Here is a 66,399-nt window from a genome sequence, read left to right as displayed (position 1 = left end):
AGCCGGGGCTGGGCCGACGGGGGGTGCGCTGGGCCGCAGGGCCGCCGGGGGGTGCGCTGGGCCGCGGGATCCGGGGGGTGCGCGGGGCCGGGAGCCGGTCCGGGGCCGGGGGGCCGGGGGCCGGCAGTGCTGGGCGGGCTGGGGGTGGTCGGCCGGCACCCCAGGGCCCGCGCCGACCCAGCCTGGGCCGCGCCTCCTCCCCCCACACCCCCCCTTACCTGCTTCAGGCTTCCCGCGAATTAAATGTTCGCGGGAAGCAGGGGAGGGGGCGGAGACTTTGGGGAGGGGGCGGAGTTGGGGCGGGGGAGTGGGCGGGGCTGGGGGCGGGGCTGGGGCCCTGTGGAGTGTCCTCCATTCGGAGGCACAAAATATGGTAACCCTATTTAAGCAAGAGATACCACACACTACAAACTGGAGGCCAATGTTAACTGCATTGTCAGTTGTTCATCCTGAAGTTGAACACTGGTTCTGTACAAGACCAGCAAATGCTCACTATCTTCGGGGATCACTGTAGTCTGGCCTTCAAGCTTATGAGCCTCAGGGTGGTGGATAGGCCAGGCCTGGTGAGACGGGCAAGCCAGGGGGCGCTGGCTTGTGCCGAGGAGCTTCTGAAAAAGCCCCACCCGCTTTGCCCCCTGCGTCCGGGCTGCAGGAGCATCACAGGCAGGGCTACGATCCCCCTTTGCCTGGGCTCAGTCCTGCATTGTGGTGCTGGGGTTTCTTTGGGCCCCACAGGGAGACCAGCTCCCTCCACCCCTGCTGTGGGGGGGAGGTTGAAATATGTGGGGGGCAGAGGGAGGGAAGAGGCTCGGGCTGTGCGACCACCTGGGCTTGTCTGCTATGCTGCTGTGTCTGATCTCTGTCTCTGGTGTCTGCCTCACCCTAGTTTGAAGAGGACACTGAGGAAGCTGGAGGAGGCCTGGAAGGTGGGCAGGGCAAGAGGAAGAGGTTGTTCTTTAAAGAATGTGAGTTGACATGTGTCTGTCTATGTCTGGGTCAGTAAGGTCCCCCACCCTAGGCTCTCTGAGAGCTGAATTTGTGGCATACCAGGGCATACTCTATTCCTTTGGGGATTATAGTTGGTTAAATGAGGATGTCACTGTAAATCAAAATAAGCCAGACAAGGTGACTGTGGGAGTCTTGTTACGTAACTTGTAATACGGCTCGGTGTAACTGTGAAGAAGGCAACAGCCTGTACTGCTGCCTAATCAAAGATTCACAATTTGGATTGTGGTGGCTCCTTGTTGTTTTTGTAGATACAGACTAACACAGCTACCCCCTGAAATTTGGATTGTGTAGTCCCTGCACTCACAGCATACTACAGGGAATACGATCCCTCAACACATTCACTTTGGAGACAAGCCCCTAATATTAAGTCCTGGTGACTGATCTAGGATGCTGAAAATCATTGTCAGCTGAAAAATGAGACTCTTTGAACCTGTTCAGAAAGCAATTTAACTACAAATCAGTTTCATCACCGTTATAAACTGTTCTTGGGATACATAGGAACAGCCATCCTAGATCAGACCCAGGTCCATCTAATCCAGTATCCTGATCCTAGAGTTTGCTATCAAGCATAGTTCTGGTCTTATTACATGTATTTATTTCAAATGGTTGTCGCTAATATGGATTTCTATTGACAACACATTGTTATTAAGGATGTAAAAAGTTCACTTGTAAGCATTAGGGATAGCTCCGTGTTTTGAGTGTTGGCCTGCTAAACCCAGGGTTGTGAGTTTAATCCTTGAAGGGGCCATTTAGGGATCTGGGGTAAAAATCTATCTGGGATGAACATAATATAAGAATGGCCATACTGGCTCAGACCAAAGGTCCATCTAGCCCAGTATCCTGTCTACTGACAGTGGCCAATGCCAGGTGCCCCAGAGGGAGTGAACCTAACAGGTAATGATCAAGTGATCTCTCTCCTGCCATCTATCTCCCTCCTCTGACAAACAGAGGCTAGGGACACCATTCCTTACCCATCCTGGCTAATAGCCATTAATGGACTTAACCTCCATGAATTTATCCAATTCTCTTTTAAACGCTGTTATAGTCCTAGACTTCACAACCTCCTCAGGTAAGGAGTCCACAAGTTGACTGTGCGCTGTGTGAAGAACTTCCTTTTATTTGTTTTAAACCTGCTGCCTATTAATTTCATTTGGTGACCCCTAGTTCTTGTATTATGGGAATAAGTAAATAACTTTTCCTTATCCACTTTCTCCACATCACTCATGATTTTATATACCTCTACCATATCCCCCCTTAGTCTCCTCTTTTCCAAGCTGAAGAGTCCTAGCCTCTTTAATCTCTCCTCATATGGGACCCATTCCAAACCCCTAATCATTTTAGTTGCCCTTTTCTGAACCTTTTCTAGTGCCAGTATTGTACTTGGTCCTGCTAGTGAAGGCAGCAGACTGGACTTGCTGACCTTTCAAGGTCCCTTCCAGCTCTATGAGATGGGTATATCTGCATATTATTATATTACTTTACCATTCACCCTGGCTGCTCATAATATGTATGCACAAGGGGGCCAAATTAAGGTTGCACAGACAACCTTCATTCTGGTATTCCTGTCTCTTCTCCAGCTCTGCCTCCTTGATCCAGTCCCATTCTCCTTGCCTACCCTGTCCCACTCTCCACTCTTCAGGCTTCTCATCCCAGTCCCAGTCTCCTTGCTCACCTAGTCCTAGTTTCTCCCTCCGGCAATGATGCCAGTTATGCAGGGGTGGGGTTTAGGATCTGGCCATTTCCTGTGTCTGATTTCTAGCATCAGGCACTGATGCACCTCAGTCCCTCCAATTCTCTGCCTGTGGTTCATAATACTTTTGTAAACAGAGTCAGGATGAGCTCTACCCTGACATCTGGTGGTGAATTATGGCGAGGGTGGAAAAGAACTTCAGGGGCTGATCTTGTTTGCATAGGCACACCCACCCGCCTAGCCTGGGACAACAACAACTGAAAGTGGTTACTTTGGCTGGTGTGAGATCCCCAGTTTCTCTGTTATTGGGGCAGGAAGAATAAAGTGCTGTTACCCTGATTCTGTGAATCAAGGCCAGTGGAACTGTTGTATGACAGAGACTCACCAGTAACTAAGTAGCACTCGCTAGACAAGGGGCATGGGTTACAAAACCTAGTGAATTGAGAAAGGTTGGGTATAGGTATGTGTGCCTGATGGTATGGGCACTTTTTGAGGGCTTGGAACACCAATTGTATTTTTCCCTTGCTCCACTGTTGAATAACAGAGCTAAGTTTGTTTCCATTAGGAGTCTAGCTAGAAGTTGCTGAGCTGAATTCATTTTGGGCCAATAGTGCACCAGCACTGGGGCTCCCCTACTACAAGCTGAAATTGCTGAGCTGAGATCACTGAGTGCTGTGTTAACTAGTGGGGGAGCCTGAAGAAATATTGCTAAGTAGCTGGTAGAGCTGAGCAGTTTGTGGGACGGCTGGAGTGGCCCATGGAACAGCGAGTGGAGCTGTTTGCGGGAGCAGCTGGAGCGGTTTATGGGATGGCTGGTGGAGTGGAGCAGCTGGCAGAGCTGAGCAGTTTGTGGGATGGTTAGAGTGGCCCATGGAATGGGGAGTGGAGCGGAGCAGTTTGCGGGGACGCTAGAGGCGTGGAGCGGCACGGCTGGTAGAGCGGAGCCATTCGTGGTAAAGGCTGCAGCAGGATTCAACGGAGAGGTGGGGCAGTCGGCCTCGGACCACGTAAGGTGCCCCTTAACACCCTGTGTGTCCCCCCCCATTTCTGCCCAGGCTGGGGAGGGGGGGCGGTAAAACTCTGCAGATAAACTTTTGAACTCGGGGGCAGCACTGACCAGGGACAGAGACTTTGGAGTGATTGGACTTAAGACCATTAGGGGAAAAGGACACTGCCAAACTTACTTGGAAGTGGGTCTTTTGCTCATGGTTTGCGTTATGAATCCTGTTTGTGGTGTTTCCCCAACATAATGCCGCATTTGTTTCCCTCCTTTATTAAAAGGCTTTTGCTACACTCAGACTCTGTGCTTGCGAGAGGGGAAGTATTGCCTCCTAGAGGCACCCGGGGGGTGGTATGTAATTGTCCCAGGTCACTGGATGGGGGCTCGAGCCGGTTTTGCATTGCGTTATTGAAACGGAACCCCTAGATACAGAACCCGGCCCTTGTTGCTGCCAACTCAGAGGGACAGAAGGGTTACACTTTAGTCTCCGGTGGGCTGTAATACCTTGGTTTAATTTTCGTTGCTGGGCTAGTGTGCAGGGGCTGCGTGGTGAGAGTGGCCTGTGACATGCAGGATGTCAGATGAAATGATCTGGCGACCCCTTCTTGCCTTAAATTCTGTGACTCTGAATTCCTAGTCCCTGTGTGGTTCTGTGAACAGATCCTCTCTGCTTCCTGGACCCCCAGTGATTCATAAATAAGTGGCTGAGCTGATCTCATGCTGAGCCTGTGAAACTTGTTCATCTGGAATGATGGGGAAAAATGGAGTTAGAAACCATTGTGATGCCTCATACAACCCTGAAACACCCGGGAAGTAGATAAAAATAACAATATCAGTTCACTTGTGAATTCCAGCAATTACTAGGGGCTCCAGTTCCTTTCTGTATAAGATAATCAGGACATAGAGTTGGAGCTCATAGTTAGAATTCTCACACAACAGCAGTAAAAGGAGAGGGGTGACGAAGTGGGTATTCACCCACGAAAGTTCCAATACATCTGTTAGTCTCAAAGGTGCCACAGGACTATCTGTTGCTTTTTACAGATCCAGACTAACACGGCTACCCCTCTGATACCTGTCTGGGAAACAGGTCTATGGGAAGGTTTGTCGTGCACTCCCAGGGTAATAGGTCTGTACTGAACCAGGGGAGGCACTGCGTGTTTCTGTTGCCCTTTCTGCCTTACTTGGCTGTTTTGTTATCAACATTATTCCTTGCTAGCTGCCTGTGTCATTTTTTGTGGAGTAACTCTATCAATTTAGACGGTCGAACCAAAGCTGAGTCTCTGGCTGCTGCCACCTTGGGAAGGTTCATCCTGGGATCTGACCTTTGCAGCTCAGGGCCCATCTCCTAATACAGATGTACAAATTCTGCCTGTGAAAAGTCTGTTAAAAGCAAGCTCCTAACCACAGACAATTTAAGCTGAAGTTTCATGCAGTGAGGAAGGCGGGGGGAGGATAGCCACTTTACTGAGATGGTTTGTCTGTAAAGCGCCTTTTTGAGAAGAGAAACTGCAGTTGCTGATGCACACAATGGAGAAGGGAATGAAGATTTTGTTACAAAACCATGGTCGGTATTTATAGTCTTTCTGAACATTAATTCAGTTGCTATTTGCAGGGCTTAACTGACAAACATCAAACCATAGTCAAGGGACCCTGGGTTCAGAAAAGCAATCCAAAAATAGATGAGATGTTCGAATGTTCTGCTGAACATCATCCTCTTGCCTCAGCAAAATGCAGATCAGGGTATTTCCAGGATTTTAGCAGCGTCTCATACTAGGCAAGAATTTCAACATAGTCATCCCAGACAGCAGCTGTAAGCAAGGGCTCGTGGGTGGAACAAAGGACTGGGAAGCAAGAATTCCAGCTCTCTCACCAACTCCTTTTGTAGCTTTGGGCCAGTCTCAACCTCTGAGGGCTTGTCTACACTACACGGCTTTTAGCGACAAGGTTGTGTCAACACAGCCTTGTCACTAAAATTCAGCATGTGTAAACGCTCTTTGTTGGTATTTTGTCAGCACTTTTGCCGACAAAATACTTCCAGCACCGTGAGCAGTGTTAGCTTTGTTGGCAAGAGAGCACTCCAGCCGACAAAGCCATGTTCACGCTGCCACTTGTACCCGTGAAAGACAAAAGTTTTGTCGATAACGTCACAGTGTAGACAAGCCCTGAGTTTCAGTGTCCCCATTTATAAATCAGGGTGTAACAATCCTCACTTCTCAAACACCCTCTTGCAGCAGCATCGTTCCCAGGTTGTAGGAGTACCCAGCCCGCCAGGTAGGCCTCCTCTTTTGTCCCACCCCTTCTGAGGTTTCACTGTCTGTAACAATGTCCTTCACCACCATCAATACTTAAATAGTGAAGCCCCCCCACCTCCAAATCCTCCCCATATCGGGGTTTACTTTTTCCTCAGACTCTCACCAGAGTGGTACCAAACAAGCACTCCCACCGCTCACTCTCAGTCCCACTGGTTTGAGAATTCCTTCCTCCTTCCAGATTCTCTTTTATCCCCTGATCTCTTAGCAGGTCAGTGACCCATGGGGTTTCTTTCCCTCACATTCTTGCTCCCTTCCCTAGGGCCCACTGTGAAAGCTACTTCCAGGCTTCAGCAGCTTGTTCTCTTTCTCCATCCTGGATCTGCTACATAGGAGAGGATGCAGAGCCTTCTTACCGCCACATCTTCCCACCACATTTGCACCCAGTCACTTGGAGTTTCATCCAGGGCTGGTTCTAACTTTTTTGCCACCCCAGGCAAAAAAGAAGAGCACCGCCCTGCCGTAACACCCCCCCCCCCAGTGCCGCGCTGCCCAAAGCCCCGAAGCACCGGACCGCGCCGCCGAAGCCCTGCCTCCCCCCCAGCGCCACACCTCGCCTCACCGCACTGACGAAACACCCCTCGCACTGCCCAGCCGAAACAAAACTAAAAAAACCCCTTGAGCGCCACCCCGCTGAACAGGGCCGGCTCCAGGCGGCGCAAAAAAAAAAAAAAAAAAGCCGCGATCGTGATCTGCTGCGGCAATTCGGCGGGAGGTCCTTCGCTCCAAGCGCAAGTGAGGGACTGTCCGCCAAATTGCCACCGAATAGCTGGACGTGCTGCCCCTCTCCGGAGTGGCCGCCCCAAGCACCTGCTTGGCAAGCTGGTGCCTGGAGCCGGCCCTGCCGCCGAACAAAAAAAAAAACAACAAAACACCGCGAGCGCCCCTCGCTACCTCAACATTGGCTGCCCCTTCTAAGGTGCCACCCCAAGCACATGCTTGATCAGCTGGTGCCTGGAGCTGGCCCTGGTTTCATCCCCAGTCTGTGACTCAAGCCTTCTCACAGTTCTCTTCCCCAAGCCCTGGATTCCTGCCCAACCCTCTCTTCTCTAGGCATGTTCCAGTACCAGCTATCAGAGAGTTTTCTCTTGAGAGATTTCCCATTCTCACTTTTAATAGCACCAAGGACCACCCCCACCCTCTTAGTCTGGTCCAGCTGGGGAACAGGGACAGTAACGCTGTGACATGGGGATAATAGACTTCCTTACTTCAATTTGATCCTATCTACATAGCACTTTAAAGATATAAAACATTAAATGTTACTACTCTGATCATCAATATTTTGATCATAAATTCTGACTGGTGCAAGAAAACAGCCAAACTGACATAAATACCAGAATTTCATATTAATATCCAAGTTGGAAGAGACCTCAGGAGGTCATCTAGTCCAACCCCCTGCTCAAAGCAGGACTAATCCACAGACAGATTTTTGCCCCAGACCCCTAAATGGCTCCTTCAAGGATTGAACTCACAACTCTGGGTTTAGCAGGCTAATGCTCAAACCACTGAGCTATTTGTACCATCTTGTCTTTGGCCTTTCTGTGACTCCTAGCCTATGCTGTGATCTCAGTGTTGCCAACTCTGAATCTCAAGCTATTTGTAGTTTTTCTTAAAGCCCCAACTCCTGGAATCATGTGATTGTGTGAGATCTCAGCTTTAATCTAAAAAAAGTAAGTTTCTTGCTCTCATGGCTGTTGCAGAGAAAAGGTTGAAAACGTGAATCCTAAAGACTCAAAGACCAGAAAACAAATAAAAAGAACCCTACATGAATTTTAATATCTCATGATTTTGAAGGTAAATCTCATAATTTTGGGGGGTTGACTCATGATTTTTGAGTGCTTTGGTTTGGCAACACTATTTTCTCTATAGTCCATTGCATTTGCTCTATCTTCCCATTCTATAAAGAACCTAGCTCAGGTGAAAAGTACAAGGCTGACAAGACTGGAGGCCAAGATCCTCTATTTATCCACAAAAGAGGAACAGCAGCCCCACACTGTCTTCCAGTGTATTTCAAGACAGGCCTGGGAAGTCCATCTACTGGAGTGAGAGGGCAATTCAATCTCCAGGTCCATTCAATCCCTGATCACTCTGCTGGTATGCTCAACAATATTTCCCATTCAGATGGCTGTTCGGACTTTGTATTTTGTGTCTGGGTGGAGATCACATGTTTGGGGTGGAGATTACACCCTTGTCACAGACCGATTATTTTGTTCTGTAGAGCAGGGGACTCAAACACATGGCCCACAGGCTGAGTTATTTCCTGAGGCCCGCCATAGGCGCCGACTCCACCAGCAGCCAAGCTCCCCTCCTGCCACCCAAGTGCGCCGTGGCCCTGCTCCTCCGTCTACCTCCCAGTGCTTCCCGCCGCCAAACAGCTGTGGGACTTTGGGGAAGGGGTTGGAATGGGCGCGAGGAAGGGGTGGCAAGAGGCGGGACGGGGCCTCCTGGACTTAGATGAGCAGTCTGAGGTATGAAGTTCAGCATGTATGATTCTTTGCTGTGAGTAGTTGGGAAGAATGTTTGTTAAAAGTGGCAACGTATTTTGTATGAATAGTTATCTTAAAAAGTTCCTGCCATTACAGCTGTGTTGATAGACTGTTAGTGTAGATCATCATCAGTGTTACTGACCACATAAGGAATACAGTAGTTACAGGTGTTTATATTTTATTAAAACCCCTCTTCGCATTACAATTTTTAAAAAGTTAATATATTGACTTTTAATAGCATCCTATATTACTCTTCATTTTTTTTCATTTTTGACTATACTTTTGTATCATTGTATGAAAAGGTTTCAGTGATGCGACCCTTGGGCCAATGTACTAGTCCTCATGTAGCCCTCGTGGTGATTTGAGTTTGAGAAACCTGCTGTAGAGAAAGAGCAAGGCCTGCGTAGGCCTTACAAGGAGTGTTTGTGTGGCGAGTGGAGTTGGGGGAGCAGATTCCCCGCATTTCTGCAGAGTGGGGGAGGGGAGACAACAGGCCTCAGGACAGAGCAGGAGAGCGTTCAGTGAGTGTCTTAAGGAGACAACGCACAGCTTCCCCAACAGCCAGCACACACACTGTCTCTGTTTCTCACACACACACAGTCTCTGTCTCTTTCACACTCACTACCCAATACATACTTGCATTATTGTTGTTGTTACTTCTTGGTACTTCCTGCAATGCACATATATTCTCTGTAATTTTATTCTTTTAAAGTGTGTTATTTTAGTGTTTTGACTAGTCTATGCATTTAATAATTTTTATTTCTCTTACACTTAAATTTAATTCTTTGAGTAGTGAGTTCTAAAATGCCTAATCTGTCCTGGCTGGAGTAATTATCCCTATGGTACCTTTTTAAAAATATATATAGGGTTTTTGTTTCTACTGGCGGTGCACATCCACACATACCTTGGTGCACATAACAAAATTTATTCCGCACATGGATGGAAAAAATTAGAGGGAACATTGGTGACCCGTCTTAACTTGCATGCCTTAAGAACATTGTTCTAAATATAGATAAATAACTCCCTAAATATCATCCAGCCATACATTTTGCAATGATTAGGATGACCAGTGTATTAGTGGCTGTTGGTAGACACCATATGCCATCCTTGACACCATTATGTAAACATCAGACCCTATAAACCTCTATGCACCCCTTATGCTCAGTGCCAATTGGCATCAAGGGCTCCCTGGTTGCATGTCCCATTACTGCTCTCCTGAATTATCCTGTCCCTCCAACACCCTGTTGCCTTTGGCACCATGACAGATCTTGATGAAGGTCATGTAGCTCAAGACTGCTAGCTGTGACCCTCCTGTGTGCATGAAATTTCAAATATGAAATTGCTGCACTACTAACTGTGGTTTGTAATGTATCACTTAAATCAGCCTCTGTACCAAATGACTGGCGGATAGCTAATGTAACGCTGATTTTTACAAATGGCTCCAGAGACAATCCTGGCAATTACAGGCCAGTAACTTAACTTCAGTACCAGGCAAATTGGTTGAAACTACAGTAAAGACCAGAATTCTCAGACATATAGATGAATACGGTTTGTTGGGGAAGAGTCAACACGGCTTTTGTAAATGGAAATCATGCCTCACCAATCTACTAGAATTCTTTGAAGGGATCAGCAAGCCTGGAAAAGGGTGATCCAGTCAATATAGCCTATTTGGACTTTCAGAAAGCCTTTGACAAGGTTCCATGCCAAAGGCTCTTAAGCAAAATAATCAGTTATGGGAAAAGAGGGAAGGTTCTCTCATGGATCAGTAACAAAGAAAGGAAACAAAGGGTAGGAATTGTGATAGACCCAGGCCACTTGGGTACAGCAGAGTAGCCTTACTGGTAGCCAGGAAGTGGGCGGGCGAAGCCCACTGCCAAAGGACCTCCCCCCACCCTAAGGGGAGGATCCACAGGACCTGGATAAGCAAGTAATTCCGGGGGACAACTAATTAAATAACAGGGACAGAAGTGTGATCAAAGGGCTAAATGAAGGGAACCTAACGGGGACACCGAGCAGAGAACCCCAGACAGCAGCCACTGCTCCTCGAAGGCATCAAGGGAGCTAGCGGATGCCGCCCAGAGGAACTCTGCCCAGATGCGTGAACGGACTGAGGAGCGGAAATAGGCCCCACAGTCACAGGAACTCCCGTCGGCCAACCTCCTCTCCCTGGTTTTGTACATGGCCAGTTTGGCCAGGGCTAGGAGGAGGTTGACAAGGAGGTCCCGCGACTTTGTGGGGCCTTGGATGGGGAGTGCGTAGATGAACAGGTGAGGGGAAAAGTGCAACCAAAAACATAATAATATATCTAAGAGGAGCCGGAAGAGGGGCTGCAACCTGGCGCACTCCAGATAAACGTGTGCCAGGGTGTCTCTCATGCCGTAGACGGGGTACAGCAGAAGGCAGGTATACTGGCCACTGGATTGACAGTTTTCTGTTCCCTGACTGACCAGAGCAGGGGCTGCTCCAGGCTAATGAGAACACCTGACTCCAATTAACCTGCAAAGAGTCAGGTGAGGCCATTAAGCTAATGTGACCATCTGACTTTAATTAAGGCCCCTCTGATACTATAAAAGGACTCACTCCAGTTAGGCAGAGGAGAGCTGGGGAGCTAGAGGAGAGGAAGTGTGGCTGAAGGGTTGGTTAATGAAGACACCCTCAAGTCATTGGTAAGGGAGCCCTAAGGTAAGGGTGAAGAAGGGAGAAGCAGGAGAGCTGTGGGGAAGTGGCCCAGGGAAATGTAGCAACTCTGGCAGTGAAAGGTTGGCTGCCAACAGCTGCTACCATTAGGGTCTCTGGGCTGGAACCTGGAGTAGAGGGCAGGCCTGAGTTCCCCCAACCCACCACTACAGGAACTCCTCCTAGGAGGGGAAGTCAGGCCCCTGTCAGGACAGGAGGCTAAACTGTTCTGAAACAAGCCCCTAGGGACAACAGAGACTGTGGGAGTTCTCTCACCAACCTCCTTGCTGGCTTATGATGAAAAGGGCTCATTAGACTGTAACCCTGGCCCTAGAGAGAGAAGGGCTACGTGGAGGGTCACAGAGAGCCACTGAGGCTAGCATATACCGCCTAGAAGCGTGGGACCCACGGGGACAAGGTCGGAGCTCTGCCACAGAATAAATGGTCAGTTTTCACAATGGAGCAAGGTATATAGTGGGGTTACCCACGGATCTGTACTGGGACCTGTGCAGTTTAACATGCTCATAAAATTATCTGGAAAAGGGGGTAAATAGTGTGATGGAATTTGCAAAGGATAGAAAATTACTCAAGATAGTTAAGTCCAAAGCTGACTGTGAAGAATTGCAAAGGGATTTCACAAAACTGGTTGAGAATAACAAAAATGGCAGGTGAAATTCAATGTTGGTAAGTGCAAAGTAATGCACATTGGAAAACATAATCCCAACTAGACATACAGAATGATGAGGTCTAAATTAGTTGTTACTACTTAGAAAGATCTTAGTCATCGTGGATAGTTCTCTGAAAACATCTGGTCAACATGCAACGGCAGTGAAAAAAAGCTAACCGAATGTTAGGAACCATTAGGAAAGGGATAGATAATCAAACAGAATAAATCATAATGCCACTGTATAAATCCATGGTATGCCCACACCTTGAATACTGTGTGCAGTTTTAGTTCCCTCATCTCAAAAACGAGATATTAGAATTGGAAAAGGCACAGAGAAGGGCAACAAAAACGACTGGGGTATGGAACAGCTTCCATATGAGGAGAGAGAAAAAGACTGGGACTGTTCCTTTTAGAAAAAAGAAAACTAAGGGGGAATATGATAGAGGTCTATAAAATGATGAATGGTGTGGAGAAAGTGAATAGGGAAGTGATATTTGCCACCTCTCATAATACAAGAACCAGGAGTCACCCAATGAGATTAATAGGCAGCAGGCTTAAAACAAACACAAGGAAGTATTTCTTCACACAACACACGGTCAACCTGTGGAACTCATTGTCAGGGATGCTGTGAAGGTCAAAAGGACAACTGGGTTAAAAAAGAATTAGATAAGTTCATGTACGATAGGTGCATTGATGGCTATTAGCCAAGATGGTCAGAGACACGACCCCATGCTCTGGGTGTCCCTAGGCCTCTGACTGCCAGAAGTTGGGACTGGACAACAGGGAACAGATCACTCCTGTTCTATTGACCTGTTCTGTTCATTCCCTCTGAAGCATCTGGCACTAGTTACTGTCACAAGACAGGATACTGCGGTAGATGGGCCATTGATCTGACCCAGTATGGCCATTCTTATGTGCGGTGTGGTTTCAGAATGATCTGAGTCCTATAGAGCAGAGCTGTGGTATAAATGAACTGTAGAAGAAAAACAGGGTTTCTCTTTCACTCAGAGTTAAGAATAAATATTTTAAAATACAAACAGAAGGTGACTGCTAATTCTTTATGGTAACATAGCTGCCTTTTGCAAAGCCATTGTGAATCCAGGCTCAGAAAACCAGGCTGCCCTCATTTATATTTTTAATCACCTGGATGACTTAATTCACAGTTTAAATGAATTTACTGCACATAAGAGGTATTGGATTGACAGCAAGAGTGAAATCCTCTATTTATTCAAAGAACAGGTACAGCACAAACAGCAGCTACAGTGCAACATTGATACACACACACCTCACCCACCAGTACGAGTGCCTGGGAGGGATCATTTCCAAGGTTAAAGCGGGAGTTCACCTTTCAAGACTCATTCAAACAAAAGGAAGTTTAATAGGCAGCAGGTTTAAAATAAACAAAACACAACACAATGCACAGTTAGCCTGTGGAACTCCTTGACAGAGGATGTTGTGAAGGTCACAACTATAACAGGGTTGAAAAAAGAACTAGATACGTTCAAGGAGGATAGGTCCATCAATGGTTTTAGCCAGGATGGGCAGGGATGGTGTACCTAGCCTCTGTTTGCCAGAAGCTGGAAATGGGCAACAAGGAATGGATCACTCAATAATTGACCTGTTCTGTTCATTCCCTCTGGGGCACCTGGCATTGGCCACTGTTGGAAGACAGGATACTGGTCTAGATGGACCTTTGGTCTGACCCAGTATGACCGTTCTTATGATCTTACTCAGATTTTTGTCTCTGCTGAGTGGGCCAGTCATTGTCAAATGTAATAGGGTTTATGATGTGGACACATATCCACTAGGAACTGATGGCCATCTCATGTTTTCACAGTTGTCTTTTGGTAGTAACTTCCCTTCTGTGCCAGCCACCTTTGGATTTGAACCAGCAACCTTATTTTATTTCTTGTCCCCTCATTCCATTGGTCTCCTAATTGTGACTTCCTTTTCTTCCTGATTGGTTGGGTATCTAGAGGGAGCGCAGGAGAGAGCACTAACTAGGGTCTCTGAAAGAAGCTCAAGATCAGTCAAGTGAAAGGTGAAGATTTCTTCCGCCACACAGTGATTGCACCCATGCAAGGATAAATCTGGCTGATGATTTCTATTGTAGGCAGAGCTGGGAGTGCCATCTGCAGTTAAGGCTGTCTGATTCTTCCCATTATACTTCCCAGTTGTTTAGAACTTTGCCAAACTTTAACAATTTGGGCTGAAATTTTCCATTCCAGGTGTCTGCCTCAGGCTGAATTTCTTTTGGGAAATTTCAGCCAAAACAGCCATTTCCAAGGACAAGATGAGGGGACAATGCCTTGTTTTGCCAGTGTTAACAAAATCTCACAACCATTTTGTTGAGTATCTCTAGCACCTTCATGCTTTGAAGCAGGAACTTGAAATTTAGCAATGTTAAGAATGCATCATTTACTGTCCCTTTGAAAATCTGCCAAAATTTGGCTGAATTAGAAGTCTCTGAAAAACCTCTGTTTGCACATGCTCTGTAGAGGTTTGAGAGAGTTTGGCAGCTAAATTCTCTCCATCTGCACTGGACATGCTCCACATCCCCTCACAGCTCCTTCCTGCCAACCGGGCTCGCATGCACCTCCCACAAAGTGACTGAGCCTGCTCCATCCAGGGACTGTCCAGATGAGCAGAACTTTCCTTGCACTTGCTCCTGTGTGTACTTCCAATGCACTCCCTCCGCCCAAACCTAGTAGCACCAGGTAGTGAAGAAGAGAAGGAAGAAACATCTGACTAGAATGCAGGAGACAAGGAATAGGGGGAAGTTGTGCTTAACCTGGGGTCTGATTCACAGAAGTGCTGCTCCGAACATATAAAGTGCTAATAATGTGAAGGACTGAAAAATCAGGCCCCAGGGTCTCAAGTTGGCCACCCAAAATTAGTGGACACTTCTTTTCCTTTGTCTCTCCGTGCCTCATTTCTAGCCTATAAAATGTGGACAACTTACACCACCTCACCTCACACAAGTGTTGTGAAAATGAATTTTAGTGGTTGTAAAGCACTAAGATACTACAAAAACAACAAAGAGTCTGGTGGCACCTTAAAGACTAACAGATTTATTTGGGCATAAGCTTTCGTGAGTAAAAACCTCACTTCTTCGGATGCATAGAGTGACAAGAAGTGAGGTTTTTACTCATGAAAGCTTATGCCCAAATAAATCTGTTAGTCTTTAAGGTGCCACCAGACTCTTTGTTGTTTTTGTAGATACAGACTAACACGGCTACCCCCTGATACTAAGATACTACAGTGGGTGCAGCACAGAAAGCCCAGGAGAGAATTCAGTGAAGTCAATGAAGGGTTTAGATTGTGAGCAGTAAATAATTTGTGGGTGCCCACATTGACTGAGGAGGGTAAAAAGGAATATTGAATAGCTACCCATTTCAGAAGCACCATTTTTCCTGAGCACTTCATAAAGCAAGAGTCCTGTGGAAAAAAAAACAGTATGTGATCCTGTCAATAAAGATGGCATCATTTTACATACTAGCGTTGCCACATGTCCAGGATTTCCCAGGATTGTCCCTTTTTTGAGGTAGCTGCCCCAGGAAATCTGTAAGGGGGCTCAGTACATGCTGCTAGCGGGCCAGTTTTATGGGTTCAAAAGCGTCCTGGATGTCCTGGGGGGTTTTGTACCTCAGAGGTGGCAACTCTACTGCATACACGCAAGGGGGCCGAAGGCAGGCTGCACAGGCAACTGTAAATCTGGCATTTCCTAACTTTTGAGTGCTTGATTTTGCAACCTTAATAATGTCCTTTTCATGATTTTGTTCAAGGTAATATGGCAACAATATTAGGACAACATGAATAAGTAATGAGAAAAGCTTTTTGTAAAAAAAATCCAGAGACTGCCCCTAGCTTTCCCCTTCCAAAAAGGAACAGAGATCGGTAAGTTTCAAACCTTCCTCCACCATGTGTGCTTTGATCTGTGAGACAGCAGACCTTTGACCACAGGCCCTTATTCTTTGTCACGTGGTGAACCCGTCCACCAGAATATCACAGCGTAATCCACCCACATCCTGTTAGCATATAGGATTTCCTTAGGGTTACTGTCACCGGAAAGCTATGTATCTAGCTTTCTAGATAAGGTACTTATATAGCCTCATTCCCCTAGTATCTAAGTGCTTCAACAATCTGTAAAGTATTTATCCTCACAACACCTCTAGGATCAGGGGCGGCTCCAGGCACCAGCGAAGGAAGCACGTGCCTGGGGTGGCAAGCCGCGGGGGGCAGCCTGCCGATCACCGTGAGGGCAACAGTCAGGCTGCCTTCGGCGGCATGCCTGCAGGAGGTCCTCCAGTCCCGCAGTTTCGGCAGCAATTCGGTGGCGGGTAGGCCAAATGCACGGGACCGGCGGACCTCCCGTAGGCATGCCGCCGAATCCGCGTTACCACAGGATTAATGATGTTTTCCCCTTTGGTAAAGTTCTGTGAAATCTATAGATCACCATAAAATAATTATTATTGATTTTACAGGAATATTGATTAGCCCTTTGGGATCATACACACAAAAGCCTCTCAGAAACCTGCTCTACAGAGGCTCTCAACTTTTCCAGACTCCTGTACCCCTTTCAGGAGTCTGATTTGTCTTGTGTAACCCCAAGTTTCACCTCACTTAAAAACTACTTGCTTACAAAATAAGACACAAAAATGCAAAAGTGTCATAGCACACTATTACTGAAAAATTGCTTACTTCCTCATTTTTACCAAATAAAAATTTGCTTACTTCCTCATTTTATAAAATAAATCAACTGGAATATAAATAGTGTACTTACATTTCAGTGTATAGTATGTAGAGCAGTATAAACAAGTCATTGTCTGTATGAAATTTGAGTTTGTATGGACTTCACTAGAGCTTTTTACGTAGCCTGTTGTAAAACTAGGCAAATATCTAGATGAGTTGATGTACCCCCTGAAGACATCTGTGTACCTATAGCAGTATGTGTGCCCCTGGTTGAGAACCACTGCTTTCGATGGTCATTTAGCAGTGTTACTTGGGCCTGTTGGGAGTACAACATTCAAATCCCATGCAGGAGAACTGGCATAAAAAATGCCCCGGCCCTCTGTTCACTCTTGTCACCTTGTTGTTGTTTGTATCCTCCACCTACTTATGTTCATGCCTTTTTAACATTCCTCCTATGACTGGAATGACTTCCCTCTTCCTACACACCATGCATCCTTCCTTGCCTTCTCTCTCCAAATCCCTCCCCCTCACTTTGCTTTGCACCACTGACCTCCTTCTGCTCTAGGGCTGCCTGCTTCTCTCCTCTTACCATATCTCCAGCTACATTTTTAACAGACTATGCAGCTCACGTTTCTTTCATAATATGCCCCTCAGGTCTCTGTCCTAATGGGCAATGTAAAAGGTTCTAGGGCCTGTTTTTCTGTCACTCTGTAGCTTGTGCTGTCATTTATGCTAAAACAAAGCAGGTGTGAAACGCTCCCACAAACAGAATAGTAACATTTTTACACCCACTTTGTATTGGTGCAAACACCAGCACAAGCAGCAGAGCCGCAGAGAGTCAGGAGCCTGATGTGTTATGTTTCTCCATGCACAAGGTGCAAGCAGATACTTCTGGCCTGAATTACTTATTTGAGGAGAGCAGTAAAGTGTCCAGGATGAGAGAACTCAGTGCCTTCCTTTGTGGGGACTTTGTGCTCTGAACTGAACACAAAATGACCACCCTTCTCTTTATGCTGCAGAGCCCTTCAAGGTTCAAGGGTGATTGAAGAGAAAACAAAAAGTGTAAGAGTCACACAGCCAAATAAAGCAAGGGGTTTTAAGGGAAAAGAGTACAAGTTTCACGCTGAAATCCTCCTTTCTGCTTGGGTTAACCCTGCTAGCCCTACACACCTGCACATGAGGGGTGTTTCTCTCCTGATTAACCCCATCTGTAAATAATCTCCCTCCACCCTCACCTGACCTTTAAGGATGAAATGCAATTGAAAAGTTGTTCCTCAAAAGTGGGGCTCAGCAGGAATGTCTGCAACCCCACTCCCCCCACATCTTTTTCCTGCCGGTGCCTGTGGTATGTCCCAGTTATCCAGTACGTAAGGGTGTTTTGGGCGGTGGGGGAATGTTGCAAGGGGTCGCAGACTGGAAAAAAATTAATACATTAAGAATCAAACTAGGTCCCTGAGGGGTGCCCGTTAAGCACTGTTTTACCAAAGCGACTACTCCCAGATTCTGATAGCAGCCCCACTTATTTCAGCCCACTTTGTGCACTGCTGTCATGTGAGAGTGCGCCTCTCATCATGGCTTTTCCACTCACCGCACGGTACCAGTGAGAGGCAAAGTACCTCTATCTGGGGAAGCGGGGCGGTGAGGGGATCCATCATCTGCTTTTTATACGGTCCCTAAATTAATAAGCCTTTTTCACTTCTCTTTGATCAGCAGATGAAAGATAAAGGGTGTGAGGTAAAAAGTTTGGGGACTGTAGAGGAGCGGACTCACCCCTGTGGCGCCTCCTGCTGGTCATCTTGGGAATTAGCTCTTCCAGCAGCCTGGAGCACCCCCTGCAGGCCGGTGATCCGCCTGTCCTCTGGCCCCTGTGTCCCTCCTGGACCCTGGTGCCCTTGTATCTGGGGTGCTGCCCCCTGGCAGTACACCCCTCAGTACTAGGGTCTCCCCTCCCTGGGGAACCCCCACCCACTATCCCTACCTTACCTATGGACGAATTTCACAGTGCATGACAGAAAGGGGCCATGACCAAGACACACTGCAGTGCAGGTCAAAGTGAAGGAGCTGTGGAACGCCTACCACAAGGCACGGGAGGCAAACCGCCACTCTGGTGCTGTGCTCACGAGCTGCCGGTTCTACAAAGAGCTGGATGCAGTTCAGTAATGGTAACTTTCCCATTCCACTGTGCCTTCATGGGAGTGGGATGGGGGGAGCATTGATGCACACAGGTGAGCCATAAAGGGGCCAGGGCGGAAGCCGCAGTCTTGGAGAAGACCCTCCCTTGATTCCCTGCTCACCCTCAGCAGCAAGATATCTTCCATAATGATCACATCCTGTGGAAAGTGTGGGGACAGGAATTATTATCAGCAGGGCCGGCTCCAGGCACCAGCCCACCAAGCATGTGCTTGGGGCGGTGCCTGGAGGGGGGCGGCACGGCAGGGCCCCAGCCGGGCTGGCCCCCCTTCCCCCCGGTGCTCCGGCGGGTCGGGGAGAGCGGGGCCCCGGCCGGGCTCGCCACCCTCCCCCCGGGGCTCTGACCGCCGGGGAGAGCGGAGAGCCCCGGCCGGGCTCTCCGTCCTCCTCCTGGCGCTCCCGCCGGTCGGGGATTGCGGGTCTGCGGCCGGGCTCGGCGGCCTCCCCTGCCGCGCTGGGGGTGGGGGGACGGCGGGTGGCTTTTTTGCCTAGGGCGGCAAAAAAGCCAGAGCCGGCCCTGATTATCAGGCCCTCCGTACAGTGCTGGCTCTTCCCAAGAGCCACGTGCCCAGTGTACAGCAGGGTCCGGCAAGAGTGATTTACTCTGCCCCTGCGGCTGCTCACCACTTGGGTGTCTTGTGGCTCACATGTTTGCCTGTGGTCAGCCAGTTAGTGACAGGTGTGCGAGTACTGGCTGTGTTTTAAAACACTGAATCAGTGTTGTGTGTGTTGCAAACAATACTGCTTCTGTAAAATGTTGCGTTTAAATTTCACAGATAGGACCTTGGGAGCCCAGCCTCCCTCCTTGTTATCGGCGGCTGGATGGCTGCACAGAGTTAGAAAGTGGCCAAGAAGAACTAAGGAGGACTTTCTGCGTGATGTTATAATGCATCAGAGAAACAGGAATTGAAGAGTGGTGGGACAGCAAGAAGAGGGACCGAAAGGAGAACACGGCACACCAGAATGAAGCCACGGAGAGGCTCTTAGTTATGGAGCACCAAGCAGACACACTCTAGGCGATACTAGCGCTTCAAACCGAGCAGCTCCACACCCGCCCTCTCCTGCAGCCGCTGTCGCAAAACTCTTTCCCATGCCCCCCCCAGACACTGCCAACACACTCTTATCAACCTCCTGGCTCCAGTCTATACTCGCAGCATTCCACTCCTCCTCCCTCACAGTCCAGCAGTGCGGACTCCCACTACCCACTGCACTCAACACCCATCCCTCTGCAGTTTGGCCCTGCTGAAGTACAGTACCCGCTGCATTGTACTCCAAAGGAGAAGGTTGGATATGATCTTGGACATACACAAATCTTCAGCCGTCCTGGGACCCCTCCTCCTCCTGGGACCTTCCCTTCCCCCACCCCCCTCACTGCTGCTGGGTTTTTTGTTTGATTCTCTCTTCCAGTTGTTGTCTTTTAATAAAAGAATTGTGTTGGTTTGAAAGCAATCTTTATTCTATTAACGGAAAGCAAAAAGACCCCTGCAAAGCAACATATAATTATGTTAAACCCACATATTGCATCATGTGCACCAATCACCTCCTAGCATTACAAACACTGCACTCCCAAGCATATCAACAAATATTAGTAGCTTTTAGCTTCAAATTGCTGCCTCAAGGCATCCCTGATCCTTATTGCCCCACACTGCGCCCCTCTAATAGCCCTGGTCTCTGGCTGTTCGAACTCAGCCCCCAGGCACTGAGCCTCAGCGGTCCAGCCCTGAGTGAAGCTTTCATCCTTCCCTTCACAAATATTATGGAGCATACAGCACGCGGCTATAAGCATAAGAAGATTGTCATTGGCCAGGTCCAGCTTCCCATAGAGCGGGCTTTCAAACAGCCAAAAGCACACAGTCATTCTGCACTTGCTCAGCCTATTGTTGCTGCTGTCAAACTGCCCCATGTATGACTTCATAAGCCATGGCATTAAGGAATAGGCGGGGCCTCCCAGGATCACAATGGGCATTTTGACTTCCCCTATGGTGATCTTCTGGTCCGGGAAAAAGTCCACTTCAAACGGAGCTGATCACAGACTGTGCATCTCTCAGACAATGTCTGATGATACTATAATAAACAGACAGTGGATCTAAAGTAACCCACGTTAAAAACCACAAAGGAGAACCCATACTTCAGCTAGGAGAACAGACAAGAGCTGGCTTGAGATTGGCAACGTGACAAGTCTGCATTCCATTTCAAAGAAATGATCCTGGTGTTGACTCTTTGCTGTAGTGCTATGGTAAAATCATGTAACCCCACAGAACGTGTGCCCTCTGAGGACAACACAGGACTATTCAGTGCATGTGATTATACTGCTGTCAGGACTGTACTGTTGTCTGAAGAGATGGTGTCAGAGGAAATCATCACTACCTTCTCTCTCTGAGATTGTCTCCTCCCTTGGCTTCAGAAAGGGTCATCTCTGGTGTTCTTCCTCCCTCTCCAACTGCTTCATCAGTATCTCCACTTGGGGCTCTTCCTCCTCCCTTTTGTTCTCTGTTGGTAACCCTCAGGGCTCAGTCCTTGGCCCTCTTCTTTTCTCCCCTCTGCACTATCCAGAGGTAACCTCATACAGTCTCCTGGCTTCAGTTACTACCTTTAGCAGAGAGGGCTCTCAGGTTTAGCTCAGCGCCCTACCCTCCCCCTCTTCGTCCAGACTCTTCTTGGATAACGCACACACCACCAGCTCAAGTTCGACCCCATGAAATCCAAATGCCTCCCATTTCCTGCCAGACCTTTCCCTCTTCTTCCCCATTCCCTAGCCCAGCTGGTAACTCTACCAATCTCTGCATTGTCTCAGCATCACAATCAACTGCCCACTCCCATCCTTCTGGTTTCCCCACGTTCATGCTGTCAATAAATCCTCTCAATTTTCCCCTCTGCACAATGTCCAAATTCCATCCGCCCTCCTCCATCCAATTTATCCAGGCCCTGTTCCTCTCTCACCTTGACATCTACACCCTCCTCCTCGCTGGCCTCCCAGACGTACAGCTGTCCTCACCTCCTCTGTAAAAGAGCCCAAGCTCCTCCAGTGTAACAGATATGCCAGTCTCTGGTTGAGAAAAGACAAAGGCATCTCCATTCTCTGGGGTGCAGAAACAAGAGAAAACATAAGTCCCACCTCAATCATTTTGTGTTTTCGTTCCCAGGCCCTTTGTTTATGGGACAGTCTTTTTACAAGAAAAGAAAGAGTTCCAAAGCCCAGCAGACTCACTGCCTCTGAGCTCTCTGGTCTAACACCCTTGCTGTGAACTCCCTGGCTGGTCTGTGAGCTCCCAGGCCTCTCCCGGAAAAGATCAGCAGGTTCTGTAGCTCCTAAATGGCAGGTCAACCATGTCCACCTGCCATACGAATCCAGTTGTTTAACCCTGGTTGTCCTGGATAAACCCCTACAGTAAAAGCAAGGGTAGCAGGGTTTCTGTGTGTGTGTCAACATGGGGTCGGATGCTGTTGACCCGGAAGAGTTCCTCCCTTGACCCCCTCCCCCACAGGGTCACGACATTCATCCAAACCCTTCAATCCACCCAAAGAATTTCCAGAAAATCATCTGCCTTGCCTGCCTCTATGTCCATGTCTAGCTCCTCTTCAAGTCCCCTGGGCTTCTGCATCAAATTCAAGCTCCCTTTCCTTCATGAACAAGTCTCGGTACAACTTAGATCTTCCCTAACTCTCTTTCCACCCTGGTCTCTTAATGTGTCTCCAATCAACCACCCCCTTCCTGTCCCTCTCCCACTCTCTGAGATAATCATGTTATCTGCTCACATGCATTAGTGGTTTCTAGATTAATGGTAATCACTCGGGAAATAGACCTAAACAGCAGCGGGGGAAGCTCAGTGAAAACGTCTGCTCAATGCACTGTGGAGGTCTAAAAAGCAAACAAAATATTTAAATGTAGAAGGGATGGAATGGAAAATATTATAAAACAATGGTATGTCCTCCTATGCAGTACTGTGCTCAGTTCTGGTCCATGAGGATACAGCAGAATTAGAAATGGGACAGTGGCAGAGGCAAAAATGATTAGAGACTTATGTGTGAAGAAAGACTGGGACTGTTTACTTCAAAGAAGATGAGTAAGATGGAATGTAATAGAGTTACCTGTATACAAAATAACAAATGGTATAGTTAAAGTACATTGAGTGTTTCTATTCACCTTCTCTCATATTACTTAGAACAAGGGACATTCAATTAAATTACATTTAAAACTAATAAGAAGAAACATTTGTTAATTTAACAGAGTTTACCCATGGACCTTATTGCCAAATGATTTTATTGAGGCCAATAGCTCAGGACTAGACCTTTTAAGGGTACTGAGAACATCCACAATAACATTGGGCAGGACAAAAAAAATTATAAGTGAGATAAATTGTCACGCTTCCAAGCCTAAACTACCCTTCACTGGCAGAGATTAGGAAGATTAGGGACAGGATAATCCATAATGTCCATTATGGGATTTCTTGCACCTTCCTCTGAAGCAGTTAGTACCAGACACTGTCAGGAGGGTGGACTAGATGGACCACTGAACTGATCTGTTATGGCATTCTTATCTAGCCAAGAAGTGTTAAAGTAACCACAAAAAATACAGCCCAAAGTCATGGGCCTGACAAAACACATGCCGGCCTCTCTGCTCAGTCTGTTTTAGTTACAACTGTTACTCCCAGGAGGCAGCTGCCAAGCTGGGAAGGCTAAAGAACTTGTGTCCAAAGCTAAGTAAAATATAGAAGCCTCCCCCCCTTCAGTACACATTCTTTCCTCTGAGGTCTGAGCGGGCCTCTTTGTTTAAGAGCAGGATTAAGGCCCTGATCCTAACAGGGACAGAGCACATCCTGCGGAGCAATTATTAAAAGAGGTCTTTGTAGAGATGGTCCCTATCTGATGGTAAGCCCAGGCTTGAAGAATATGCTTCATTTTTACTCAATTCTGAGCTCTGCCGTGGAGTTTATCTTCACACATCAGCACTGCGAGGAGAGCCAATGAACGGAAGGCAGAGCTGCTCAATCTGCTTCCTCAATGTTCGCTTTGGCTCTCAGCTCAGGAAACCTAGTGCTATGAAAAGGCACCTCCATCTCCCAGGAGTTAATCAATCAGGAGCAGGCAGAGTTGGGGTGGAGGAGAGGTGGGGAAGTGGAAGAGGGAACAGAGACACTGGCTGGCAAGTACACGCTGTCACAAAGGGAAGCTCCCCACATCTGCAGCTGGGCTTACAACAGGATGGATGGAGCGAGCGAGCTGTGTGAGCGATGAAAGCAAAAGCTGACATGAATTGTGTTGGGAAGACTTTTTGTGCCTTCGTTCTGCTCACCATCGCTGTGGCCATAGTAACAATGGGTAAGTTGGACTTCTCTTTGGGACCAAGCAGCTGCTATGGATAGAGGGAAGGGGAATGTGTTAGGATGTTTCCGTCACATAAATGCTGTACTTATCAGTGCTGCTTTAATTAAAGGACACAGTTGATTATGTATTGTTCCTGGCATCTTAGACCTGCTCTTCATCCACTACATCTGCCTGTGATCACCAGGCCTGTTGTCACTAGTAGCATGACCAGATGTCCCATTTTTAAAGGGACAGTCCCATATTTAAGCCCTCCCGCAGATGTCCCGACTTTTTCTTATAAACGGGCAAATTGTCCCGTATTTTCTGTCTCACCCCGCCTCCCCATCAGTACTGGTGGGTCCTGCTGCTGGCTGGATCCCTGCTTCCCAGCTGCCTGCCCACCAGTGGTGAGTGGGGGGTCCAGTGGCTGACAATGGGGATGGGTGTGCAAGGCTGGCAGTGGGGCAAAGCTGCAGTGCATGGGGCCAGCTGCTCCCCGAGCTGGTCCGTCAGCGCAGTCCTCACTGTGTGCCGGCCCTCTGCCTTCAGGTCCCCTGCCCACTGTCTCATTTCTGGCCAGCACTGGCTGCACGCTGTGTTGGCTGGTGAGTTGCAGGCAGATGCCAGGTGGCGGCCAGTTACGTATCGCCTCTGCTGTCCAGCCATTGGCCCTTTACGTGGTCCCCATCTCGCTGTCCTCTCCCTCCTTTGTCTCTTCACCCACACCAGCCCCACTGCTCCTCCACTTCCCTCCCCCGATCCCCCCGTGGGGCACATCCTGTTCCCAGAGCTGTGCAGAGAACCAGCCCCTGGTTGGAGCGCTGAGCTCATCAACAGCCTGGCAGGTAAAGCCCCACACAGCGCTGGCACGGGGAAGCCTCTCCGCGTCTCAGCTAAGCTCTGGAGTGGTGGGGGGAGGAGAGGAAAGCGATTTCCAGCCTGTTCATACTCCGACCCTGCAGGCTCCACAGCAGCCCCCCAGGCAGGGTCTTACACCCTCTTTACCCACCCCCACCCACCTCCCAACCCTGGTTCTGCCCCCAGGGAGCGGGGGGCTGCTCCGTCCCCTAGGCATCCTCCCCTGCTGAGCCACTTCTCTGGCTGGGTTCGCTGAAGCCCCTGCAGCCAGGTTCTCTCTGAGCACTGGTGCACAATGCATCCTTAGGGCTTAACCCCTTCCTGCCTGCAGTGTAGCCAGGGAAAAGGAGGTGGCTGGGTTATGTTCGTGGCCAGCAGCAGCATGGATGTGTTAGCTACTTTTCGACACTGTGCAGGCAGGAAGGGACAAGCTGCTTCTGGCCACAGGGGAGCGGGGAGGGGGGAGGAGATGAGCTGTCTATTGCAACAATACTCGCTGTGCATGAAGCATCTTTTAGCCATTTTGAACAGATTGTGAAGAGGTGTATTGTCAGCAACTAATCGGATAGAGACTCTTAGTTTCCCCTCGACGTTAGTGAGCTAATTTGAAAGTTATATTCCTATTTTTCCTTATACAAAGGTTCTCAGGCAAGAAATTCCATCAGATCTGATACTGAGCCCAGTCAAGAAAACCATTCAATCGCTGGCAAGAAGCAAGATTTCCGGAGCTCACAAAGTCCAAACCTTCCTGATCGAATGGCCATCGCTGAGTGGTTAGGAAAGAGAGGGTGGCCTGGTGCCGCACAGTACTGGCATAACTCAGAACACTGAGACATCCATCACCCTGTGAAAGATTGGGAAGGAGAAGTTAACCCTATACTTGGGGTTGAATCCTCTCATCCTGCAAAAAAATCTCATTATTATTAATCATTATTTGTATTATGGTGCCATCTAGATGCCCCAGTCATGGAGCAGGGCCTCACCATGCTAGGCGTTGGACAAACACAGAACAAAGAGATGGTCCCTGCCCCAAGAAGTTTAAAATCAAAGTGAATAGTTCTGCAGAGAGAATCTTCATGGGGTAAGAGAATGGGATCCGCAGGTTTTAAGGCTCTATGGGTAGGACTGCAGCCCATGGTCTGTAGCAGCATCAAGGCCTGCTGGACCCCCACTATACAAGGGATGGGTTTGGTTGGAGATCCACCTACTAGACTCCTCCATCCACTGGCATGTCACTAACTCACACCTAAAGCTGCCCAGCCCAGGGGTTGGTGATGCTGATGATTCAGCCATGAAAATAAGTTGTACTGGACTTCATATGCATTTTATATCCAGAATAGAAAATCTAAAAGGAGATGGGGGAAGGGCAGTTCCCTATTTGTTCTCTGCAATCGCAGGACAAATTTGCTCAACTTAGCAGTCATAAGATTTTTCTAACTGCCAGCTCCACAAATTTCACCTGGAATCTGAAAATGCAGCTGGGTTCTTTGTTCAGCTTCCTCTACCATCGATAGTAAAGACTATTTCACTGGAACTTGACTGAGAGTTTTGTCAATGCTCAGTGAGGCAGAATAGACCCCAGCTCGCTCTCCTGTGTCTGTATGGGCTTTGCAGGCCTAACAGGACTACAAACTCGTTCTTATCAGAGAAGTGACCTGATAAATATCAAATACAAACATTCAAATTTGGTTTTCCATAACATCAATGTAAATCTGGCATAACGCCACTAAAATCAAAGGACCTAATTCAGATTTACTCAAGTGTAGCAGGGCACAATTTGGCCTTGGGAGGGTAGAGGAGGAAAGATATGTTGAATAAAAACTATTTTCAAAGTTGGACTGTTTTTCCAGGATAACTGAATCTACACTAGGGCTTACACTGGCATAGCTATATTGGTAAAAAATAATCACACCCCTATCTGACATAGCTACCGCAGTATAAGTTTTACGTATACACCAATCTTTAGCATATAGCTCCTGAAAGGATTTTCTGATTCTGCTGAGTTCCAGCTACTCCAAGATGGCAGTTTAACTCCCATTGTGGCTGGAGCAGCAGGAAGTGGCTCAGAAACGTCTAACTTCTCCTGATTTGTGCTTACGCCAACGGCAGTACAGAACAGTTGCACTGCTAATGTTACTCCCTCCCTATCATTCATTTGCCTCACAATTGCAGCCAAAGCAAGAAGAAGAAAAAAATAAAGTTACCCCAGGAGCTCCTCCAGTATGGCTGTGCCCTGCGTCTCAGTCAGGCTCCACTCCACAATAACATCTTTATACTGAAACTTGGCAGTGATTGCAGTAGGCAGCAGGTTCTACAGAGTATGGGAGCAGAGAGGTTAATCCTGTGGACTGGTGGCAAAACCGAAAGTCAGATTATCGGTCACCGTTTAAAGCTATGGGATGCAAGAAAATGGGTCTAGTATCTGCAGAGGTGGGATCTTACTATGGAATATTATATAATACTAGAGATGTTACCCCAGAGATCCAAGGTTATAATGACATTCTGGGTGACCTTTGCAAGTGTCCTTCTCTTCCTGCATCTTTTCTAGATGACAGAGTATCTAAAATAGCTGGTTCCAGCATTAATCTGAACTGTAGAAATGTTTCAATGGTGGATCTGGTATCAGTAATATGGAAGATAAGACCAAGGACTGGAAATCACTGCATACTGGGATACAGACGTGATCTGAACAAGTCAGGCAGAACAAACTGCAGTGAGAGAATGGATTGGAAATATAGTCCTGAAACTGATAGTGCACTTCAGATACGGCAAGTGACACTCACAGATGAGGGATGTTATAGCTGTGAAATTTCAACCAGCGATGGAACTTACAATCAAACCTACACTCTGACTGTATTAAGTAAGTAACAGTTTCTGATGTTTTTAATTGTCTGCACAATCAGATTCATGCCTGACCCATAAACCTCCCCTCCTCTTAGAAAGTTGAGAATATAGGCTCAGAGAACTCCAAGAACTAAGGAGTTCAGGATGTCTGCTGGGTTAATCCCCTTATGTGAATTCATTCTGGTCTCTCCTCGCATCCAACTTCTTCACATTCTGGTCCTCCTTTCCCGCCACAAACCTTTCTCGTGGTTTCTAGGGCTGGAAAGGTTGGCCATGAGCTATTTTTCTACCTGATCTTTGGCTATTTGGTAGAGGGGCTTCTGTACAAACACCTCCAGCCCAAGCCATCCCCCCAGGAAACTGCTTTTCAAACGTTAATTTAGGCCCAAATGCTGAAAAGTATTTAGACTCCCAACTTCCACTGATTTCAATGGGTGTTAGGAGCCTAAATACCTTTGAGGATCTGAGCCTTCGTGCTTGTGAGAAATTCCAGCATGACAGTTCTGGAGATTGAAATCCTCTCTCCACAGAACATGTATAGCAAACAAGTCAATGCACCTTAAACCCTACTTAGTGAGGCCACTTTTAGGAATAATGATAGTTCAGTCCCCCCGTGTTCAATTGTTCTTTGGTCTCTCTTCTGAGACTGGGTGCCCATTGGCGAGTGTAAACCAAGTCTGTTAGCACCAGGACTGAGGTCAGCTCAGTTCACCTACAGCAGATAGTAATGACTTTCAATTACTGCAAACCTGATCTGGTTTAGAACTGATGAGCTACAAGTAAAAGGCTAATAGAGCCTATTACCAACCCCCTGGGACATCCAGTTCCTCCTATCCTACCCCGTAACATTTCTGCCATAAAGAGACTATTTACTAGGAACATCATTAGTGCATTAGCTTGTGCACAACAAAGGAGGATGACCGTGGTGACCAACCTGACATGAGGGCAGTAACTAGATCAGAATACTGAAAGTTGCCCAGGTAATTTTGGAAAGACTATATTAAATGATATAACCATAAGAATTTACTACTGCAAAATTAACTAAAACAGAGCGGGGAAAAGAGACAAAGACACCCCAAGGGATAAGAAATATACGCACACCCCTGTGTTAACTACTGCCGGGGATCAGCAGCAGATGACACAACATGTAGATCAGGATCCAGAGCTGAACTTTTTGGATATGGGGTTTTGGATTCAGGCCCATTTCTACACAGCATCCCTGAGAAACTGACATGAGTGGGTGAGATTGTTAGGAGTCATGACGACAAGACAATGCAGTGGAACCTGGGTGATAGATGAGCTCCTGGTCCCAGCCATTCACTTTGTGGGGTGGAGCTGGGAAACTTGGTCAGTCAAAACAGTTGAAGGAAAGGGCCTACAGGAATGCACCTTTGCTTATTGTGGTTCCCAGCCTTCCTCCTCTCAGATGTTTTTCCTAGTTCCCACTTTAGCCCTCAACATTCTCCAGTTCTGAAGTGATACAGGTTCTTTTCTTTTGTTTATGTTCCAACTTGACAGCAGAGGGTGTACAAGAGCTTATATGTCTCAAACTGAACCAGGATAAATTGCCATGTGAGGAGAGGGTACTTCATTTCCCCAAAGCCGTGTCTCAGGGTATTATCTATGGCAGTCCAAATGGTACACTAAGGTTTTCACTCACCCTCTCATCCAAGGGATACCCCTATTTCAAGAGCTGTAAGGACTCCATGTTATCTATTTTGCTGTAGCAGGTGTTTGCTATTTATTGCAATACTATCTCCATGCCCATTCTCCTCTTTCTGTGATGTTCCTCTTGTATAGGAATGAGGAAAGTTGCCATTCCACGTGCAGCAAACTAACTTCAACTCTTTCCCTTCTCCTGTCCTGCAGTCCCTCCTGTGGTGACCTTGACCTGTGACAGTAAAGGGACCGCTGTGTGCAAGGCAGCTGCAGGGAAACCAGCTGCACAGGTCTCTTGGGACCCAACCGGAGATCCCAGGACTGAGCTTGAAAATCACACAAATGGGACAGTGACTGTGCTCAGTATATACAGCCCTAGAGAGACCAGTATAACCTGCCTGGTCTCTCATCCGGCTTGGAACACGAGCCAATCCAAGGAATGCCCATCAGGTAACAAAACACATCTCTTTTCTCTATTTAATCTTCATTCATAACTGATAAACTACGTGCTCCTCTGTTCACCAGCTCCAACAAATATTAGTGAGACTGTTGAGGGTGTGGCAGGGACCTTGCGAATTCAGCCGACCATTCCAGTTTGCGTCATAAAATGTCTAGAGAAGGAAATCTATAAAACTGCAGAAATACTCTCTACAATTTAAGACTGAAGTGGGCCCTTTTTCTTTTCTCCTTTCCATACAAATGTCTAACTTGGAGGACTGGGTTGGTTAGGGGACTGTTCAATGGCTATGAAGCCTTTCACGGTGACGTCACCAGGTCACATTTGGCCCAGCTTGGTAGCGACCAAGAGTCAGTGACAGGTGTGACATCATGACTTGGGCCATGAAGACTGAACTATCCTACTCCCTCCCAGGAGGTGCTCCCTCTAGGTCAGGGTTGTGGTACTTTATTGGGAGTGGGGAGGCATTGATGGGACTGGAGTCACAATTGTCACTTGCTTGTATGGACAAGACATTCAACTGAAAGAGAAGCATAAACAAAATGTGTTGGGATGCAAATACAAATCCTGCCACCGGGACTGTGAAAGGAGATGGGGAGGAGAGCACATGCTAGTGTCTGGACACCTAAAAAGGGTAACAGTCTCATAATCTGAACGGTAAATGGCTGTTATCTGGATTACTTTATTTATTCTCCTTGCTCTTTTGCTCTGAAGTCATATAGGAGTTAGCTTGAATGGTGAGATATGCAGAATCCATCAGAGTAACATGACCTAGTAGTTATAGTGCATGATTGGCCATTGGGAGATATGGGTTTCGTTTCCAGATTGAAATCTCCAGGCATGACCTTTGACAAGTTATTTAACCTTTTTGCCTCAGTTTCTCCTTCTGTCAAATGGGGATACTACTTATTTTACAGGCAGGCTGTGAGGTATAATTAATATTTAAAGCACCTTGTGATCCTCAGGTGGACACAATAAAGGAATTGATCAGTGAGGAAATAATTGAAATGGTGATTCTCCCTATTTAGAAAATCATGATTCTCTTTTATTAGAAAATGGAAACACGTTTCTTCCATATTTCGCCATCTCCGTTGGTCTCCAGGGCATCTTCTTCATTCTGGCTTTCATTTTCCTCTGTAAGGTTCACCGTGGCAGGTATGTATGACATGTCACTAAGGAATCAGTTTGTCTAGAGCTGAGCGGAAACTTAAGGTGTTGTTTGATATGAGATCAGATGACATCCAAGCATCTCTGATTCTGTTACATTCACACAGGATGTGGCATGATGCGGCACAAAGAGGCACAATGTATCTAAGTGAATGATACACTAGTGGAGGGGGTGGGCATGGGACACATAAGATGCCACCCCCTGTGTCCAGGAAAGCTTCCTGTCAGTACAGAGAGCTGGCAAAGTAAAAGCTGTTCTCTACGAACTACAGAATCTCTCAATCTGCTTCTTTGAGCCAGCACTTTGGGTGATCGGTTTCCCTACCAGACAGATGTCACCCAGCTCTGGAGAACGGAGCAGGACTGTCCTGTCAGAAGGTTAATAAAGCTGAATCAAGCAGCAGAATCTTTATTCCTTTGTTGCGCAAGGGACGCTGCTGGCTGGAGCTGCGCTTCAGTTCCATCAGACCTTGCTTAAACGCGTCAGAAGGATGCAGTGCCAGGGTAAAACAGCAGGGAGCATTGTATTTAAATATAGACAATTTGTAACTGGGACGTTCTTTTCCTGGTGTAGGTGGTATTCCAGGAGAACCCCTCACTCAACTCCTATCCCCCCCCCTAGTCCAAGCTCCAACTGCTTAGCCTCATGTCCTCCTCTTCCCTCAGAAGGGGATTAGTTCATGTAGAGTAAAGCTTATGTTAGGATATAGATATTCAGGCCTGTCTGTAAAGGCCTATACTTTAAGAATGTAGGTGTATTCTTATCACTTAGCTAGTTATAGAGATATAAAAGAATCAAAATCACTGTCTGTCCGTGTAAGGGCCTTCTCGTACTGTGACAGTCTGAGGCTCTGTTCTTAGGCTAAGTAAGGCGTTTGGCTAAGCAGCAGAGGCAGCCATAAGCTGAGAAGTGAACGGTCACATCCTCACATTGCAAACTAGTCACATGGAAAGAAGGTGCTACGGGGCTGTTAGGAATACAATCCTGTCCTGCTATTCCTGTCACCTCCAGAGAAAGGGAAGAGCCTAGAAGATGTAAAAGGAAACTTAGTTTGATAGCATCCTGTCTGGCAAGAACTCACTTATCAATAGCTGGGATGTGAAATCCTCGCTTCTGTATTGTTTTGTATGTTTATTTGCATGGTGTCTGTCTGGTTCTGTAATTGTTTCTGTCTGCTGTAAAATTAATTTTGTTGGGTGTAAACCAATTAAGGTGGTGGGAAATAATTGGTTAAATAACCATGTTACAATGTGTTAGGATTGGTTAGGTAAATTTCAGTAAAATGATTGGTTAAGGTATAGCTAAGCAGAACTCAAGTTTTACTATATAGTCTGCAGTCAATCAGGAAGTAAGGGGGGAGAATGGGAACAGGGAATGGGGGTGGGGAAATTGGAATCATGTTTTGCTAAGGGGGAAAGGGGAACAGGGAATGGGAACAGGGAGGGCTCTGTGGTGTCAGAGCTGGGAAGGGGGACACTGAGGAAGGAAACTGGAATCATGCTTGCTGGGAGTTCACCCCAATAAACATCAAATGGTTTGTGCCTTTGGACTTCGGGTATTGTTGCTCTCTGTTCATGCGAGAAGGACCAGGGAAGTGAGAGGGTGAAGGAATAAGCCCCCTAACAGCTTACTCAGGGCAAAGCTCTTATCCATCCAGAGGACCTTGCCTCCACTATTCTGCTCTCCCAAGGGGCTTGGGGCTCCCACAGGCAGGAGTAGGGTCTTCACAAATGTAGAGTCAGGAGATCAAAACATCAGAGTCAAGAGCCACCCAGTGAAGGATCTGAGAGATGACGTTTAGCCTCCTTCTTGATGACTTGAGGAAGAAGAGGTTCATTAGTTATGGATTACAGACTCTCTCCAAACCAGGGCCCTCCTGCTCCAAGATAATGCGGTCTCAGTGGCCCAACCTAACAATGAAGGTAGAATTTGTTATACTTTTTTCTGTCTTTTTTTCCTCTTTTCCCTTCCACAGAATTTGTTGTTAATCCAAAATCCCTGAGTCTGCTCCCACACACAACATGCAGGTAAGGAAGAGGATGTAAGTCAAGATGTCAGTAAATCTGAGATGTGCTGCCAAAGTAACTGGGAACAGTTTTATATTTTAAGGGAAGCTGTCAGATTTTGCTCTTGCTGCTTTCTGCAGGTGCAATTGTGTTCCGCAAACTGTCACTTGACACAAAGCAGGACAGAGTCCATCTGCACTCGGAATATCAAGATTCGGACTTGTAACATGTGCCTGTAGTGCACTGCCACAGTCAAGACTCAAACTAGTGTTCTTGTGATTCAAAAAGCAGCAGCTCTGACACTTCTCCCTGATCGTGCCAGGAAGAGCTGGGCTGGGTTTAGCTGTGATACACCTAGTGGTTTTACAGCAAAGTGGCTGGGGGAGGGGGTTGTTTTAAAAGTTTTTCCTATTGCTCTAAATGAGAAGCAACTTTTTAAAAATTTACAAAAGGAAAGATGTCATGTAACAAAATGGACTGTGAATCTGGAAATTTCTGAATACCCTTTAAGGCTCCTTTATGGCCAGAGCAGTGTAAAGAGTCCTTAGCAAAAATGAGAGCGAGACCCACACTTTAACAATAGTTAACTCTGATGTAATCAAATCATGTTACAATACAGATGAGCTGACTAAGGACAGGAAAGGGAAGACGGGTCAGTGGTTGGAGTGCTAGCCATGGGCTCTAGTGAGCTAAAGTCAATTCGTTTGTCTACCACAGACTTCCTGTGGTGACTTTGAGCAAGTCACATAGGCCCAGAATTTTAAAGGTATTGAGGCATTTCTGCCCTCAGCAGTGCAAGATCTGATTGAGGAGCCCAAGTCTCATTTTCAAAAGGCATTTGTGCATTTAGGAGCCTATATACGATTGTACCTTAAAGACTAACAAATTTATTTGAGCATAAGCTTTCGTGGGCTACAGCCCATTTCATCAGATGCATAGAATAGAACATATAGTACGAAGATATATATACATATATATATATTTATATAACATATGGCAACTTCCACCTTTTCATGTTCTCTGTATGTATATATATCTTCGTACTATATGTTCCATTCTATGCATCTGATGAATTGGGCTGTAGCCCACGAAAGCTTATGCTCAAATAAATTTGTTAGTCTCTAAGGTGCCACAAGTACTCCTGTTCTTTTTGCGGATACAGACTAACACGGTTGCTACTCTGAAACCTAAATACTGTTAATTGTTTTTGCTCACACATCATGAAATCCTCATTAGCATAGATTGGAACTTAACCTTATTTTGCAGTTTTAGCCTGGGTTATTATTTATTACTGGTTTACAATAGAACCTCTAGGAACCAACTGACATCAGGGCCCCATTTTGCTCAGTATTGTACAAAGCCATAGTAAGAGGCAGTCCCCAAAGATCTTATAGTCCAAATAGGTAAGAGACAGAGCATTGATGAGAAAACAGAGGTGAAGTAAATGTCTCCAGTTCACTCAGCAGGTCAGTGACAGAACCAGGCACTGATCCCAGTTTTGAGCCCCATTCCGCTGTGCTAGGTACTAGACCATGCTGCCCTTGATGGCTCTATCTGTAAGGCAGACATGCCATCAACCGTTTCCATAGCATCAGCCTGTGATCATTCAGATATCCGTGGAGCCCTGCTCCCTGCGTTTCTTACATTTAGGGGAGGGGAAACTTTGTTACTCAGTTCACACTTTTTAAGAGTCCAGAAAGAACTTTATTTCCCAACAAATCCAGTCCTGGTGCTCATGGTTATTGCCTTGAATTTACTAGGATAGTATTGAGCAGCAGGAGTTGGAGCCCTACGCCAGCTACGTGCAGAAGGAAAATATGATCTACAACACAGTGTGTGAAGTGACAGTGAGTGAAGACCTCCCACCAGGGCTCCAGTCAGCAACGTGAGAATCCAGCTGGGCCTGACTCACCACCTGTGTGAAGAAGGGGAACAGGTTGCAGGGAAGATTGATGATACTGGATTCCTTCCAGAAGAGGATCCCCCTCACCAAACACTTCCTCATGGGAAGCAAGGATTCTGGGAAGCAAGGATCTGCATAGCCACTGGGTGCCTCCAAACATATCTGCCTGCTGATCAATTCCTCTTGTTTCCTCTTTCCTTTTTTGTCCCCACCTGTCCCCATCCTGGGAATTGAGTAGCACTGTGAAGGCCAGAGTGACCTGCTGCCATTGGTTTCACCATGGACAGCTCTTGTGCTCACAGGTCCCCACTGGCTGTCCTGACTTTAGCAATCCAAACATCTGACATTCGCTTTTGGGCATTAGTTCTGTGTCGCTTTGGGAGGGGGAGGAGGAGGGAAACACCCACTGACCAAGTCTACTGTAATAGTAAGCGCACTGGTCATTAGATGATAGACCAACTGGGATGGGAGATCAACAGAGTATCTCCCTATCCTCCCAATCCTGAGAAGAAACACTCTCTATTGAGGAGGTCCATTGGGTAGGAGGATGGTTCACAGACAGGCTGAATAACTTGTCAGGTCTCCCATTGAACACAAAATGTTTTCTATAGTCTGTACTTAGAAGTCATTCTCATGAATCTTCTCCTGGTGGAATCTCCTCCTTCAGGAAGCACAGGCATTAACATACTGCAATAGCATAATGGTCCAGCCACTCCATTAATCTGTTTCTAACAGTGGCCAATGCCAAATGTTTCAGGAAAAGAAGCAAAACACCAATAATGGACCAAGCCAGGGTAATTTCTTCCTGACCTCAGCTGGTACTCAGTTTATCTTGAAGCATAAGGCTTGCTGGCCCTTGTAATATTTATTTTAGCTAATGTTAATTGGAGAGGGTGGTTTCAATTATGTGCTGATACCATTCCTTGAATCTTATTAAGCTATTTTGTATAAGTATAATTGCAGCACAAGGTTAATTTACCTCATATAAAAATGAGTTTATCCATTTCAAACGTGTTATCTTTTAATTTCATCAAAGTGCCTCTTGTCCTTGTGTTATGGACAGAGGTAAATAGGACAAAGCAGTTGTCCTCTCTACCAGGGGTGGGTAAGGGAGCAGGAGGTCCTGGGGGGCAGTCAGGGAGGAGGGGGCGGTTGGATGGGGTGGAGGTTCTGCAGGGGCGGTCAGGGGATGGGGAACAGGGAAGGTTGGGAGGGCAGTTAGGGAACAGGGAAGGCTGAATAAGAGGGTGGGATTCCGGGGGACAGTTAGGAGCAGGGGGGTCATGGGAGGGGGTGGTCAGGGGATGAGGAGCAGAGGGCGGGTGGATAGGGGGTGGGAGTCCCAGGGAGTCTGTCGGGGGCGAGGGTGTGGATAGGGGTCGGGACAGTCAGCGGACAGGGGGGCTGGATAGGGGGCAGGGGTCCCAGGAGGGGGCGGTCAGGGGACAAGGAGCAAGGGGGCATTAGATGGGTCGGGAATTCTGAGGGGGGCAGTCAGGGGGCAGGAAGTGGGAGGGGGCAGAGGCCAGACTGTTTGGGGAGGCACAGCCTTCCCTACCCAGCCCTCCATACAGTTGCACAACCCTGATGTGGCCCTCGGGCCAAAAAGTTTGCCCACCCCTGCTTTAGACTGTAATACAATTTTCAACATCTTGTGATCCCCCAATAGCCTTTTATGACCCTCCTGGTTGAGAGAAACATGGCTCTCTATTGGTCTCCTTTCCAAGCCGCTGTAAATAGCCCTTGACGCAAACCTTTCCTCCTATGGAAGAGCTACCCCACTCCTCAATCGCCTAAACACACCTGTTGCCCTTCTCCATTTCTGACGTGTCCTTTTTGCGTGGAGGTGGCCAGAGCTGGACACTGAATTCACGGTGATGAATTACCTTGGGCTTGGAATTTCCCAGGAACCTAACAGAGTTTAGCACCCAACTCCCAATGGATTGCAATGGGACATGGCCACCAAACGCCTCTGGGCTTCTCTGAAAGTCCCAGTCATCATGGAAGTGATGCTGTCATAATGATCTGTTGCTGTTTTAATATAGCCAGAAATTCATTCCCTTTTTTGCCCACCGCTGCGTGTTGAGCAGTCACCCTCACTGTATTGTGAACAAGACCGATCTTTTCCCCTTAAGACTACAGCTGTTGTAGATCAGAGCCCAGCTGTGTATAGCAGATTTCCTCTTTCAATGTACACTACCTTGCATGTGTCTATATTGGATTCCACCTGCCAGCCTGTTGCCCAGTTACCAATTTTGTCAGGCCTTTCTGGAGTTATTCATACGCCTTTATCTCCTTGATTAAGTCAATTTAATTTTTTCCAGGGCCAGTCTCTTGCTACTATTAAACAGTCTGTTTTTTCTCACTCTTTCTGGCTCTAGGTTATGTGAACTATCCATTCTTTGCACAAAAGCCATGCCTCCCCACAGCACCAGAGAGCTTAGGTCAGGGAGTCCCACCGGCTACTTCTGCAGAAGGCAGCACTTTGCATTATGACTTGGGGGTTAACCACATCCCTCTGGGCCTCATACTGTGTTAGCCAGCACAGCAACTTGTCCCCCCTCTGTAGAGCTAGATAGGAATGCTGCCCTGTAGCAGCATGATTGTTTAACCCAGGCCAGGACTTAGTCAAACCTTGTATGGTAAATTGTACAGCGCAGGCTCTCAGCCTTACTCTGTGACCTGGAGAGCCAAGACGCTTGACTATTCACATGTGAGTTAAGCATCTTTACTACACACAAGTCCTCTCTTTTCTCTGATGTGAAGAACATCACCAGTTTGGGGTGGAGTTTCTCCCTGCTCTTTTCCTTTGTCACTAGTGGACCATGCACATTCCTTTCCTTGCAATTCAGTGCCACTTTGCTGAAGCCATCTTCATAGCAAGCAAGGGTGTTAGTAGATTTAATTTTGCTCAATTCACTGTTACTTAGTGGATCAGCCACATGGGCTTCCTAAACCAGCTCAGATGCTTCAGCGTCACAATAGGAGACATTGCCCTTGGTATGTTCCACAATGGAGCTGCTCCAAGAAACAACTATCTTCTCAGTGTGTGTGTGTGTGTGTGTATATATATATATATATATATATATATATATATATAAAATCCCCGGTGACTGATTATAAGCAGGTTAGTTCCAGCAGTGCAGGTAGGGCAAGTCCAGTCCGGCTCAGTCCACTGTACCAAGATATTTATAGCTGGTATGGTCTTGTAGAAAGGAGGTCAAGTGGGGTGTCTATGGAAAAGTTGTAGTTTGCTGGTTATGATTATGCTGTCTGTATGTGTGTATCATTTTTGCATTTGAAGTTATTAATATTGGCTATGTACTTGTATCTCAAGCTGTTTGATTCTAAGTAGCCTCAGTGAAGCATTTAGTCAGCTTCTTGAGAAAGGACTATTTTCAGTAAGTGCCCAGTCAAGAAACACTTAACTGACAATGGACTTTGGGAAATGCCAGTCCACATCTGAGCTGTCCTGGGAACGTTCAAACTAACATGTTAACAATGGTGTTGGCCTGCAAAAAGGTGAATCATTCATGGACATGTGACTTGCCCAGGTAGCTACAAACTCCATTTTGTTGCTGTGATTTTGCACAGGAGAACAAAGGGGTTTCCACTCACCCATTTATTTTTCCATAAAAGGCCTTGGAAACCCCTCCATTTTGTCTTCAGGTGGCTCAAGAGATGGCCTCTCCACTCCCAAGAGATGCCTGAAAGAAACTGGAACTAAGGACAGTAAATACGGAGTGTGAGTGATTGCTGGACCCAGATTAGGAAGGAGTCCAGTCTGTGAAAGAAGCTTATTGGAACATCTCTGAGGGTGAGATTTCATCTGTAATCAGTTTCTTAATGTATTAGGCTTAGACTTGCGTGTTTTGTTTAATTTTGCTTGGTAAAATACTTTGTTCTGTTATTACTTAGAACCACTTAAATCCTACTTTTTATACTTAATAAAATCACATTTGCTTATTAATTAATCCAGAGTAAGTAATTAATACCTGGGGGGGGGGAGCAAACAGCTGTGCAGATCTCTCTGTCAGCATTACAGAGGGCGGACAATTTATGAATTTACCCTATATAAGCTTTATACAGAGTAAAACTGATTTATTTGCAGTTTGGATCCCATTGGAAGCTGGGTGTCTGGGTGCTAGAGACAGGAGCACTTCTTAAGCTGTTTTCAGTTAAATCTACAGTTTTGGGGCACATGGTTCAGATCCTCGGTCTGTGTTGGAGCAGACTGGCATGTCTGGCTCGACAAGGCAGGGTTCTGGTGGTCCAAATTGGCAGAGAAAACAGGCTCAGAGGTAATCTCAGCACATCAGGTGACAGTCCCAAGTGGGTTTCTGTGATCGAACCTGTCACACCTGCGTTCTGCTCCTTTCCCTGCTGCAGTTCCCAGGAGAGGCCCGGGAGAGGGAACCGCAGCAGGAAGAGGAGTAGAACATGGGGCCACCAGGTAGCCCAATGCCTGCAGCTTCTCTGGCGCTGCTGTACTGCCCCCAGCCCTGTCTTTCGGCGGGGCTGCTGCTGTACACTGACAGACAGAGGAGATCCGGAGTGGAAGGGTTAGGGCGGTAGAGCTGCGCTGGAGGAGCTGCGGGCATGGGGCCGCCCAGCAGCCCCACGTTCTACTTCTTTCCCCAGTGTAGAGGGAGGAGGACAGAGCCCCACCCCCCATGTAATGGAGGTGGATGATGGGGAGGGGATGGGGAGAGCGTGGGGGCCCTGGGATGGGGGTGGGGAGGAGTCACATGGAGGGTCACGTGAGGAGGTCCCGTGCCCCACCATGCTGCCCCCCTTGTACCTGTAAGAAATGGATTTCACTTGCACCACTGGTACAGCCAGGACTAGAACCCAAAATGGTCTTCAGGGAACATCACATTTGAAACTTCAGAGGGTTCAAATGTACACAATTTTTCAGAAAAAGTGTAACCCCCACATCTTCCCATCACTCCTCTCAAAAAACCTTTAGCCCTCTTTATAAACCAGAAAGCAGCAGAAAGAAAAATGAGCACAATTTTAAAAAGAAAATCCTTTGCAGGTCTCCTTTAAGAGTATGCTTTCTTTTGTAAATTGGCTTTAACTTTAAAATGAAAATACTACAGTCTACATATATACAGTGTGTTTCATCCTGAAGGACTCCAAAGGAGTCTACAAACTGCTGTAAATATGAGAAGTATCTCAATCATTACTACAATGCAGCCATCTCTGAGGCTGAATACAGCAGCTGTACGAAGCAGCTCAGCAATTCAACCTTTTTAGGACAGAAAGTGAAGAATAGTAACATCAAATCAAAATTGTGGGGTGGAATTTGGCTGGGCAAGATGCCATTAACCCTGTGTTTGAATTGAGGCAGGAAACTGGAGAGAACACCCTTACAAAGAATGACATAATTCCTGTAGGGGATGTAAGTTTTATGTCCATTAATATTTGATGAAAGATATCACTTACAGCAACAGAACTAATGCCCCAGCGTTGTGCTGACATGAGGGAAATGTACCATCTATTAAACAACAGCACTTTCTGCAGCACACTGGGTTTCTTTTCAAGGTCTCCCATCCAAATGTTGATCAGACCCAGCCCTGCTTTAGCATGGAAGATGAGCTCACATGCTGATACTGATGACATTAGTGAGGCTGAGCTGCTAACATTCCCAAGGCTGAAAATCTACAAGCACTGCTATGTGTATACAATGAGCATGCAAAGACTTTTCAGAACAGAAATAAAAGCAACATACTGACTAGGGAACTCTGTTGTAGGGAGTCAGTGTTTGCTACATCAAGGTCTTCAATTATATGGCTCTGGTTACAGCAAAATATTATTTTGTGTTATAAAAAGCTTCATCGTGTACCTGGGAAAACCACAAAATCACTTACAGATCTTCTATTTGAGAAGGAGAAGACAGGCCAAGATATTAGCTCTAAGAAGCTGCAATAAAGAAGATGAATTGGAATAGGAAGAGTTCTTAAAGAGTGATCCAAAAAGAAATCTCTTCCCCCTCCCCCCCCCCGAATTCCCCCCCCCCTCCCCCGCAAAAAAAATTATCAGGAAATGGACAACAGACATATTGGGGCTGGGGCTGAAGGGAAGAGAGAACATTCACCCACTCCCCCTTTAAATCAACCCCGAAAACATCTCGCATCCCTTGGCCTTTTCTCTAATAAAGGCAGAATCAGTGTGTAAAAGGTCTAAGGGGGCTGCAGGGAACCATTCCTAGAGCCAGATCCCCCCTCAGTCAGGGCCGGCTCCAGCTTTTTTGCCACCCCAAGCGGCGAAGCAGGGGAAAAAAATAAAGTCCTGAAGACCCCAGACATGCTGCCCCAAGTACCTGCTTCCTTTGCTGGTGCCTGGAACTGGCTCCCCCCTCAGTCTCGTGTCGCGGGGCAGAGAAGAAAAGTTTTTCTGGTCCCCTCCACTCCTTAGCAAGTGCCTGCTCCTTCTCCTGCCACCCAGCTCCCAGCACAGCGCACAAGTCACAGCACTCCTTCCCCGGAGACACACACCCCTGGGTAATGGCGCCAATGAAAATAAAGGGCCCAGCCCCAGCAGGGCAGGTGTCCCGCGGTAGCACCCAGCCCCCTGCACAGGATGGGACAGGAGCCAGCGCACACTGCAATCGCCTCAGTGCAGTCAAGGAGCCACGTTAAGAGTTTGGTCCCCATGTTCCCCTCCCCCGTTAAAGAGCAGAAGAAAAGCTGCGGGGTATCTAATCGGTGAAGGGCTGCACCCGGGGAGCCCCTGAGCGGGGCGGTCAGGGTCCCTCCCTAGAACTGCTGGTGTCCATGGCAGAATCTCTCCCCTCCCGAGAACGGCTGCGCTGCGTGTCAGAGTGTGTGTGTGTAGAGAGAGAGGAGATCTGTGTAGCTGGGTATTTATCCCCTCCAGCCTCTGGGCACTATACACTGCAGGGGCCCCAGCGCGGCGGGCAGGCGGGGCTGCGCTCCCCTCCCCTATTGCTGAACACACCAAGGCAATAGGGCGATGGGTCCTTACCCCCGCACGGAGAGTGGAGGGGCCCGGCAGCCTGGGCTCCCCCCGCCTCAGGCAGGAGCAGCAGCGAGGCGAGGCGAACACACCTGGGCGCGGGGCGGGTCTGGCCAGAGCGGGCAGCGCGAGCAGGGAGGGGGCGGGGCTGGGCCGGGCCTGGTGCCGTACAACAAGATGGCGCCGCCCACAGCCCAGCCGGAGGCGGGACTGGGAGAGGAAGTGAGGTGCCGCGGTGACTATGGCGGACGAGGAGGAGGACCCGCCGGTGAGTGAAGCTGCTAGGCCTGGGGGACCCGGTGCCGGGGAAATGACTTCGGGGATCATCGTGGTCCGGCCTTAAAGCCTGTGAGTCCCGGGGGCCGCTGGCTGGGGCCGAGGAGCTTCTGAACCCCCCGCCCGGGCTGCAGGGGAGACACAGGCGGGCCCAGGGTCCCCTTCGCCCGGGCTCAGCCCCGCGCCGCGGCGCTGGGGTTTCCGCGGGCCCCGCAGGGAGATCGGCTCCCTCCGCCCCTGCTGCTGCTGCCGCGTCTGGTGGGGACACGGGGAGACCGTCTGCAGCAGCGCCGGGACCATTGCTCTGTCTGGAAACCAACCTGGGGCCTTTTCCTGCTGCTTCCCTGTACTGGCCGCTGCCCCCACTCTCCAGCTCGTACCCCCTATACACACTGACACACACACACAAAATGTGACAAGACACTGGCGTTGCAGGTCGCCCCCATTGCCCTGCCCGGGTAGGGCTCCTGAGCAGGGAGCTGGAACAATGTGTATAGTGGGGGTGTTGAGAGACATTGAACCAAACTGTAAATCCTGGGTATGATGGGAACCACTTCAAATCTGGGGTGTGCAGCCACACCCCTAGTTCCAGCACCTCTGCTACCTTTTGACATAGTCTGTTTTCTGCCACGAACTAGAAGCTCCTTTCCAGGCTGACCGTTATGAGTACAGAGATTGAGAGACAAGGTGGCTGAGGTAAATCCATCTTGCCAACTCCAAATGTTCAAAAATCATGGGTCATGCTCACCAAAAATCCTGAGATTGACTTTAAAATCACGAGATTATGTAAAAATACTAGATTTGGTATTCCTTATTTGCCTTCTGCTTTTTGAGCCTTTAGGGTGCACTGGGGTCATATTTTGAGGCTTTCTCCATAGCCACAAGGGCTAGAAACTTTATTTTTTCTTTAAGAATGATAGTGGAAATCATCACACATCCACTTGACTCCAGGAGCTGGGGCTTTAAGGAAAACAATCCTTTGATGAGAGTCGTGACACAATTATGAGTTGGCAACACTGGTTCTTGGACCAGCTTCTCTTGGCGAAAGAGACAAGCTTTTGAGTTTCATAGGGCTCTTCTTCAGATCTTAAGTACAAATAGTTCACATTCTCAAATGGAATTCATAATTAGACAGACATAAACCCCACACTGTAATACTGGGATGGCTTGGGGCTCTGTGGGTGTGGGGTGGCTTGGGAGACCCTTGTGGGGGGGCGGAGGGAAGGGGCTCGGGCTGTGACACCACCTGGGCCTGTCTGCTATGCTGCTGTGTCTGATTTCCCTCTCTGGTGTCTGCCTCACCCTAGTTTGAAGAGGACACTGAGGAAGCCGGAGGAGGCCCAGATGGTGGGCAGGGCAAGAGGAAGAGGCTGTTCTCCAAAGAGCGTGAGTTGACATGTCTGTCTATGTCTGGGTCAGAAAGGACCCCGACCTTAGGCTCTCCGAGAGCTGCATTTGCAGCATACCAGGGCATCCTTCACTCCTCTGGGGATTATAGTCTGTTAAATGAGGATGTAGCTGTAAATCAAAATAAGCCAGTCAAGGTGACAGGCCCCAGATCTCTGTGGGAGTCTTGTTATGGAACTTGTAATACGTCTCTGTGCAACTGCGAAGAAGGCAACAGGCTGTATTGCTGCCTAATTAAAGATTCACAATTTGGATTGTGTAGTCCAAGCACCCATAGCAGTGGTCCCCAGCCTTTTTGTGGCCAGTAGCACATTCATGTTTTCAGAAGAGTGTGGTGGGCACCAACAATTTTTCAAGGCTTATTTTGTATTTGTACATTAAATAATACGAAAAACATCATATTTAATATTACATAATATATGAATCCAGAGAGAAGCCGCGAGGACAGAGAACACTGGCGCCCGCAGTCCCGGAGTACTTTGTCCCCAGAAGGCGCAGGACCCTGGCTTCTCTCACCTGCTGGGCACTAGGCGGGCCCTGCGCCTGCTGGGAACAGAGAACACCGTGCCCGCAGCCTGAGTTCTCTGTCCCAGTCAGGCGTGGGGCTGCAGCTTCTCTCCCCTGCTGGGCACTAGGCGGGTGCACATAAATACCCCGGCGGGCGCCATAACACCTGCAGGCACTGCGTTGGGGACCACTGACCCATAGCATACCACAAGGAATATGATCCCTCAACACGTTCACTTTGGCGACAGGCACCTAATGTTAAGTCCTGGTGACTGATCTATGATGATGAAAATCATTGTTAGCTGAAAAATGAAGCCCTCTGAACCTGTTCAGAAAGCACTTTAACTTCAGATCACTTTCATCACTGTTATAGAAACTGTTCTTGGGACACATAGAAACCAGCCATCCTAGATCAGACCCAGGTCCATCTAATCCAGTATCCTGATCCTAGAGTTTGCTTTCAAGCATAGTTCCGGTAGTACTACGTGTACTGTGTGGATTTCAAATGGTTGTTACTAAATGGTTTCTGTTGACAACCCATTGTTGTTAGGGATGTAAAAGCTTAACCAGTTAATGGGTAAGCATTAGGCTTACCGATTAACCAACTTTAACCATTAGGCCAGGCTGGGCCCGGCCGGCCATAGCAGCGACTTTGGTTAACCAGTTAAACCATGTCAAGTATCAGAGGGGTAGCCGTGTTAGTCTGGATCTGTAAAAAAGCAACAGAGAGTTCTGTGGCACCTTTAAGACTAACAAATGTATTGGAGCATAAGCTTTCGTGGGTGAATACCCACTTTATCAGACGCATGTAATGGAAATTTCCAGAGGCAGGTATAAATATGCAGGCAGGAATCAGTCTGGAGATAACTGATCAGGATTAAACAAAGACTGTGACTGGCTAGCCAACTACAAAAGCAGTTTCTCCTTCCTTGGTGTTCACACCTCAACTGCTAGCAGAGGGCCTCACCCTCCCCTGATTGAACTAACCTCGTTATCTTCAGACTGATTCTTGCCTGCATATTTATACCTGCCTCTGGAAATTTCCATTACGTGCGTCTGACGAAGTGGGCATTCACCCATGAAAGCTTATGCTCCAATACATCTGTTAGTCTTAAAGGTGCCACAGGACTCTCTGTTGCTTTTTACAGTTAAACCATATAATTGTAATTGTTTAACCGGTTAACTTTTTAAACCAATATTTACATCCCTAATTGTTATCTACCTATATAGTTCCATCCACATGGCATCTGTATGCCATTCTTACCACAATTCTATCATGTTTGGTGTGCACAGACTTGTAGACTTGAGTTTGTTTGAAGAACTTAGTACATGTGCTAAGTGTGCTGCATAGCTGGAACAAGCTAGCTCTTTCAGTCATTCCATGTTTTCTGTTTCCCCAGTAAGATGTATGATGTATGGGTTTGGAGATGACCAGAATCCCTACACAGAGTCAGTGGATATTCTTGAAGACCTGGTGATAGAGTTCATCACAGAGATGGTAGGTTCTATTAAGAAATCTGCTTAATGTGTTTCTGGACTGTAATGGCTAGAGAGAGCAGTGCATTTAAAAACAAATAACTCTTAATTGAACAGCGATTAGGAAAGCCCTTTCTAAAAAAAATCAGTGGAAGGGAATGGGTTAGTTTTCTAAAGAAACTAAAAGTAGGCTTCTTTTTATTTTTCCCTAAAAAGATCTAAAAATTAAAAAAAAAAAAATTACCGAAGTTTCAACTATTAATAAAGGTCTTAAACTATTCCAATAACTGGCTGATTAAACATCTGATTTGCATCCCAGCAGTCACTAACCCTTCATCCTTCCAAAGTTGATAATCTCTTGCATTCAACAGTGGGTATAGCATTTTTAGTTGATACTTTTAAAGGGGGAAAAAAATGCCCTGCATGCTCTGTGTGGACATTGGATCCCATTTCTATTGTTAGAGAAGATTTGCCTTGTTGCTCTTAGCCAGGGATTCATGAACTCCATTTTTTAACAGAGCTGTGTGTTTCCTCCTCCTGGGGTACAGGAGTCTTGTATACCGTACTACCTAATTTCTTCTCACTAACTGCAACTCCCAGTACTCGTCTCTGTACATCATTTTGCAGGTTAGGCCTGTCCTCCGGTGCACTCGCTGCTACTCTGATTTTGGTGTCATCAGCAAGTTAGACAACAATTCAACACACACAAACATCCCCCCCCCCCCTCAATGAAGGCACAAAGCAGCTGTGCAGGGTGCAGACATAGGCTTGGCTTGTGAATTTTATATATTATGTTTGTGACTTTTTTATGACAAAGCACCTTAAAACGAAGCGCTTATATGTGAGTTGCCAGGAAATAAGATTTCCAGATTTTATTTGAGTTTTTGAGTGGGGTGCATACTGACTAGCACAATAGATCCTGGTCCATGAACCTTGCTCATAGCTGCTATGGTATTGCAAATAGTAAATAACTGGTAGGAAACATTGCTGCTTAAAAGACTGGTTTTTACTAGTGTGAAAGATAGTTCATGGACCACCTAGAAAGGCTTTCCTCACCATAGTTTAGCTAGGATGGTGACTTTCAATCTCTGAAACTATTGGTTTCCTCTTCAAAAGTGCAAAGCCTAGCTTGTTAGAACTAAAGTGCAAGGGTACCATTTAAAAATAGTGTGTAAGGTAACTTACAAGAGGGAAAAGGGAGAATAAATTTCAGTGAAATCATTTACATTTTTTTTTTAAACAGACACACAAGGCAATGTCAATTGGACGGCAGGGTCGTGTACAGGTTGAGGATATTGTCTTTTTGATCCGCAAGGACCCACGGAAGTTTGCTAGAGTAAAAGACCTGTTGACTATGAATGAAGAACTGAAACGAGCCAGGAAGGCTTTTGACGAAGCAAACTATGGATCTTGATGCTTTTGTATTGTGCAGAGATGGTAAACATTATGGTTACATGTTATCCCTATACACTTTTGAGCATTTTTTGTTCAATACTGAGAAATTAACCCCTACTGCTTTGGGTTTGGGGGTGTGTGTGTGTGGGGGGGGGGGGTTTGGTTGGATCTCAGTGCTGGAGTGTCTAAAGCTGCATTTACTGGTTAGAATTGTCAGACAAGCCTGTAAATGTATCTTAATGTTTTGTATATTTTTAATGCTCTTTCATGCTATTTTAAGAAAAGGCGGGGGAGTTCAAACTAGAAGTGCTTTAGAAGTTCATGCTTGTTTGTAGCAACTTTTGTTTTGAGCTATGTACCAGATGACTTGAAAGCTAAATGTGCACATTTGCCAAGCATCTGTTTTCAGTTCTCATTCGATTCAGATACCCTTCATCTGATCCACCTTAGGTGGATTTCAAAGGAATAATTGAAAAGTTAGTGCCTGAACATCATTGTGCTTGGAGAGATTTATACAGTGTAGTTAGCCCAGGTATTGAAACTTTTTTGCTTCTCTGTGTCTTCTCTTTATAAGGGGGTATTTATGAACAATAAAATGTTTCAACAGTTCACTCCTCTTGCTTTGTCTGCGATGTTAAATATATTCAGGCACGTGAGAATATTTCCACATAAGGAACAAGAATTTATTTGCATGTCCAGTAGTCTTAGGCCCACAATGGGATCTTAATCTAATATATGTTTTCATATAAATGGCTTTGCTTTTTTTGTGCGCGCTGCCAGATATTAGTGAGGATGTTGACTTTTTAGATTTAGCTTCAGTTAGCTGTGACTCTAGGCTCACCTTCCCTAGATTTAACTGCACTCTAATACATTATATGGAAAGACAAGACTGGGTTTTCAGGCATCTATTAACCAAGAGAAGGAGGCAGCTAGGGATGAATAAACAACAGGTTCCAGTTTCCTTCTGGCATAATAGATAAAGCTTAATGATTCTGTTCAGTCAGAAATAATTTTAATTGAATAGTTTTGTACTGCTGGAAGATGCAGCTGCTGTGGTATTTCACAGCTGGTTTAATGTTTGAAACATTACACTAGTGTCTTTCAAATCTAGGTTTAAATTCCACCAGTTGACTTACCTTTCATCCTTAAGACACACATTGTTCCATATATTTTTAGTTTGAGTGGGTCTCCTGCAGAAGACCATAAACAGAAGTCTTGCCTGTTTTGGTAGGAACCACTACAAAGCCCATGGTGCTCCTTTTGAAACAGCAGGCATGACCATATTTATCCCTCAACCCACTGGTTCTCAACCTTGCCAGACTACAGTACCCCTTTCAGGAGTCTGATTTGGCTTGTGGATGGCACGTTTCACCTCACTTAAACTACTTGCTTACAAAATCAGATATAAAAATACAAAAGTGGCACAACACACTTTGCTTACTTATTTACCGTATAATTATAAATCAATTGGAATATAAATATTGCATTTCAGTGTAGTCTATAGAGCAGTACAAACCAGTCATTGTCTGTATGAAATTTTAGTTTGTACTGATTTCACTAGTACTTTTTATGTAGCTGATTGTAAAATTAGGCAAATATCTCTAGCTGATGAGTTTTTATAGCCCCTGGAAGACCTCTGCATACCTCCTGGACGGGAACCACTACTCTAACCCACTGGTGACAACATTTGTGATTTGTATATTGATAGCTTGTAAGTGCTGTTGAATCTTCTAAAAGAAAGGTGTTAAGTGTGAATTATAGGACTATTACATGGCTTCCCCCTGAAATTCTCCCAGCAATCAAACCACTAAGAAATAGACGATTTCTAAGATTGGCCTGCTGTAGTATGCTGCAGGACTACTCAAGCCTATTGCCTGAACCTAGCATTTAACCTTGTAAATAACAGCCTACAGGACTCTTGTAGGAATTTTAATTTATTTGTATGCAAAGAAAACAAGATCACAAAACTTGTGTGGGGGAAACCTTTATGCATGGTTCAGGAGTTGAGTAGTTATTCTGAAAGCCAGGTATCATTAAATAGAAATCTATAGAACAAAGATATGCATGACTCTTCCCCCTTCCCAATCATCATCAGTCTTTAGATTTACTGTAATATGACTTAATTTGAATACTTACCACCAGTGGGGGTGGTGCTGTATAAAATGTAAAGTATACAATGTGTCTGCTGAAGTGTTTACAGGAGAAGTGAGGTAGGATACTTAAAGGTAGCCTAGAGGATGGAAGAGCAAAGTTCCCCCCCATCTTATATCTTTCTTGTGGACACTATTGTAAAGATTGGTTTTAAGGAGGAATGGCACCTAGATTATTTTGTGTATTATAGTACCTAGCAGCTCCAGTTGTGGACCAGCAGCCCATTGTAGTAGGTGCTGTATAATAGGAGAATATTCCATACAACCCCAGTATTCCTTTAGGTGAAAGCTGATCACTGGGGCATTGTGATAAAGGCAAGATTTCAGTAGCATCATGGGAACTGCTGTACCAGGTCACCCCTTCCTCCTCCATTCTTACTCTGCTGTGATGCCTACAGGAAACCAACCAGAGAAAGTAATTAAACAAAAAACATAGAACTTGAAAATGAGATTACATCCTTCCCCCTTCTCTGGCACTTAAGGTCTGGTCCTAGGAACACACATGTAACTATGAACAGTAGTCCCATTGAATTCAATAAGACTACTCCTATACAGCAGTGCTATAGGAGGAGGAGGACCATAAACTAAGTTCTTCTCAGTATGGACCATGGCTTTGTATGTATTTGTACATACCCATAAATGCAAAACTTGGAGCTCCTGGGCAGCAGTGAAGTTAAATATTTCATACCTGATTGGTGCTATTATTCTTGCACCTTCCTCTGAAGCAGTTGGTGCTGGTCCCTGGTAGAGAGGGGTTACTAGACTAGACAAACCACAGGTCAGCTCATGTATTCTCCATCCTTATTTTCAGTGACTTCTTTCCCAGAAAGTAGCCTTCTGGGCTTAAAGCTGCTTCTGGCTAGACTCAGTCCAGCAGTGAGTTATGGAATGTGTTACTGAAAAGCTTATCTCTACCTGTATTTGGCAGTGTAATAACTCTAAGGAAGTGTCCTCTGATGGATGAAGGCAGAACCCTTATTTTTAATCTTGTAATGCTACAGCTAGATTACTTCAGTGATTTTGGTTGGCTGCTACCCTTAAAGTAGCCTCAGCTACATTGTGTACAAGTTGAAGCATCAGCTCACCTCTCCCCCTACTCTGAGCTGTTTTATGCACATAATGAGCACTTCAAATAACCCCAGTTCTGAAAGATGCTTGCCTATCAATGGAACCCTAACTGCTGAGACACTTATTCTAGATTAGCAGTTGGCAACCTTTCAGAAGTGGTGTGCCAAGTCTTCATTTATTCACTCTAATTTAAGGCTTCACATGCCAGTAATACATGTTACTGTTTTTAGAAGGTCTCTTTCTATAAGTCTAATATATAACTAAACTATTGTTGTATGTAAAGTAAATAAGGTTTTTAAAATGTTTAAGAAGCTTCACTTAAAATTAAATTAAAATGCAGAGCTCCCCGGACCGGTAGCCAGGACCCAGGTAGTGTGAGTGCCAGTGAAAATCAGTTTGTGTGCTGCCTTCAGCACATGTGCCATAGGTTGCCTACCCCTGTTCTAGATTGTGCCTCCAGCCCTGACCACTAGACTTACTGTGTGGATCACTCCTACAGGTGGGGCTTAAACTTCACAGCACCAGCAGGAATGTATGCTCACTGCATGATCTACATTTCAGATCTGGCCAAGCACTAGAGTTTGGATAGGTTAAAGCAGTGGCTGTCAACCTTTCCAGAATGCTGTACCCCTTTCAGGAGTTTGATCTGGCTTGAGTACCCTCCAGTTTCACCTCACTTAAACTACTTAATTACAAAATCAGACAAAAATGTGTCACAGCACACTTACTGAAAAATTGCTTATTTTATCATCATATAATTATAAAATCAAATAAATATTGTGCTTATATTTCAGTGTATAGTATACAGAGCAGTATAAAGTTCTGTATAAAATGTTAGTGTGTACTGACTTTGCTAGTGCTTTTTTTGCAGCCTGTTAAAAACTAGGCAAATATCTAGATGAGCTGATGTACCACCAACCATTAGCTGAAGGCAACACTGTAGGACCTAGCTTATGTGCTCCCATACACTTCAGGCATCAGAATGACAAAGACATTTTGGCTTCTGTATGAGCAGCAAATATTAAAGGGGTGACTATATCTATAGATAGATATAGTCTTGGCTTGTTTGAAAAACAGATACATAGAAAGTATTTTAAATCTTCACTCAGAGCAAGGGAGGGGTTCCTTTGATAGCCAGAAGCAGATGGCCCAGCTCTTTCCACATGCTAGAGGAGTCTTGTCCTCTCGTTGGTTTCTAACATGGTGTTTTATTCTACATTCTGTGATTGCAGCACTTATAACACAGGTCTCTCATCAGTAGGACTAAAGCCATTGTGCTTTTCTTGATGAAGAGATGAAAAACGCCCAAATAAACCACTGTTCCCTTAGCAAGGCCCTCTCACCTATGACAATTTATTGAACTGTTCATCTGAGATATCTCCTCTAAAATAACATTTTAGAAAGAAACATTTAGTAGGACCACTATCTTCTCTGTAGTGCAGCCTCACTAGCCCCCAATTATTGTGGGGAAATTAAGTATGTGGATTACAGAGACTAACACTTTAACAATGTTTCTAATAGTTTTCTTTAGGCAGTTATAAAAAGCTAGACTGGAGTTCTACAGCAGTGGTCCCCAAACTTTTCACAGTTGCACCCTGCCGTGCACCCCTCTCCCCCCTTGGCCAGGAGCAGGGCTGTAGCTCCCAGGGTGGGTGGAGAGACAGACACAGGTAATGGGGGTGCAGCTGGGTGCGGGTCTCCAGCCAAGGTTGGGAACAGAGCTATAGACAGGGGCCGAGGTTTGGGGCAGGCCCAAGGCTTGGAGCGGGACAGGTGCAGAGCCAAGGCTGCGCATGGGGCCAGAGCAGAGGGATTGGAGCGGGGTTGGGTGGCGCTCTTTTCCTCACTCCCCATGGGGGCTGGCTTGGGCCCCACTGTGCCCCCCCAAGTGTTCCTCCAAACCCACCCTTGGGGGGTGTGTGCCCCACAGTTTGGGGACCTCTGTACTACAGTGACTCACCCCCACATCATTGCACTAGTGTTATACACCCATTGCTGCAAAAATGTCATCAATATCATCGTTCTCACTAGTCCCTTTCACTGTAGGCCCAGGGTTTCTTTCCAACGCCACACGTTCAGAGGTCCCCACTTTGTCTTGTTCTCCAATATGCTTGGCAGCACTACAGTCTCCTGCTTTTCTTAGGTGAAGTGAATGCTCACACTGCCAAGAAGGAGAGAGGGACGCAGCACCAGGCATACTGTCTTCAAAAAGGCTGGAAGTGCTTTGTTGAACAAACTCTGGAGTCTTCTTTGAGACAGATTTTGACCTTCTGGACAGTTTGATCTTCCTTTGCTGCCAAGAACTTGCTCTGTGGTACTGCTTTGGCCAATGTGCCTTTTGCAAGCCAGAGAGAAGGTATTTGCAGATAGATGCTTTAACACAGCCCAGTTTTTTCTGTAAGCTTTAAGGTGAAGGGGAAAAAACAAAGCAATTCTTCAGTGAGGGAAAAAAAAAAAGGTTTCTGCTCTGGCAAAATTCAACCCTCAGCTTTGGGAGACTTGGACATTTCCCTTCGTCCCTCACAACCCAGAGGTATAGAACGCATCTTGGAAATCATAAGCCCAGGCTTGCAAAAAATCACCATCCCAGGTAGAAAGAGTATTCACCCACCCTTACATCTTACTGCAGTGTAGAAAGTATTCATTCACTCATTTAAAAAAGCCTCACTGCAGATGAGTGAACAGAATAATACATTCATAGAGTAATACATCTCCCCTCAAATGCATTTCTAGATCTGTGAACATTCCAAGGGCTTTCCTACACAGGAACTTGCAGCCGTTTCATTAAATTGATTTAATTAAGCAACTGCACACTGGTGGACTCTTACTTTGGTTTAAGAATAGCTTATTTCTGTCATCTTAAACCTGTTCTTAATTGATTTAAGATAAGCCAAAAACCCCACTCATACCAGAACAACAGCCTCCACACAAGGTTTTGTACTAGCCTAGCTACATTAGTTTTAATTCAACACTTCAGTAATACCCATACAACTTTCCCACATAGGTAAGATCTAAATAGTAAGATATATTGAAGAACCGCAGAGTGTTGTCCCTGAAACCCCCAAATCCATGTTAAATTACACCTGCCTGCAGCCCTGAGCCTCCACATGGTGCAGCCGTTTGCTTTTCAAAAGTTTGGTTCCCAGAAAGAAAGCTTCTGACTTGAGCTTTTTGCTTTTGCAGTAGAGAATGGCCGTTTTGAGTGCTTCAGACAGTTCTCCAAAAGAGCAGGCTTCTCTAAACCGCAACACAAGGGATTTGGCATGCTGGGATCTCACTGCTTTTGCTTCAGAAAGCGTTAGCCTGAAGTCTACTTCCTGAAATAAAGACGAAGGAAGAAATAAGTGTTAAAAAAAAAAAAAAAAAAAAAAAAAACCAACAATGTCCAACTGATCCTCAACAGGAGAGAAGCTCAGATGCTTAATGTTAAAGAAACAATTTACTGCACCAGGAGGCAGTGGTCTGGTTGTTAAGAGGAAGAACTGCAGTTTTCCATGAACTTAAGTCCCAATTCCCATCTCTAGCACCAACAGTGAAATGGAGACGGATACGCACATTTGTGAAGCACTCAGATCCACAAGCAAAGGATAAAACTACATTGTCTACACAAAGCCTCCATGTCAGTCTGAGGAGCTATGATAAGGTAAGCCAGAGAAAGAGCCCTGGGAAGCCACTAGCTTCAAAGTACCAGCGACAGGCAGCGCAAAGGGGAGAGAATATTTTGCAATCACAAACATGCAGAAAAAGCCTTTGGAGCCCTGATGTCCTCTTTAAAAGATACAACGTGTGTTAATTTAAGCCATACAAACCTCTTGGACTCTGGGTTTAAGTTGCCTACATAAGGTCTTGATGTCAAATCCCAACTGCTTTCCTGTAGAGGGAGAGAAAGAAAAAAGATTTTCGCTTAAAAATGGGAAGAGTTGTTTCTGTAACTGCACAATTTCACCCCAGCTCAGCCCTTCAGTCTGCTGCACAGCCATACAGGAGACATCGGGTCATAAGCTTCTTACTAACAATTGGCTCACACCAGGGTTCAGCATTGCCAGCTGGCAACGCAAAGAGGGGTGAGCAAAGGATCCAGATGTAAGATGCATCTCAGCCAACTAGATGCAAGGAACAAAATGGATGGCAATATTCACAGAAAGCAACCCAGAAAAATTAGGTGGATAAAGAAAGCCATTCATGCACTTCGATGTTTTTGGTTTCTGCCATCGCCCCTCCTGGAAGGGAGGTTTAGTGGTTAAAGGACAGAACTAGGAATCAGAGGATCTAGGTTCTGCTGTATGGGACTTGGCCAGTTTACTTAGCTTCACTGTCCCCTCATTTAAAAATGGGGAGGAATGATCAGAATGAGCTGCCTACCTTGTAAACATGCTGAGAGGCTTAAATTGTTCATCTTCGTAAAGGGTTTTGAGATCCTGTACTGTACCGCACTGTGAAAGTGCAAAGCATTACTTAACACTCTCCCTCCCCCCGACCCCACCCCCAAAAAAGTCTTCGCACATTTCCAGAAAAACAGTAACAAAACTACATTTCAGAAGCTGACGTGAAAGACAAGGGTAGGCCAAAGCACACCTTCTTACCACTCTTCTGTTAGAGACCCCAGCATGTACCTGGCCCAAAGAAGCTTAAGATGAAGCATTTAATGCTGAGACCTGTGGTATCCCTGAGCCACAGGATTTACTCTATTTTATGAAGGTAGAACCTAAGGATTACGGGCACGTTGCTAACATGGGCCTCCCCACTAACCATACTACCTCAGAACTCTTTACCTCTGTTCGCTCTCTTCAGCAGAACCGGCTTTCCAATGTCAATAGGGCGCTGGATGTTGGTCATCTTGCTGCACCTTGTGGGAGCTGCCAGGCCTCTCTCTTTACTGCACTTGGATGCTACTGCAGGCCCTGCAAACAGTTTGTTCAGCCATCCAGTTGCCTTTTTTGTTGCAAGTACTTTAGGTCTTTTTTTAATCTCCAAATAAAGGGGTCCCAGAAACTCCGTGATTTCAGAAGGGAAGGTAAACCCCTTAATATAAGGCATCTGCTGGGTCCTGGACACCTCCTGCAGCAACCCAGACAACACCCCATATAAAGAAATGAGGCTTTGTAATACACACCTATAAAGAATCCTGGGAAGATAAACACATGGGCATGAGCCAACTGCAGACACAAGCTGTTTAACTTGTATTCACTAAGCAAGTTCACTAATCCCGTAACTGCCTCTTCCTCCCCTTTTCTCCTAAAGAAGTCCCTTTTCCCCCTCCCCCCCCCCCTTCTGGATCCTGACTTCATGCTCTCCAATCACCTTCCCTTGCATGTGTTTTGAAACTGGTTCTTCCCTATAAATAGCATAACCTCCCAATGTAAACGGCTTCCTCAATGTTAGTTTCTGGCCTAAGGGCGGGTTACCAATTTTGGTTGAACCTATTCCTGGAGGTTTCATCATGATATAATCTTTAATTAAAGATTCATCTTTAACTCCTGGAGACTCCAGGACAGTCCTGGAGGGTTGGCAACCCTAAGCATGGAGCAACAGGACAAGACTTGCTCCACTCTATGATTCTCCATCCAATATGCACCCTCCAGAAACCTCTTTTCTTCCCTAGCACTATATCTAGTGGATCTTCCATAAACCCTGGGAATTAGCAGGTTCTCAAGTAACATCCAGCCAAGCCCATTTCATGGGAATTCTTTCATGCACCAAACCATTTTGCATCAATTCAATGCAGTTGGGCTTACTTATCTGATATTATACAAAAATGTCCTGTTCCAAACAGCACTTATACAATTTATTATACATGGAGCTATGCCATGCAAGGGGGTCTACATTTTTGCAGTCTAGTTGCACACTTTGTGCACAAAGCAATGATGTGAAGAGACTAGAACAATGATTTCACTGAAAGAATCAGGAGCATTGAGAACTGACTCCATTCTATCCATTTCATTTTCAACATGAGGCAGGTCAGATTGCTTACTGGAAAATCCCAGATGTAAAAAATACTGTGGCAAATTGACACCGTGTATATATAGGGTGAAATGAACTTAGCTAAAGAAAATATATGTTTTGCAGTTTATGTAAAGTGCAGGTCCTGTTAGCAGTTGTGGGAAAGCCTTGAAGGAAGAGGGATAATTGGAAAAACTGGACCTGGAAGGTAACTGACAAGATAGGAGGAAAAGTCCTTAAAGAAGACACCCTAGTTACCAAGAGTGGTTCAAACTGGTTCAATCAAAAAAGACATTTTCAGTCACGTAGGGTCTGATAAAGGTATAACAAGCGGAGGGTTCACTCTGAGTACCTGCCCTGTCCAGCTGGAACCAGTCAACATGGGTTTGAGCACCCCAGGTTTAGTCCTGTTACAAGTATCCAATCCATACTTATAACTGCATCTTACTATATGGGTGTGGTTATTGCTTAGGCATTTAAGACACGTTTGCAGCAGCTGTATAAAAATAATTTGGCCTTTGGATTTAATAAAGGAATTTATGGTTAAATTAGTGTCATGGTAATACTCTATGAATAATAATAATTCCAACTACCCTGACTGTGGTATAGTTAATGTTAGAGAAATTTGCTAAGTGCCAAGTACACACACTTCACATCTACTACAGCATCCTACAGGATATCCAGTAAGAGAACACCACTTGTTTGTCACACCCGAAACGGACAGGTCAAGAGTGAAGGAAGGTGGCACCAACTAGTGCTACACCACTATTCTGGTCACAGACAACTCACTAACCAGAAAGGCCAGAGTACAACCATGCCATCTGCTGGTGAAAGTACCCAAGGAAAAGAAGACAGACAAAAAACCCCAGCAAAGATTAGTTTTCAAAATGTACAAACCATAATCTGCTCAACAATCCCGAAACCACAGTGTTCAAAAGGATGTATTCTTCCAAACACAGATGCTTAACAGACAGGCTGGAAATTAAGCTGATTAAGGTTAGACAACAACGTAACAATGTACAATGGAACTTAGTGAGCAAAGAGACTTTCCTTAAAAAAAAAAAATAAACCTCAAGCAGCAATATCCTTGGCAATGGTTTAGGCTAGGGATACCCAAATACTGGGTTACTTGGGGCTGCAATGGCAAACTTGCCAGCAGCATGAGTCTCACACCTAATAACACAAATAGATATATGCAACTTGAAGCTTCTTTAATAGATTAAAAAAAAAAAGAATTGCTTGGCTGAGTCCAGCAGCAATTACGAGCCTACAGTAGATCTAGTTTTGTTCTCACCATGAAGCTGAATGGGGGAGGGCGGCAAGTGATATTTAAGAAAATCATTCTGTAAAGAGAAAGGATACACAAATGCTTTGCAGCAACACTCCAGTAAGCGCAACAAGAGCTTGCAGCCTCCCAAGATCTTCACCGCCACCACTTCTATCACAGGCTGGCTGGGAACCAAGCACTCCCCTGCATTTTCAGATTTACTTTTCCTACATTGTCAGAAGGGTAAGGAGATAGTGGTTACACTTAGCATTTGTATTTTCTTCTGAAGTTTTTAGCAGCTCGGAGGTAATGTTTACTGAGGCCTGGTCTACACTACAAAGTTAGGTGCCTTTGTGCATGTGTCTATTCTTAAATCCGTCTCCCACCTATGTAAGCGCCCTGTTATGGCAACGCAGTAACACCCCCCATCCCCAAGTGGCATTGAGCCATGGTCGATGTACCAAGGTTGACGCAGCACGAGTGCAGACACTGCATTACTTATACACATGCGTCTGACAAAGTGGGCATTCACCCACGAAAGCTTATACTCCAATACTTCTGTTAGTGTTAAAGGTGCCACAGGACTCTCTGTTGCTTTTTACAGATCTAGACTAACACGGCTACCCCTCTGATGCATTACTTATGTTAATCCTAACAGTCCTCCAGCAGCTGTTCCACTTGCCTGACACTGACCGCTCTGGTCACAATTATGAACTCCATTGCCTAGGGATCACAGAGAGTGGCTTCCCTTTAAAGCCTCCTGATTGTCCCAGCTGGTGAATGCACCTAGCAGCTCTCCATTGTTGTGTGCAACTGCCCAGCTGGACATGACGGCTACACACTCCAGACATGCACCAGCTCAGATTACATAGGAGATCTAATATCTCCTGGGCCTGTATGGAGAGGAGGCTGTGCAGATTACAGCTAGTCTGTAGCTGTAGAAATGTGGACATCTACGAGCAGATTGCACAGGGGATGCAGAAGGGGTACGACATGGACAAGCAGCAGTGTCACATGAAAGTGAAGGAACTACATCAGGCATATCAGAAGGTCATGGAGGCCAACAGTCAATCTGGTGCCAAACTGCAGACATACCACCTTTACAAAGAGCTGCATGCCATACTTGGCAGAGACCCCATCACCACAATGGATACCTCCAAGAAGCCCAAGCCACAGGCCTCTGGCATGAACATCAAGGATGAGTAGGAAGTGGAAGAGGAGTAGGATGAGGGACAAGCGACCAAGGGTCCAGCTATGCTGAGCATCAGGACCTGTTTAAGACTCCACTGCAGTCCAGGCAGTCGAGCATGGGAAAGTCCAACGCAGAGGAAGGAACCTTAGGTAAGTGTAACTGTATTTCCCATTACACTGATGTACTGACAGTGCCCCCAACTTAACAGGACACAGCTATCGACTTTTCATTAGTTGACTCATACTAAGAAGAGGCAAAAGTAGAACAAAAAGGTAGCGTAGTTATCTGCTTTTCATTGCTCTGTAGAGTTAGGCAAGGGGGGGGGGCATACAGACCAATTTGTTTATGTACACAGGGATGGCCCTAGAATCCTCCTGAAAGATCTTGAGGAAGCTTTCATGGAGGTACTCTGCAATCCTCTCCCAAAGGTTTCTAGGGGTGGCAGCTTATTTCTTCCTCCATGGCAGGACACTTTCTCACACCACTCAGTGATAACTTTGGCAGGCACTATTGCAGTATACAGGTAGCAGCATACAGGCCCGGGCAGCTTCGGGAGACTAGCAGCAACTGTGCTCTCTGTGCCTTTGTTACCCTGAGAAGTGAGATATCAGCTAAAATCACCACCCCCTGTGGGAAATGGTCCCAGTATTCAGTGTGGTTGCCGTACACTCACAGTTTTATGCAAATGAGCAATTCCCTCCTCATTTCCCTCAACCCTGGCAGGCCACACTCACCATGGCTGGTGCTGTGAGTGGCACCCCGCACAAGCATGCCAAAGCAGATGTGTCAACGAGCGTGTCTTGTTTAATTCTTTAGGAGAGCAAAGAATGGGAGTTCTGAACCTCAATTTTCGCTTTCCGTTGTGACTATACTGACAATGGTACCTCTATGTGTTTTGTGTCATTGCTGCCTTGGGGGGGTTCTTGCTCCACATCCACTGAACGCCCGAGTCAGATGAGGAAGAGAAAGAAGAGGACTTGGGGTGACATGTTCAGTGAAAACCCGCAAGCCAGTGCTGCATCAAACCATGAGCACAGGGCCTAGAGGGTGAACACTACAGACAGCCTGAAGAAGGAAAGAGCAGACAGGACAAAGGCCCAGGAATCCCAGCAGGAAAAGGAGAGGGAGATGTGGGACGTAATAAGTCTTCTCTGACAACAACACAGATGCTGCAGACTCTTCTGGACCTACAGCTTCAACAGTCATGGGCTTGTCTCCCTTTGCAATCCATGGGGAACTCCATTGCAGCACCTCCTTACACCCCCCCAACATTCCATATGGCATCTTGGGCCGCATCCCTATCCCTATCATTCCACCCCACAGGATATTAAGGACAACTAGAGCATCACATACAGCAACTGTGGCTTTCACAGGTCAGCGTATGTGTAGGTAAAGTGGCCATGAATGTTCTTTCCCCCTAGTTAAGTTCTGTTCCATTAGTTTTTAATGTATTTGCAAAGAAAAATATGCAATTTAAATGCACTTTTTGTTAATGAATAAAATTCTATTATTTGGAAAATAATTCATCTTTATCAGATCACAACATATCCTGCAGAGTGCCTAGCAGTTCTGAAAGCACCCATTTGTTACTGTACAGTGTAACAACTCAGATGATCAGTGACCTACAGTGTAATAATCAAATGTACAGCAAGTACCACAAAATTAACAGGTGCACTGGCAGCGTGATATTCATAGATGTACACCAACCATCACGCAATTCCTAACAGACCCCAACCAGCAGGGCCATAGAGAGCACAGTCCACCACAACACATTCCTGTGACTTACTGTTAATGTGCTCTATCAAAGCCTCCCTGAGCCGTACAGCTCCACATTGAGCAATTCTAGTAGCCCTTCTGTCTGGCTGTTCAGACTCAGCAGACAGGCACTCCACCCCACCCCAGCAGCAAACTTGCCCTCTTTGCTTCACAGATATTATGCAGGTCACAGCAGACTGTTGTAACCCCGGGGATGGTTTTTTTCACGGAGATCCAATCTTGTAAGTGAGCAATACCAGCATCCCTTCAATCTACCAAAAGCACATTCAACTGTCGTTCTGTCCCTTACTGAGCAGATATTTGAATCTCTATTTGCTGCTATTGAGGTGGCCGGTGTACAGCTTCGTAAGCCACAGTAGTAATGTGTAGGCTGGATCCCCCAGGATCACTATTGGCATTTCAACATCACCAATGGTAATCCACCAGTCGGGAAAGAAAGTGCCTGCTCATGGCTTTCTTAACAGTCCTGTGTTCTTAAAGATGTGAGTGTCATGCACCTTCCATGACCAGGCAACACTGATGTTGATGAAGCATTCCTGGTGATCAACCAATGCTCGCATAACCACTGAAAAGTACCCCTGTGGCAAGGTGCTCTGGTGCCAAAACAGGGAGATGCATGCTGTCTATTGCTCCACCGCAGTTCGGGAATCCCACTGATGCAAATCCATCCACTATGCCCTGCACGTTGCCGAGTCTCACGGTCCTGTGTAGCATGAGATGATTAATGGCCCTGCATGCTTGCATGACAATGGCCCCTCCCGTGGATTTTCCATCTCCACAATGATTTCGTACTGGTTGGTGGCAATTCAGCCTTGCAAGTTTCCACAGTGCGATCCCCACTTGTTTCTCCACTGTAAGTGCAGCTCTCATCCCTGTGCTGGAGGGATGGGGCGAGCTCAGCACACAGATCCAGGAAGGTGGCCTTTCACATCCAAAAGTTCTGCAGCCATTGCTCATCATCCCGAAGTTGCATTACAATGAGATCCCAACAGTCAATGCTCCTTTCACAGGCCCAGAAGTGGCTCTTCGCCATCTGAAGCTGCTCTGTGAATGGCACTAGCAACCTTGAATTGGTTCTCGCTAAGTCCGACAGCAGTCTGTCATCCAATAAATCATAATGTTCCTCGCTGATCTGGTTCTTCTTATGGCTCTGCAAATACTGGAGGATCATGTGTCCGTCCTGTGCTTGCAACACTTATGACAATAGCGCAGAACTACACAGGCTCCATGCTTCTGTCAGAGATAGTGAACACTGAAGATGGCTATACAGTTTCATGGGATTTTTTTTTTTATATATAAAAAGACAAGAAAATTATGGGATATAGATGACATTTTGTGATGCAGACAATTGCATGATGAAAAGTTGAGCCCTTGCTCCCAGACACCCCTGCATAACTCATTTCTGTCCCACCATGCATTGTCAAAACTTCCCAAGAGACAGTGAGCTGGACAGTGGCAGGTTGCACACTGGGATACCTACCCATGGCGCACTGCACTGTGCATCAACACAAACACGCCTGATAAGTTTTATGCACAGAGCCAATGCTAGGAGCCAAGTATGCACATGCACAAGCAATATACTATCTACGGCAGCTTTATGCCAACATAACTTGTGTCAACCAAACTTTGTAGTGTAGATATGGCCTAAGATAATGAATCATGTAGCAAGATAATGGGCGGTAAGATATACAGTTTCATGCAACTTACTTGGGACACAACTCCGCCAGATCTTGAATGGAGCCCATCAAGTTCATCTGATTTAAACGCTTTAAACATTGTTCTACCTGAAAAGAGAACAAACACCTTGAGTGGATATTTTCAGAAAAATAAGTTTTTTAGCTTAAGAGTCATCTGTTAAATAAGACATCATTTCTTCTTGGTCTGCCAAGGGCAGTAGGTGGACCTTCTAGGTCTCGTACATTGATACATTCAAATATCGGAATAATGGTGGTGGGCTCTCTCTATGACATTATTGTGACAGGAATTTACACTGGGGCAAAGAGATTGTTGATTAATGCTGACTCCTCTAGGCTGCATGTTGCTATTTTTAGGATTTAAGTTTTCAAAAATAAAAATGCAAATGACTTGAAAAGGAGGCAGTGTGTCAAGTGGATAGATAGGAAGTCAGAAAACCTGGGTTGTAATCTCAATTGTGCTACAGCAATGAGCAGCATACTTATTATATTTAGATAGAATACACCAAAAATGTTTTTAATTGATATTTATCAAATATATTCAGCTTCACTTTTTAAAGCTGCTTTGAAAAACTCAGTTCTTTCCCGAGGATAGTTTGCAGAAGTTGTATTTCAAAGGCAATTTGTGGATTATTTTTCCCCACCCATTATAAATTGAACACAAATATTTGTATTTCTATTATTCATGAATTGTAAGAAGCATGAAATGGATAAAAGCATCTAATTACATTTATTAGGGTCTTAACTTGAACAGAAAGGGTCTAAATATTGTTCTTACGGAAATAAGTAGCAGAATTCTCATTGATTACAAAGGAGCAAGACTTGGTTCAAAAACCAGTGGAACTTACAATGTCTTAAAGACAAGCAAAGAGCGTTATGAAACTACCAAAACCCACACTTTTGGAATGAAAACAAGCCTGCCAAATTTCTTCCTCAAAAGAAATTTTGAGAAAAGTGCAATGGATTATAACTGAGATTTAGAAGGTTCATTTAAACCATAATTATTTCATGAAGCTTCTTCTTGCTAACCTGTTTCAGAGACAAATAGGTTTTATGGTGAGACATTCTGTTGTGGAAACCATAAAGGATCGAATGTAAAACTTTTCCTTCTGCATCCACAGCTTTACTCTTTAGCAACGTGCTGACCTTGTAACATCCTTTAACAACAGCTGGGAGGCATCTCACTGAGGAAAAAATGAAGACTTTAATTATTTATTCCATACAAGATAAATCATATTAGGACAGCATAAATTATAACAACCCATGTCCCAAAGCACATGGTCCAAAGAGAAACATACTTCATAAAAGCTAGGAACTACCTGTCTTGTTTTCAAATACATTTGAACAAATACCAGTTTGTTACTCTTGCCTACAATACTTTCTTTAGTCCTTACTTATGATATATAACACATGGGAGTTTCATTAAAACAGAATTTTAAAGTCATTTACTTCTCCCCACTTTGTGTGTTTTCCATTTCACTTAGCTTGGACAGTGCAACTCAACTAGTTTAGGCAGTATCACTAGAGCTAGTCCAATAGATTTGGATTTGTGGTCCTAAAACTGCAAGGGAATAGAAATAAAACTGCCAGGTAGTGAGTTGAGGGAAGGGGTTGGTTTTTTTAATCATGATCAGTTCTAGTCAGGTTTTGTTCTGTATTTAAACCACAAACCTTTAGAACTCTGGGACTAAAACTACTAGATCAGACCCTTTAAAAATCCATTCCCAGATCCTTGACAATCCCAGTCACACACACGCTCCACGCCGTATGCGACTAGCTGTGTTTCAGAGTCACAGATGATCTGCGAGTCAGGTACTGGTACCTCAAGTTTGCAGACGGGAAGGGCAAGAGCTAATGGCCCTGTACGTATGGGGGGGGGGTCGCCACATATCCTGCAGAGCCTGCCTGGTGAGTTCTCCCACCCTTCCAGTGCAGCCCACTAATGAAGCCCCCGACTCCATAATCCTTCCCGTGACGCCCCTGCCATCTTCCCTCACGGTTCCAGCAGAGGGTGGTACGTGCTTGTTCTTCCCAGTGCCCCCTCCCCAGTGCTGCCCTTTGCTCGGCTACCTGCCGGGTGTTGGGCCGGCAGGGCCACCGTAGCGCAGCTCGCAGGCCATGGCACGCGCCACCGGTTCCACGCCGCCTCCCCCTGCACGGGCGCCGCCATCTTGCCGGGGTGAGAAGAGGTCGGGACTCGGAGAGTGAAGATGGAGAGGCGGAGCTACAAGAGCAGGAGGCGGGGCTGGGCGGAACCAAACCAGTGCGGGGGGTGTGGAGACGGGGAAGCGGAACCAAATGGTCTGGGCGGAGGAGGGTGCCTGGGAAGCGCAGACTCTCCTGGGCGGGGCCTGGTGCGAGGTTTCCACCCCCCCGGGGGCTCCTAGGGCGGGGCTGAGGCCTGCGACTCCGGGGTCCCTAGCGCGTGAGCCGGGCGCTGCCAGGGCCCAGACCCCGCCGGGGCAGCCTGGCCGCTGCTGGGGTGTGCCTCAGGCCCCAGCTCCTGGAGGCAGGCGATGGGGGGAGAAGCTGAGCTGGCCCCCAGGCAGGGAGTGTCTCGCCCTCCTGGCCGCAGAGCCCAGCTTGAGAGCGAGACGCCCGGGTTGCCTTGAGGCTACAAAGGCGAAGAGCCCGCCAGGCATTAGTTTATTATATGGTGATGATCTCATGATTTGTAAGCAAATCTCATGATTTTTCGGGGGCCTGTAATTCGTGAGCTTTGAATGTCGAGGGCTGGCAGCGCTGCTGCAGCCGCTGAGATCACCTCAACGTGCATCCACATAGCAGGGATCTCGGGCAGTGTGGCCAGCAATCTGCCCTTCAGGGAATCATGCCCATCCCAAGCCAGGTCACTGCCCCTCCCATCACAACTGAAAGCGGCACTGGACGTTCCCTAAACAACAGATGCAAAACCTGTGGACATATCATCACTGCATCTGCTACAATGATTCACGCCCCCTACAATGATCAATGTCCCCCACAATACACCTTTCAAGAGCCAGGGGGCCCTACAGGCATCTATCATAGCATATGGTGTCCATCATCCAGTTAACTAAATGCCCCAACAACAACTATGTGGGTAAAATGAGATGATCACTACACTGAACTCACACAGGGAAATGATAAAAGACAAAAACACCACATGGTCTGTCCATCGCAGGCATCCAGCCACTTTTCACCAAAGTGATGTGAAACCTGGGGCCCTGTCTCATCACTTATGGGGGGGGAGGGGCTGGAATAAGTTATACTGGCAAAAGCACAGGTTTGCCAAGGTAAGCTGGGTCCGTACTAGGAGTGTTTTATCAGTATAGCTATACCATTAAAGCGCTGCTAGTGTAAGCATTTGGCCTCACTGTTAGGTGATCAGGAAGCATCAATGCTGAACAAAAGGAAAAGTCTTCTTCCACTTCCAGCTTGCTAAGAAACTACCCCTTCCTCCAGATGAGGATCTGGCCAGAGTGATCCATGTATCCATTACCTCCAAATTGGGTAATTGCAACTCACTGTTTCTGGGGCTGAAGGTGGATAAAATGCAAAAGCTCCAGTTTATACAGAATGTGGTTGCTTGGTTGCCCCATGGGACAGGCCTCTGAAAACAAGGCCTCCTTGCTGTTCACTGATCCAGAGGTCTCTTTCACCATCATTAATTACCAGGTGTCTCCTTCCCACTAAGTATGTATATTGTATAGTAAATTATTTCCATGCTTAATCTAATTTGTTGAGCCCATGAGCCACATTTGTTCTAATTACAAACCTGTTGAAATCAATGGAGTTACGCCAGACATTAATTTTTTCATGCTTCTAATCTTTCAAAGTCCCTTTTAATTTTTTCCTCAGTCTTCATTCACTGGTGCTTGTATAAATAGAGAGTAGATGATGAAAGTAATGGTGCCCCTTTAAGGAGCTGTAGCCTAAAGTTGCTCTGAATGGTCCCACCTGAAGACGAGACAAGGCAGAATGGATAAAAGACTGGCAGAAGCACCTATGGCTGTCTGAGGAGTGGATGTAGAACAGCCCAGCCAAAAACAAGCATATGGGGAGTGGTGAAAGTAAAAAAATGGATTATTCAAGCTGTGAATGGAGGAATGTCACTAAGGTTTCTTTGGGAGAGTTTCTGAGATGTTATGACCAGCCAATAAGTGAGGAGCAGGCCTGGGCCCTTTGCTTTCAATGTTGCCATAAAATGAAGCAGTTGGCTCAGGGCCCCCACCCTGTGGTGATTAAAGGTCTGGGAAGCATCCTTATCCATTCTGATGGTGCTGTTTCCTTCACGGTGCGCCCTATGTCTGGTAAGAAGAAAGGCACCAGTGGATGGGACTCTTAGACAAAAGTCTTCTCTCTCTGATAATGCTA

The 66,399-nt window shown here is 46.3% G+C and overlaps 4 protein-coding genes across 5 annotated transcripts in view; 3 read left to right on the top strand and 1 right to left on the bottom strand.

Annotated features, from left to right (window-relative positions):
* Positions 1-23,747: 23,747 nt before the first annotated feature.
* On the top strand, positions 23,748-34,908 carry LOC117887141 (cell surface glycoprotein CD200 receptor 1-A-like). The gene is made up of 6 exons (XM_034789424.1): positions 23,748-24,037; positions 27,429-27,740; positions 29,594-29,833; positions 30,893-30,995; positions 32,984-33,035; positions 34,775-34,908. Exons 1-5 carry the CDS (start codon positions 23,950-23,952, stop codon positions 32,994-32,996), a joined length of 756 nt encoding a protein of 251 aa, XP_034645315.1. The 5' UTR covers positions 23,748-23,949; the 3' UTR covers positions 32,997-33,035; positions 34,775-34,908.
* A 7,153-nt stretch (positions 34,909-42,061) lies between these two features.
* TAF13 (TATA-box binding protein associated factor 13) lies at positions 42,062-47,340 on the top strand. The gene is made up of 4 exons (XM_034789412.1): positions 42,062-42,166; positions 43,482-43,560; positions 45,489-45,586; positions 46,808-47,340. Exons 1-4 carry the CDS (start codon positions 42,140-42,142, stop codon positions 46,976-46,978), a joined length of 375 nt encoding a protein of 124 aa, XP_034645303.1. The 5' UTR covers positions 42,062-42,139; the 3' UTR covers positions 46,979-47,340.
* Positions 47,341-50,934: 3,594 nt separating this feature from the next.
* NEPRO (nucleolus and neural progenitor protein) lies at positions 50,935-64,265 on the bottom strand. Of its 2 annotated transcripts, none has more exons than XM_034789390.1 (9): positions 64,117-64,265; positions 63,076-63,230; positions 62,060-62,136; positions 57,480-57,611; positions 57,015-57,092; positions 54,950-55,302; positions 53,987-54,048; positions 53,265-53,494; positions 50,935-52,579 (listed from the first exon to the last, which is right to left on the bottom strand). In XM_034789390.1, exons 1-9 carry the CDS (start codon positions 64,214-64,216, stop codon positions 52,159-52,161), a joined length of 1,608 nt encoding a protein of 535 aa, XP_034645281.1. In that variant the 5' UTR covers positions 64,217-64,265; the 3' UTR covers positions 50,935-52,158. The 2 variants fall into 2 exon arrangements, with proteins under 2 accessions (XP_034645281.1, XP_034645291.1); XM_034789400.1 differs by lacking the exon at positions 64,117-64,265 and adding an exon at positions 63,869-64,094.
* Positions 64,266-64,344: 79 nt separating this feature from the next.
* The window catches only part of LOC117875913 (protein spire homolog 1-like), a 27,481-nt gene continuing 25,426 nt past the window's right edge, over positions 64,345-66,399 (top strand). Inside the window, exon 1 of the mRNA XM_034767546.1 lies at positions 64,345-64,684. Within this exon, the coding sequence (XP_034623437.1) occupies positions 64,345-64,684 (340 nt within the window). The remainder of the gene's footprint in view (positions 64,685-66,399) is intronic.

This window comes from Trachemys scripta, chromosome 1 (assembly GCF_013100865.1).
Source record: "Trachemys scripta elegans isolate TJP31775 chromosome 1, CAS_Tse_1.0, whole genome shotgun sequence".
Lineage (NCBI taxonomy): Eukaryota > Metazoa > Chordata > Testudines > Emydidae > Trachemys > Trachemys scripta.
This window is presented reverse-complemented; position numbering and strand designations above follow the sequence as displayed.

Bases quoted from the DNA above. Each gene is read 5' to 3' on its own strand.
- LOC117887141 (XM_034789424.1), top strand. From the start codon at position 23,950: ATGAAAGCAAAAGCTGACATGAATTGTGTTGGGAAGACTTTTTGTGCC. The intron at 27,741-29,593 runs GTAAGTAACAGT...CCTGTCCTGCAG, and splicing joins CTACACTCTGACTGTATTAA to TCCCTCCTGTGGTGACCTTG. The intron at 29,834-30,892 runs GTAACAAAACAC...CTCTTTTATTAG, and splicing joins ATCCAAGGAATGCCCATCAG to AAAATGGAAACACGTTTCTT.
- TAF13 (XM_034789412.1), top strand. From the start codon at position 42,140: ATGGCGGACGAGGAGGAGGACCCGCCG. The intron at 42,167-43,481 runs GTGAGTGAAGCT...GCCTCACCCTAG, and splicing joins ACGAGGAGGAGGACCCGCCG to TTTGAAGAGGACACTGAGGA. The intron at 43,561-45,488 runs GTGAGTTGACAT...CTGTTTCCCCAG, and splicing joins GAGGCTGTTCTCCAAAGAGC to TAAGATGTATGATGTATGGG.
- NEPRO (XM_034789390.1), bottom strand. From the start codon at position 64,216: ATGGCGGCGCCCGTGCAGGGGGAGGCGGCGTGGAACCGGTGGCGCGTG. The intron at 54,049-54,949 runs GTAAAGAGTTCT...CTCCCTCTACAG, and splicing joins GCTGAAGAGAGCGAACAGAG to GAAAGCAGTTGGGATTTGAC. The intron at 53,495-53,986 runs GTTTGTATGGCT...TCTTTATTTCAG, and splicing joins TTAAACCCAGAGTCCAAGAG to GAAGTAGACTTCAGGCTAAC.